Here is a 72,089-nt window from a genome sequence, read left to right as displayed (position 1 = left end):
AATATGTTTACCCTGTCTTGTTTTTCTGCACATTTTCTATATGTTCTTACTGGCACATAGCTCCCTGAGTATTGAACAATGTTTCCTTAAATGTATGCTCAATTAATACGGGAGCTTGGGAGCAGTTCAGGGAGACTTCCCTTAGCCTCCCTCTCACCTCTCTTGACTTGCGGAGTCCTGAGTAATCCTTTCTGCCATCTCGGCCTTGCTTGACAAAGCCAAAAGCCATACTCACAATTGGTGACCCTGATGTGACAGTGATAGCCTTGGGAGGAAGATTTTCAGGCAGCAGAATCAACATGTTCAGGAGAAGAAAGTGAAATGTTCAGGAGAAGAAAGCAAAATTGTCCTCACTTCAGACAGACCTCATCCCAGTAAGGGACAGCAGTACCCACTGGGGATAGCTGCCAACATGTCTAGTTTTCAGTGAGAGTATTTCTTTTCTCTTTCTCTACCATGGTCCAAAACATGATAAAGGAACTGCTATTATATTTTAAAACTTTACAGCAGCTTTTAAAGGTGGCTCTGTCTGTTAAAAAAGATCAATTAAGTAAATTGTTATGAACAATGTGAGATGCCTGCCCCTGGTTTCCTGACCACGGTACAGTTGATTTAAATCTATGGAAACAAGTGGAGAAAATTTTAACAAGAAAACATGAAAAGGGAGAGAAGGTTCCCACTTCATTTTAGTGACCTGGAGTTTACTCCATCTGGCATTATAACCATTAATGTATCTCCAGAGAAGGAACAAATTAAGAAAGAAAGCTTAACACCTGCCTCCCCCCACTTCCTCCTGTCCCTATTCCTCCTGATCACTTAAAGCCAATACCTATATTGGAGGGACATAAACCATTAGCCATGCAGCAACATTTACAAGAGGGATATGCTGCTGGGGTGTTTCATGCCTTCCCCATCATTACCACTGCTGGACATCAACATAGGCATGAGTTCCTCCCTTTTATTGTCTTTAAGGAATTGAAACAAAGGGTTGCTGAGAACAGTGTCCAAAGCTCCTTTATAAGTCTATAATTGAAGCAAAAGGAAATGGATATGAAATGACCCATTGCGATTGAAAGGCCTTAACAAAAACATGCTTTCCCCGCGGCTCAGCATGCTGTTTGGACTTTTGAAATCAAGAGGGATGTGCCACACAGACAATTCATATTCCGATAGGGGTAGAAATGCTACAGGGCTCCGAGTCTTTTTCATCAGGACTCTGAGCCGGTGCAAACTTGATGACAAATTTTTCTTTTCTTCTTTACTCTCATGTTAGGGGCTCTTCAAGGGGTAGGGTCTTATTGGAACACTTTCTTGTCAATTGCGCAGGCTGCAATCCTCTTGCCCTTGGCTACTCTACAGGGAGGAGGAAAGCCTGCCTTTTGGCTGGAAGTTAGTGCCCTGTTCGGAATGGTGATAAGACCCAGAAACTTGATACCCTCTCTTTATTCCTGTCCTTATACAAAGTTGTCTGCCTTGGGCACAGGACAGCCACCTAAGTCACCAGCACAGCTGTCAATCTTAAGACTCCCAAGTGAGGTTTCCTCGTCATGGGTCTAATGTGACCTCCTCCACATCTTTGGTCTAGCCACTTCTGGCCTCGAGACCTCCACTTGGAGCCAGCCAAAACCAGCATCCAATTAAATTAAAACCCAGTCAGGGACTTTTACCTAGGTAAAGACTAGATGTGTTGGAATGTCACTTAGAGCAACACAGATTTCTGTCTTTACTGTTTTCTCTTAATGCCCTCTACCAACTACCTAAATTACAAAATTGGGTAACTCCCCCTGTAAAACTTTTCCAGTGTTTACTATGGGTTAAAAATGGCAGTTTCTTCTTGGCCTTCTCAGTAAGCCCTCTCCCTAGGACAAGCATGGGAGCTTCTCTTCGGTGCCCAAGGACGGACTCTTGGGATGCCTTTTTTAACCCACTGGAAATAATTCAGGTTGCAAAATGTAGAAAAGGACTGATCTGTAATACTGCATGGCCTTGTGAACAAGGCAAATGGACAGAGGTACCTAGGTCCAGGCCTTCACTGCTATAAATCAGGATGAAGACATAAGGGTCCCTAGCAGAACGTGTTTGGTCAGTAACCAGGCCAGAAAGCAGTTCTCTGCTTGGCAACACATTCCCTATAATCTCTGAACCCAGGACATAACTGTTTGATTTCCCACAGACTTGCATTTAAATTCTATATAAGAAGGATCAAGAAGCCAAGGTGAGATTAAAGACAGAGAAAAGAGGTGGGAAGGTCAGAAATATACAAGTCATTAGAGGGCCAGAGAAAACATGATTGTGTCTAAGAGGAGGGACACTTTCTCACTGAGAAACAACACTAAATAATAACCATGCCTATGTTTAAAATAGAGAGTTAACTAAAGATAAATTATAATATGTGGTGTGATTATATTAGGAGCATGTTTGTCTTCTAAATACAAGTAAACTCTATAGTATAGCCTCACCAATTTAACATATTTGAAAACATACTAAAGAGAGCTCTACACTTGTAGAATTCTCTTCTGAAAGGTGGAAAAAACTAACCTAGAAGGATGTGTGAGGGACCCATTGCTTAATGGAGAAATAAAATGGAAATATGTGGTGTGAGTTCAGATGGCAGAAATTTTGTAGGATATAATGAAACTTGTCCACGTCACATTTTAAGACCAAATTCAAACCTCATTAATTTCTAGCAAGGGAGGCAAGCAAACCACCTGGAAATCAATGCTTATAAGCAATCCTGTTTCTTGATCCAAAGAAATTAGCACCAACTTCCATCTAGACCTGCATGATATACAGATTTTAAAACTTTTTTGGGGCCTTGTGTAGGAGAGCAGGGAGTGTGCTATTAGTACCATGCCTTTTTCCTATGCTTTGTTTGCTTATTTGCCTTTTAAATATTTAGTTATTGGCTTACAACACCCAGACATACTAGTCTTTCATCCCTCATAGAAGGCCCAGTATTGAGTACTCCATTAACATATGAAGGTAGGCTATGAAGAATTTGCATGGGGGTCCTTTCATTTGCATTGCTTAAAAATCCATCCTCCTGTAGGAAGAGTGGTGGCCCTGAAGGAAAAGCCATGTATTTTTACAGGATAAAGGTAGATGAGAAGAACGTGGTAGTTTCTAAGTCTTACATGTATATTTACAATAAAACAGGCTTATGATAGGACTAATAAAACATGTAGTTTTTATATGATGAACATCATTAATAATGGACATAACCCTACCAAACTAGATTTCACTGCAAATCAACAAATACTGTGGGAGTCTGAGGATACTCCAGTTGATAAGTTAAGAAACCCTTTTAAAGACATATATATCTAATTTAAACATATTTTAGAAATGCATAATGTACATTTTCGCCAAGATTTTTATAGGCAAATAATTCAATTAAATATGTTTTCATTATAATAGTTCTCGGGAAAAATTCTTGAAGAAGACATATCTAAACTTCATCTACTGATATTTTCATCTTTAAATTATTTCTTTACAAATGATCAAGAACTTAACAACAAACAAACAAATGAAAAAGAACCTAAAAACACTTGTGAAATGATGTGTGCATAGAATTCTTTTTTTTCTTTTTTCATTTTTTTCATTTTAGACAAAGAGAGAGAGGCAGGGGGTAGGGGCAGAAGGGGAGTGAGAGAGAATCCCTAGCAGGCTCCATGCCCAGCACAGAACCCAACATGGGACTCAATCCCATGACCCTAGGATCATTACCTGAGCTGAAATCAAGAGTCAGATACTCAACCGCCTAAGCCACCAAGGCACCCCTGTGCATAGAATTTTATAGTTTTAATTATTTTTTCCATTATATACTTGGCATATATAGCTAATTTGAAAGTCTTTACAAATTTTAAGAATATTTCAACAATGATTTTATAGAAAAACACTCTTTCTTTTTCAAATTATAATTTATATAATATTTAATAAGATGGTTTTAAAATATTTCATTAAATAACTACCACAAGTAAAACTAACAGATTTCAGAACACTCAGAAAATTCACACTTAAACTAATGGTTTTAGAAGAGACCATGAAGTAGCCCATCATATGTGAGTCTTTGAAGTTCATAAATACGACTCAGTATGTTTAAGCAAGGGACAAGAGTGCTTTATCCAGTAGTCAAAAAAGTGGATGTTTATTCTTTCACTCATTAATGAATGTATTCATTAAAAATAAATATCATCAACTGACGAATGTATAAAGAAGATGTGGTTTATATATACAATGGAATACTACTTGGTAATGAGAAAGAATGAAATCTGGCCATTTGTAGCAATGTGGATGGAACTGGAGGGTATTATGCTAAGTGAAATAAATCAGTCAGAGAAAGACAGATACCATATGTTTCCACTCACATTTGGATCTTGAGAGACTTAACGGAAGACCATGGGGTAGAGGAAGGGGAAAAAATGTTACAGAAAGGGAGGAAGATAAACCATAAGAGACTCTTAAATACTTAGAACAAACTGAGGGTTGATGGGGGATGGGAGAGGGTGGAAAGTGGGTCATGGGCACTAAGGAGTGCACTTTTTGGGATGAGCACTGGGTGTTGTATGGAAATCAATTTGACAATAAATTATATTTAAATAAATAAATAAATAAATAAATAAATAAATATACTTGGTTTTGTTTGCTTGGTGTTTAGGTGTTGAGTCTTATAAGTTATTTATATATTTTGGATATTGACCCCTTATTGGTTACATCTAATTAAAAAATGGGCAGAGAACCTGAATAGACATATCCCCAAAGAAGACATACAGATGGCCAAAGGACACATGAAAAGGTGCTCAACATTGCTAATCAGCAGGAAATGTAAATCAAATTTAAGAAACAAAACAAATGAGGAAAGGGAAATTTTTAAAAAAGAGAGAGACAAAGGGAGGCAAACCAAGAAAGACCTTTAACTATAGGGAACTAATGGATAGTTACCAAAAGAGAGGTAGGCTGGGGGAAGGGTAAAATAGGTAATGGGGATTAAGGAGTGCACTTGCTGTGATGAGTATCGGGTGATGTATGGAAGAGTTGAATCTAATATTACCTGAAACTAATGTTACACAGTATGTTAACTAACTTGAATTATAAAAAAAAAAAAACTTAAAAACCACAAAAATCCATAATGAAATGCCATCTTCCACTTGTCAGAATGGCTAACACCAAAAAGATAAGAAATGTCAGGTGTTGGCAAGGATGTGGAGAAAAAGGAATACTTGTATAACGTTGGTGGGAATGTAAATAGGTACAGACACTGTGGAAAAGAATATAGAGTTTCCTCAAAAAATTAAGATAGAAATATTAGATGAACTGAAAATTTCACTATTGGGTATTTACCAAGAGAAAACACATACAGTAATTTGATAAGATATAGGTACCCCTATGTTTGTCACAGCATTATTTATAATAGCTAAGATGCGGAAGCAACCTAAGTGCCCATTGATAAATGAATGGACGAAGATGGTACGGTAGGTATGTGTATGTATACACATGTACACACACAATGAACTATTATGTAGCCATAAAAATGGATGAGATTTTTCCATTTGCAACAACATGGATGGACCTAGAGGCATTATGCTAAGTGAAGTAAGTCAGAGTTACAAAGACAAATACGATTTCACTCATACATGGAATCTGAAAACAAAGAACAAGCACACAGAAAGTAGAACCAGAGTCGTAAACACGGAGATCAAACTGATGGTTGGTAGAGGAAAGAGGGCCAGGGGAAGGGCAAAATGGGTGAAAGGGAGTGGGCTTCTAATTAGGGATTAAAGAAGTCATAGAAATAAAAGGCACAGCATAGGGAATATAGCAAATAATAATATAATAACATTGTACGGAGACAGATGGTAGTTACACTTAGAGTGAGCATAGCGTATCATGTAGAGTTGAATCACTACACTGTACACCTGAACCAAATATAACTATGCCAATTACACTCACAAAATAATAATTCAAAAATAAATAGGGACATCTGAGTGGTGCAGACGGTTAAGCCTCAGACTCTTGATTTCTACTCAGGTCATGATCTCTCAGTTGGTGAAATTGAAACCCGTGTCCGGCTCCATGCTATCAACAGAGAATCCCAGACTCTTTGCGATTCTCTCTGCCACTGCCCAGTTCACACGCACTCTCTCTCTCTCTCTAAAAATAAACAAACAAACAAACAAGCAAATAAATAAATAGGAAGAAATTTAAATGTATTATAATATGATCCCAGTGAATAGATTGAGTTTTAAAAGTTTTATCGTATTAAACAAAACTAAATGATTTTTGACAGAATTGCTAAATATATATACTAACATATTTTAAAGTTATTAAAATGTTGAATATGATGTTAGATATAACATTATGCAAAATTTATTCACGTTGATTGGGACATGAACGCTGTCATGAAGACTGACTGGAAAATAGCATAATGTTTAACAATAAGTGGCAATGTGTCAAGTTTATGAGAAGACCTCCAGCTGAGTGCCACAGAATCTGTAACATTTCAGACATGCTAAAAACTGTCATGGGATCCAGAAGAGAAGTAATAAAATAACAATTACAAATGAATTCCAAACTTTCAACTTTGTGGGGTTTTTTTAGTATACCATGTTGTTAAAATAAAAATCCATAAAACATGTGGATATATTCCACTGTACATACTTTATGATGTATCTCTTTTATCTTCTTCTCAGAACTTTACAATATCAGAAAAATTCTCTGCGAACTTAAATTTTCATTAAAATTAACAAATAAAATATTACAATAAATGATCCTTACAACCCATATTATTACCTAAAAGAATTTCAATTTAAAATAATTATAACTTTTATCCTGTCATTATTTATTTTGTATTAGTGGTAAGAAGAAACATTACATAGAAAACATTTTAGTAAATGCCTATAGCTACATTTATAACAGTAACTATATTCAAATATAAATTACGTCTAACATCTATGACTATTTATAAATAAATATTCTATAAGAAAAACATGTCAAGTTTTCCATTATCAAAGGAGGAAATACTATTATCTATTAAGTAATAAAATCATGCCCTTTTTTCTTCCTAATATTATTTTCTTTTCACTTTTTCTTGAAAAATATTATTGGAGATTTACTGCATAGATTTTGTAAGGGTTTTTTGTTAACCTCTTACAATCTCTTCACTTGTGGTTTTCTATATTATGATTTCTTCTCCTGTTATTATTCCTCCTTTATAGTTACTTTGATTAATTTTTATAATGTTATTGAATTATTCAGTAGAACATGTTATTACTGAATATTTGTATTCTCACCAAAATTTATATGTTGAAACCCTGTTCTTCAATGTGATGGCATTTAGGAGACAGAGTTTTGGGAGTTAATTAGGATTAGATAAATTCATGAGGATGGAGCTCTTGTGAATGGAATTAGTGCCCTTCTAAGAGTCACAAGAAAGCTTGCTTCCACTCTCTGTTTTCTGTCATGTAAAGATATGAGAAACTGGTAGTAACCAAAAAGAATATTCTTTAGCCTTCTTTTAATTCTTATAACCAGAATTGAACCATGCTGAAGGGTACCTGGTGACTCAGTTGGTTAAACATCCAACTCTTGATTTCAGCTCAGGTCAAGATCTCACGGTCATGTGATCAAGCCCCAGGTAGGCTCCCTCTGGGTATGGAGCCTGCTTAATATTCTCTCTCTCTCTCTCTCTCTCTCTCTCTCTCTCTTTCTCTCTCTCTCTCTCTCCCTCTCCCTCCCTCTCTCTCCCTTAAGAATTCTTAAAAGTTCCCTTAAGAATCTCTCTTGCTCTCTCAAGATTCTGCCCCATCTCCCTCTCTCTATCCTTTCTCTCTCTCTCTCTCTCTCTCTCTCTCTCTCAAACAAACAAACAAACATATTTATCTATAGGTGTGTATATGTTCAACAACTTAGGAATTAATGGTCCTATAAAATATGCAACTAAAGCCCCTTTTAGCTCAGATAAATATTCCATTGCTCTCAGTTATTTTCCATCATTTTATTTTTTTTTATTTCTAGAATTCCTATTATTTGCCTCATAGATGTGATACATCTTCCAAGTCTCTTCTCTTTTCCCTCCTTGTTTTATAATTTCTCTCAAAGTTGCCTAATATTTCTTCCACTTTTATTTTAATTTGGTTCCCAGCAGTTATGTTACTCTATTTTAGTTCATTAACCAAATGTTTAATTAAATTTAAAAAATATCCTGATTGCTTATCTGGTGAGTTTCAGAAAGTATTTTTATTCTTTAGTCAGAATTTTCTGAGTTCATATTTTACTCCATTTTGCACCTTATAGTCCTTTCAACATATTTCAATAGCCATTAATTCCATAATAAATATTCAGCTTGACCCTTTTTCCATTAATTCTGCAACTCAGTATAAGTAAGCTTTTATTTTATGGCATCTTAATATCTACAAAAAGTCAAGCTATTATTTTTTAACCAGAGAAAACTTGTAAGTGCTAGAAAATGGAAACTCACAGTTGCTAATTATCTATGTTTATCAAAACATAAAATGTGTATTCTTTTTTTGAGAGATAAAGTTGCTCTCTGTGTAGATCCCCTGGAGTGTTAATTGCATTCTTTTCCTAAGCAACAAATTTAGAAGCTAATTCTTCTGACAAGGGAACTCTTATACAAGTAAGCTGGGGTCAAAATGATCTGGAAGACCTTTCCAGGCATACTGAATGTAAATTAAATATTTTCTTAGGCTTTGAAAGATTTCTGTGTGTCAGGCACTTTCATGGAAGCATAAAACCTAACCTAAAGGCTTAGAGGTAAGATTCCTCCCCATCTTTTTTTTTTTTCCTTTTTTGTGCTATAAGCTTCTAGTCCCTCATATGGCTTTAAGGAGAAGTATGTCTTATATGTCTTCCTCATCCATGAGAGTCTGCAAACCCAGGGGTGCCTGGGTGGTTTAGTGACTTAAGCGTCCACATCATGATTTTAGTTCAGGTCATGATCTCATGGTTCCTGAGTATAAACCCTACTTGGGTTCTCTCTCTCCCTTTCTCCCTTTCTCTCCCTCTCTCTCTCTCCACCCCTTCCCTGCTTGCAGGCACATGCGATCTCTCTCTCTCTCTCAAAATAAATAAATAAACTTAAAAAAAATGTGCAAACTCAAGGAGTAAAAGGCATGGGTTTTAAATTGAGAGACTGAAGACTTGGAGAGATTTGGTTTTGCCCTGTGTAGCTTCTGAGTATATCCCTTCATCTCCATTTTACACTCCCCACTTTCTAGGAAACAGCTGTAAAATCTGGCCAATCTCTTGTTAGAAAGATTGAAACAAGCTTCCTTCAACACAGAAGTTATCTCACTTCTAAATATTGAGAAATTATGAGAAATTTTTTTTCTTCTTTCTCTTATTGTGTCTTTAAAGTACATAGCAGGGGTGCCTGGTTAGCTCAGTCGGTTAAGGGTCCGACTTTGGCTCAGGTCATGACCTCACAGTTTGTGATTTTGAGCCCCATGTCAGGCTCTGTGCTGATAGCTTAGAGCCTGAGTCTGCTTCAGATTCTGTGTCTCCCTCTCTCTCTGGCCCTCTCCTGCTTGCACTCTGTCTCTCTTTCTCTCTCTCAAGAATGAATAAACGTTAAAAAAGTTTTTATAAGTATGTCCCAGAGCAACCCCCACCCCTGCCTGTAGTGCAGTTCCCAGAAATTAATAAATGTCCAGTAGGTAAATCTGACCAGGTGTTTGGACCTCTTCATATTCCTCTTGTGTCAAATTGAATAAGAAGTCTACTATTAATTTTTACCTTTGCTCCTTTGTATATAATGTTTTCTTTTGATATCTTGCTGATTTTAAGATTTTCTCCTTATTGCTGGTGTCTAAATAAATGGACTATGATATGTATTAGGAGTTGCACTGTGTCCCCTCCTCTCCAGACGTTTATATGTTAAAGTCCTAATGTTTAGCACTTCAGAATATGAGCTTATTTGGAGACAGGGTCTTTTAGGAGGTAATTAAATTAAATGAAGTCATTTGTGTAAGCCCTAAATAATATGACTGGTGTCCTTACTGAAAAAACAAAAGTTGGTACCAAACATGTACAGAGGGAATACAAGGTGAAAACACAAGGAGAAGATGGTCATCTTAAAACCTGAAGCAGATCCTTCCCTTAACGGCCTTCAGAGGAACCAACCCTACTAACACCTGATCTCAGATTTCTAGCCTCTACAACCGTGAGAAAATAGATATCTTTTGTTCATACCACTAAGTCTGTCTGTGGCACTTCGTTCCAGCAGTCCTTACAAACTAATACAATTTGCCTTGGGCCATTTTCTTCATGTGTCTTTTCCTTGAGGTTCAAGTTTCTTGGATCTGTGAGTTGATAGTTTTTATCAAGTTTGTAAACATTTGATCACTGCTTTAAAAACACTGGCTATGTTTTGAGACTTCCACTTTCCAGTCCAACATTAAAGGAGCTTGGAAGTTATAACTCCAGTCTTTGCACAACAACAAAAGCTAAGCAACGTGAAAACCAACAACTCTTCTTAGATCCATGAGCACTGATCTCACAGGACAAACTGTGGTGCTGAAAATAAGAGAGGCAGGCTGATAGAATCACAGCTTGCTGGAGTACAAGCTCAGGAACAGAAACCCTCTCTGCACTGAAACACTGTTCCACCCATTCAGTTATGTGTTATTAATGGCCGTTTTCACACCACACCACAGTTACAACAGGTCCTCCATGGCTCACAGAACTTAAACAACTGAGGAATTGCTGAGGGGTCAATGTAACCAAGTTTGAGAGTTAAAAATTCCAGTAGTTGTTAAAATTAGGAGAGGGGCACCCACACATTTGTGAATTTTACCTCCAGAAAACCTACCAGGTTTTCACAGTGAGGATCAGAAAGAAAGAAAAAAAATATGAATATAAAATATATATCTGAATATATATATGAAATATATATGAAATATATGTGTGTATATATGAAATATATATGAAATATATTTGTGTATATATATATGAAATACGTATATGAAATATATGTGTGTATATATGAAATATATATATGAAATGTATGTATGGAATATATATGTGTGTATTTATATGAAATATATGTATGAAATATATGTGTGTATATCTATGAAATATATGTGGAATATATGTATGAAATATATATGTGTGTATATCTATGAAATATATATATGTATATATATTTCTCCATGTGCTTCCAGTGGATGGAGGGAAAAAGTATGTTTAAATATGTCCAGAGCATTCTATACTATTTTTAAAGTATATTTATTTTGAGAGAGGGAGAAAGCATGAAGGAGAGAGAGAGGGACAGAGAGAGAATCCCAAGCAGACTCTGTGCTGTCAGCACAGAGCCCAGTGTGGGACTTGAACCCTCAAACTGTTAGATCATGATCTGAGCCAAAGCCAGATGCTTAATCAACTGAGCCACCCAGGTGCTCTCGGCATTCTATACTTCTTAACATGGCCCGGCCTCATGGGAAATCATTGTCCCAGTGTCTAACTGAATGGGGCTGTTTGAGTGTGACTGACTTTGGGAAAGGGAAACCCCAAACTCCAGCCCCTTCTGTCTCACCTAGCCAGGGTTGGGGGTGGGGGGTGGTTGGAGTACAAATCTGAGAAACACTTGTGAAGGTCACACCCCAGGAGTACAGAGGCACTAAAAAATTGAGGACTATTGCTAGAATAATCAGATCCTTCTCCTTCCCCCAAACCTTCACCTCTTATAACAGGGAGTACAACCTAAAGTACTGCACATGGCAGACCTCACTTAAAAAGAATTCTCTAGGGAGACCTCAAGACAGCACAGGAGACCAAGTAAGAACATCAGGGGACATTTTAGCCTCCGATAGTTGCAACTACAGGGAAAGGTAAGAAGAGCCTAACTCCTAGTCAGATGAACAAAAAACCTTACACTACAGGCCTATTTAACCTAATCACTTGTACTGAGTGCATCATGTCCAGCTTTGTCTGTCAGCTTGGGCTGTCATAACAAGATGGTACATTCTGGGAAACTTAAGCAACATAAATCTATTTTCTCATAATTCTGGAGTTCGGAAAGTTCAAGCTCAAGAATCTAGGTAATTTGATGTCTGGAGAGATTCCCCTTTCGGGTTTCCAGATTAAGATATTTGAACATTTCTCTACACTGCAGAGAAAGAGAATTCTGGTGTCTTTTCCTCTTTCTATACGGGTACAAGCTTAACCAACTGAGCCACCCAGGTGCCCTGGAATATTAGTAATTTAATTTTTAAATTTAATTAGTAATTTAACTAATTTTAATTTTAATTTAATTTTTTAGTTAGTAATTAGTAATTTAATCAGTAACTTTAAAGATTTAGGAATCCATAAAATGGGTTGCGGGAAGAGGGGAAGATGGCGGCGTAGGAGAACGCTGGGCTCACCGCAGGTCCTGCTGATCACTTAGATTCCACCTATACCTGCCTAAATAACCCAGAAAACCGCCAGAGGATTAGCAGAACGGAGTCTCCGGAGCCAAGGGCAGACGAGAGGCCCACGGAAGAGGGTAGGAAGGGCGGCGAGGCGGTGCGCGCTCCACGGACTGGCGGGAGGGAGCCGGGATGGAGGGGCGGCTCGCCGGCCAAGCAGAGTCCCCGAGTCTGGCTTGCAAAAGCGGAGGGGCCTGACGGACGGACTGTGTTGCGACAGCAAGCGCGACTTAGCCTCTGGGAGGTCATAAGTTAACAGCTCTGCTCAGAAAGAGGGAAGGCTGGAAGACAAAGGGAGGGAGAGCTGCTGAGCCCCCGGAAAACAGAGCTCAGTTTGGTGGGGAACAAAGGCGCTCGCCAGCGCCATCTCCCCCGCCCATCCCCCAGCCAAAATCCCAAAGGGAACCGGTTCCTGTCGGGGAAATTGCTTGCTCAACGCAATCACCCAACTCTGTGCTTCTGCGGAGCCAAACCTCCGGCAGCGGATCTGACTCCCTCCCACTGCCACAGGGCCCCTCCTGAAGTGGATCACCTAAGGAGAAGGGAGCTAAGCCCGCCCCTCCTGCCCTGGTGCACCTTGCCTACCCACCCCAGCTAATACGCCAGATCCCCAGCATCACAAGCCTGGCAGTGTGCAAGTAGCCCAGACGGGCCATGACACCCCACAGTGAATCACGCCCCTAGGAGAGGGGAAGAGAAGGCACACACCAGTCTGACTGTGGCCCCAGCGGTGGGCTGGGGGCAGACATCAGGTCTGACTGCGGCCCTGCCCACCAACTCCAGTTATACACCACAGCACAGGGGAAGTGCCCTGCAGGTCCTCACCACGCCAGGGACTATCCAAAATGACCAAGCGGAAGAATTCCCCTCAGAAGAATCTCCAGGAAATAACAACAGCTAATGAGCTGATCAAAAAGGACTTAAATAATATAACAGAAAGTGAATTTAGAATAATAGTCATAAAATTAATCGCTGGGCTTGAAAACAGTATAAAGGAAAGCAGAGAATCTCTTGCTACAGAGATCAAGGGACTAAGGAACAGTCACGAAGAGCTGAAAAACACTTTAAATGAAATGCAAAACAAAATGGAAACCACCACGGCTCGGATTGAAGAGGCAGAGGAGAGAATAGGTGAACTAAAAGATAAAGTTATGGAAAAAGAGGAAACTGAGAAAAAGAGAGATAAAAAAATCCAGGAGTATGAGGGGAAAATTAGAGAACTAAGTGATACATGAAAAAGAAATAATATACGCATAATTGGTATCCCAGAGGAGGAAGAGAGAGGGAAAGGTGCTGAAGGGGTACTTGAAGAAATAATAGCTGAGAACTTCCCTGAACTGGGGAAGGAAAAATTCATTGAAATCCAAGAGGCACAGAGAACTCCCTTCAGACATAACTTGAATCAATCTTCTGCACAACATATCATAGTGAAACTGGCAAAATACAAGGATAGAGAAAATTCTGAAAGCAGCAAGGGGTAAACGTGCCCTCACATATAAAGGGAGACCTATAAGACTCGTGACTGATCTCTCTTTTGAAACTTGGCAGGCCAGAAAGAATTGGCACGAGATTTTCAGTGTCCTAGACAGAAAAAATATGCAGCCGAGAATCCTTTATCCAGCAAGTCTGTCATTTAGAATAGAAGGAGAGATAAAGGTCTTCCCAAACAAACAAAAACTGAAGGAATTTGTCACCACTAAACCAGCCCTACAAGAGATCCTAAGGGGGACCCTGTGAGACAAAGTCCCAGAGACATCACTACAAGCATAAAACATACAGACATCACAATGACTCTAAACCCGTATCTTTCTATAATAACACTGAATGTAAATGGATTAAATGCGCCAACCAAAAGACATAGGGTATCAGAATGGATAAAAAAACAAGACCCATCTATTTGCTGTCTACAACAGACTCATTTTAGACCTGAGGACACCTTCAGATTGAGAGTGAGGGGATGGAGAACTATTTACCATGCGACTGGAAGCCAAAAGAAAGCTGGAGTAGCCATACTTATGTCAGACAAACTAGACTTTAAATTAAAGGCTGTAACAAGAGATGAAGAAGGACATTATATAATAGTTACAGGGTCTATCCATCAGGAAGAGCTAACAATTATAAATGTCTATGCGCCGAATACCGGAGCCCCCAAATATATAAAACAATTACTCATAAACATAAGCAATCTTATCGATAGGAATGTGGTAATTGCAGGGGACTTTAACACCCCACTTATAGAAATGGATAGATCAACTAGACACATGGTCAATAAAGAAACAAGGGCCCTGAATGAGACATTGGATCAGATGGACTTGACAGATATATTTAGAACTCTGCATCTCAAAGCAACAGAATATACTTTCTTCTCGAGTGCACATGGAACATTCTCCAAGATAGATCATATACTGGGTCACAAAACAGCCCTTCATAAGTTTACAAGAATTGAAATTATACCATGCATACTTTCAGACCACAATGCTATGAAGCTTGAAATCAACCACAGAAAAAAGCCTGGAAAACCTCCAAAAGCATGGAGGTTAAAGAACACCCTACTAACGAATGAGTGGGTCAGCCAGGCAATTAGAGAAGAAATTAAAAAATATATGGAAACAAACGAAAATGAAAATACAACAATCCAAACACTTTGGGACGCAGCAAAGGCAGTCCTGAGAGGAAAATACATTGCAATCCAGGCCTATCTCAAGAAACAAGAAAAATCCCAAATACAAAATCTAACAGCACACCTAAAGGAACTAGAAGCAGAACAGCAAAGGCAGCCTAAACCCAGCAGAAGAAGAGAAATAATAAAGATCAGAGCAGAAATAAACAATATAGAATCTAAAAAAACTGTAGAGCAGATCAACGAAACCAAGAGTTGGTTTTTTGAAAAAATAAACACAATTGACAAACCTCTAGCCAGGCTTCTCAAAAAGAAAAGGGAGATGACCCAAATAGATAAAATCATGAATGAAAATGGAATTATTACAACCAATCCCTCAGAGATACAAACAATTATCAGGGAATACTATGAAAACTTATATGCCAACAAATTGGACAACCTGGAAGAAATGGACAAATTCCTGAACACCCACACTCTTCCAAAACTCAATCAGGAGGAAATAGAAAGCTTGAACAGACCCATAACCAGTGAAGAAATTGAATCGGTTATCAAAAATCTCCCAACAAATAAGAGTCCAGGACCAGATGGCTTCCCAGGGGAGTTCTACCAGACGTTTAAAGCAGAGATAATACCTATCCTTCTCAAGCTATTCCAAGAAATAGAAAGGGAAGGAAAACTTCCAGACTCATTCTATGAAGCCAGTATTACTTTGATTCCTAAACCAGACAGAGACCCAGTAAAAAAAGAGAACTACAGGCCAATATCCCTGATGAATATGGATGCAAAAATTCTCAATAAGGTACTAGCAAATCGAATTCAACGGCATATAAAAAGAATTATTGACCATGATCAAGTGGATTCATTCCTGGGATGCAGGGCTGGTTCAACATTCGCAACTCAATCAACGTGATACATCACATTAACAAAAAAAAAGAGAAGAACCACATGATCCTGTCAATCGATGCAAAAAAGGCCTTTGACAAAATCCAGCACCCTTTCTTAATAAAAACCCTTGAGAAAGTCGGGATAGAAGGAACATACTTAAAGATCATAAAAGCCATTTATGAAAAGCCCACAGCTAACATCATCCTCAATGGGGAAAAACTGAGAGCTTTTTCCCTGAGATCAGGAACACGACAGGGATGCCCATTCTCACCGCTGTTGTTTAACATAGTGCTGGAAGTTCTAGCATCAGCAATCAGACAACAAAAGGAAATCAAAGGCATCAAAATTGGCAAAGATGAAGTCAAGCTTTCGCTTTTTGCAGATGACATGATATTATACATGGAAAATCCGATGGACTCCACCAAAAGTCTGCTAGAACTGATACAGGAATTCAGCAAAGTTGCAGGATACAAAATCAATGTACAGAAATCAGTTGCATTCTTATACACTAACAATGAAACAACAGAAAGACAAATAAACTGATCCCATTCACAATTGCACCAAGAAGCATAAAATACCTAGGAATAAATCTAACCAAAGATGTAAAGGATCTGTATGCTGAAAACTATAGAAAGCTTATGAAGGTAATTGAAGAAGATTTAAAGAAATGGAAAGACATTCCCTGCTCATGGATTGGAAACATAAATATTGTCAAAATGTCAATATTACCCAAAGCTATCTACACATTCAATGCAATCCCAATCAAAATTGCACCAGTATTCTTCTCGAAACTAGAACAAGCCATCCTAAAATTCATATGGAACCACAAACGGCCCCGTATAGCCAAAGTAATTTTGTTTTTTTTTGTTTTTTTTTAATGAAATTTATTGACAAATTGGTTTCCATACAACACCCAGTGCTCATCCCAAAAGGTGCCCTCCTCAATACCCATCACCCACCCTCTCCTCCCTCCCACCCCCCATCGACCCTCAGGTTCTTCTCAGTTTTTAACAGTCTCTTATGCTTTGGCTCTCTCCCATTCTAACCTTTTTTTTTTTTCCTTCCCCTCCCACATGGGTTCCTGTTAAGTTTCTCAGGATCCACATAAGAGTGAAACCATATGGTATCTGTCTTTCTCTGTATGGCTTATTTCACTTAGCATCACACTCTCCAGTTCCATCCACGTTGCTAGAAAAGGCCATAATTCATTTTTTCTCATTGCCACGTAATATTCCATTGTGTATATAAACCACAATTTCTTTATCCATTCATCAGTTGATGGACATTTAGGCTCTTTCCATAATTTGGCTATTGTTGAGAGTGCTGCTATGAACATTGGGGTACAAGTGGCCCTATGCATCAGTACTCCTGTATCCCTTGGATAAATTCCTAGCAGTGCTATTGCTGGGTCATAGGGTAGGTCTATTTTTAATTTTCTGAGGAACCTCCACACTGCTTTCCAGAGCGGCTGCACCAATTTGTATTCCCACCAACAGTGCAAGAGGGTTCCCGTTTCTCCACATCCTCTCCAGCATCTATAGTCTCCTGAGTTGTTCATTTTGGCCACTCTGACTGGCGTGAGGTGATACCTGAGTGTGGTTTTGATTTGTATTTCCCTGATAAGGAGCGACGCTGAACATCTTTTCATGTGCCTGTTGGCCATCTGGATGTCTTATTTAGAGAAGTGTCTATTCATGTTTTCTGCCCATTTCTTCACTGGGTTATTTGTTTTTCGGGTGTGGAGTTTGGTGAGCTCTTTATAGATTTTGGATACTAGCCCTTTGTCCGATATGTCATTTGCGAATATCTTTTCCCATTCCGTTGGTTGCCTTTTAGTTTTGTTGGTTGTTTCCTTTGCTGTGCAGAAGCTTTTTATCTTCATAAGGTCCCAGTAATTCACTTTTGCTTTTAATTCCCTTGCCTTTGGGGATGTGTCGAGGAAGAGATTGCTACGGCTGAGGTCAGAGAGGTCTTTTCCTGCTTTCTCCTCTAAGGTTTTGATGGTTTCCTGTCTCACATTTAGGTCCTTTATCCATTTTGAGTTTATTTTTGTGAATGGTGTGAGAAAGTGGTCTAGTTTCAACCTTCTGCATGTTGCTGTCCAGTTCTCCCAGCACCATTTGTTAAAGAGACTGTCTTTTTTCCATTGGATGTTCTTTCCTGCTTTGTCAAAGATGAGTTGGCCATATGTTTGTGGGTCTAGTTCTGGGGTTTCTATTCTATTCCATTGGTCTATGTGTCTGTTTTGGTGCCAATATCATGCTGTCTTGATGATGACAGCTTTGTAGTAGAGGCTAAAGTCTGGGATTGTGATGCCTCCTGCTTTGGTCTTCTTCTTCAAAATTCCTTTGGCTATTCGGGACCTTTTGTGGTTCCATATGAATTTTAGGATTGCTTGTTCTAGTTTCGAGAAGAATGCTGGTGCAATTTTGATTGGGATTGCATTGAATGTGTAGATAGCTTTGGGTAGTATTGACATTTTGACAATATTTATTTTTCCAATCCATGAGCAGGGAATGTCTTTCCATTTCTTTAAATCTTCTTCAATTTCCTTCATAAGCTTTCTATAGTTTTCAGCATACAGATCCTTTACATCTTTGGTTAGATTTATTCCTAGGTATTTTATGCTTCTTGGTGCAATTGTGAATGGGATCAGTTTCTTTATTTGTCTTTCTGTTGCTTCATTGTTAGTGTATAAGAATGCAACTGATTTCTGTACATTGATTTTGTATCCTGCAACTTTGCTGAATTCCTGTATCAGTTCTAGCAGACTTTTGGTGGAGTCTATCGGATTTTCCATGTATAATATCATGTCATCTGCAAAAAGCGAAAGCTTGACTTCATCTTTGCCAATTTTGATGCCTTTGATTTCCTTTTGTTGTCTAATTGCTGATGCTAGAACGTCCAGCACTATGTTAAACAGCAGCGGTGAGAGTGGGCATCCTTGTCGTGTTCCTGATCTCAGGGAAAAAGCTCTCAGTTTTTCCCCATTGAGGATGATGTTAGCTGTGGGCTTTTCATAAATGGCTTTTATGATCTTTAAGTATGTTCCTTCTATCCCGACTTTCTCAAGGGTTTTTATCAAGAAAGGGTGCTGGATTTTGTCGAAGGCCTTTTCTGCATCGATTGACAGGATCATATGGTTCTTCTTTTTTTTAAATTTTTTTTTTCAACGTTTATTTATTTTTTGGAACACAGAGAGAGACAGAACATGAACGGGGGAGGGGCAGAGAGAGAGGGAGACACAGAATCGGAAACAGGCTCCAGGCTCTGAGCCATCATCAGCCCAGAGCCCGACACGGGGCTCGAACTCCCGGACCGCGAGATCGTGACCTGGCTGAAGCGGACGCTTAACCGACTGCGCCACCCAGGCGCCCCATCTTTTTTTTTGTTAATGTGATGTATCACGTTGATTGAGTTGCAAATGTTGAACCAGCCCTGCATCCCAGGAATGAATCCCACTTGATCATGGTGAATAATTCTTTTTATATGCCGTTGAATTCGATTTGCTAGTATCTTATTGAGGATTTTTGCATCCATATTCATCAGGGATATTGGCCTGTAGTTCTCTTTTTTTACTGGGTCTCTGTCTGGTTTAGGAATCAAAGTAATACTGGCTTCATAGAATGAGTCTGGAAGTTTTCCTTCCCTTTCTATTTCTTGGAATAGCTTGAGAAGGATAGGTATTATCTCTGCTTTAAACGTCTGGTAGAACTCCCCTGGGAAGCCATCTGGTCCTGGACTCTTATTTGTTGGGAGATTTTTGATAACCGATTCAATTTCTTCACTGGTTATGGGTCTGTTCAAGCTTTCTATTTCCTCCTGATTGAGTTTTGGAAGAGTGTGGGTGTTCAGGAATTTGTCCATTTCTTCCAGGTTGTCCAATTTGTTGGCATATAAGTTTTCATAGTATTCCCTGATAATTGTTTGTATCTCTGAGGGATTGGTTGTAATAATTCCATTTTCATTCATGATTTTATCTATTTGGGTCATCTCCCTTTTCTTTTTGAGAAGCCTGGCTAGAGGTTTGTCAATTGTGTTTATTTTTTCAAAAAACCAACTCTTGGTTTCGTTGATCTGCTCTACAGTTTTTTTAGATTCTATATTGTTTATTTCTGCTCTGATCTTTATTATTTCTCTTCTTCTGCTGGGTTTAGGCTGCCTTTGCTGTTCTGCTTCTAGTTCCTTTAGGTGTGCTGTTAGATTTTGTATTTGGGATTTTTCTTGTTTCTTGAGATAGGCCTGGATTGCAATGTATTTTCCTCTCAGGACTGCCTTTGCTGCGTCCCAAAGTGTTTGGATTGTTGTATTTTCATTTTCGTTTGTTTCCATATATTTTTTAATTTCTTCTCTAATTGCCTGGCTGACCCACTCATTCGTTAGTAGGGTGTTCTTTAACCTCCATGCTTTTGGAGGTTTTCCAGGCTTTTTTCTGTGGTTGATTTCAAGCTTCATAGCATTGTGGTCTGAAAGTATGCATGGTATAATTTCAATTCTTGTAAACTTATGAAGGGCTGTTTTGTGACCCAGTATATGATCTATCTTGGAGAATGTTCCATGTGCACTCGAGAAGAAAGTATATTCTGTTGCTTTGAGATGCAGAGTTCTAAATATATCTGTCAAGTCCATCTGATCCAATGTCTCATTCAGGGCCCTTGTTTCTTTATTGACCATGTGTCTAGATGATCTATCCATTTCTGTAAGTGGGGTGTTAAAGTCCCCTGCAATTACCACATTCTTATCGATAAGGTTGCTTAAGTTTATGAGTAATTGTTTTATATATTTGGGGGCTCCGGTATTCGGCGCATAGACATTTATAATTGTTAGCTCTTCCTGATGGATAGACCCTGTAACTATTATATAATGTCCTTCTTCATCTCTTGTTACAGCCTTTAATTAATTAATTTATTTATTTATTTATTTTTAAATTTTTTTCAACGTTTATTTATTTTTGGGACAGAGAGAGACAGAGCATGAACGGGCGATGGGCAGAGAGAGAGGGAGACACAGAATCGGAAACAGGCTCCGGGCTCTGAGCCATCAGCCCAGAGCCCGACGCGGGGCTCGAACTCACGGACCGCGAGATCGTGACCTGGCTGAAGTCGGACGCTTAACCGACTGCGCCACCCAGGTGCCCCTACAGCCTTTAATTTAAACTCTAGTTTGTCTGATATAAGTATGGCTACTCCGGCTTTCTTTTGGCTTCCAGTCGCATGATAAATAGTTCTCCATCCCCTCACTCTCAATCTAAAGGTGTCCTCCGGTCTAAAATGAGTCTGTTGTAGACAGCAAATAGATGGGTCTTGTTTTTTTATCCATTCTGATACCCTATGTCTTTTGGTTGGCGCATTTAATCCATTTACATTCAGTGTTATTATAGAAAGATACGGGTTTAGAGTCATTGTGATGTCTGTATGTTTTATGCTTGTAGTGATGTCTCTGGGACTTTGTCTCACAGGGTCCCCCTTAGGATCTCTTGTAGGGCTGGTTTAGTGGTGACAAATTCCTTCAGTTTTTGTTTGTTTGGGAAGACCTTTATCTCTCCTTCTATTCTAAATGACAGACTTGCTGGATAAAGGATTCTCGGCTGCATATTTTTTCTGTCTAGGACACTGAAAATCTCGTGCCAATTCTTTCTGGCCTGCCAAGTTTCAAAAGAGAGATCAGTCACGAGTCTTATAGGTCTCCCTTTATATGTGAGGGCACGTTTACCCCTTGCTGCTTTCAGAATTTTCTCTATCCTTGTATTTTGCCAGTTTCACTATGATATGTTGTGCAGAAGATTGATTCAAGTTATGTCTGAAGGGAGTTCTCTGTGCCTCTTGGATTTCAATGAATTTTTCCTTCCCCAGTTCAGGGAAGTTCTCAGCTATTATTTCTTCAAGTACCCCTTCAGCACCTTTCCCTCTCTCTTCCTCCTCTGGGATACCAATTATGCGTATATTATTTCTTTTTCGTGTATCACTTAGTTCTCTAATTTTCCCCTCATACTCCTGGATTTTTTTATCTCTCTTTTTCTCAGCTTCCTCTTTTTCCATAACTTTATCTTTTAGTTCACCTATTCTCTCCTCTGCCTCTTCAATCCGAGCCGTGGTGGTTTCCATTTTGTTTTGCATTTCATTTAAAGCGTTTTTCAGCTCCTCGTGACTGTTCCTTAGTCCCTTGATCTCTGTAGCAAGAGATTCTCTGCTGTCATCTATACTGTTTTCAAGCCCAGCGATTAATTTTATGACTATTATTCTAAATTCACTTTCTGTTATATTATTTAAATCCTTTTTGATCAGCTCATTAGCTGTTGTTATTTCCTGGAGATTCTTCTGAGGGGAATTCTTCCGCTTGGTCATTTTGGATAGTCCCTGGCGTGGTGAGGACCTGCAGGGCACTTCCCCTGTGCTGTGGTGTATAACTGGAGTTGGTGGGCAGGGCCGCAGTCAGACCTGATGTCTGCCCCCAGCCCACCGCTGGGGCCACAGTCAGACTGGTGTGTGCCTTCTCTTCCCGTCTCCTAGGGGCGTGATTCACTGTGGGGTGTCATGGCCTGTCTGGGCTACTTGCACACTGCCAGGCTTGTGATGCTGTGGATCTGGCGTATTAGCTGGGGTGGGTAGGCAAGTTGCACGGGGGCAGGAAGGGCAGGCTTAGATCGCTTCTCCTTAGGTGATCCACTTCAGGAGGGGCCCTGTGGCAGTGGGAGGGAGTCAGATCCGCTGCCGGAGGTTTGGCTCCGCAGAAGCGCAGAGTTGGGTGTCTGCTCAGAGCGAGCAAGTTCCCTGACAGGAACTGGTTCTCTTTGGGATTTTGGCTGGGGGATGGGCGGGGGAGATGGCGCTGGCGAGCGCCTTTGTTCCCCACCAAACTGTGCTCTGTCGTCAGGGGGCTCAGCAGTTCGCCCTCCCTTTGTCCTCCAGCCTTCCCACTTTCCGAGCAGAGCTGTTAACTTATGACCTCCCAGACGCTAAGTCGCGCTTGCTGTCGGAACACAGTCTGTCAGGCCCCTCCGCTTTTGCAAGCCAGATTCAGGGGCTCTGCTTGGCCGGCGAGCCGCCCCTCCGCCCCAGCTCCCTCCCGCCAGTCCGTGGAGCGCGCACCGCCTCGCCGCCCTTCCTACCCTCTTCCGTGGGCCTCTCGTGTGCGTTTGGCTCCGGCAACTCCATTCTGCTAATCCTCTGGCAGTTTTCTGGGTTATTTAGGCAGGTGTAGATGGAATCTAAGTGATCAGCAGGACTTGCGGTGAGCCCTGCGTCCTCCTAAGCCGCCATCTTGCCCTGAGTCCCCGCCAAAGTAATTTTGAAGAAGAAGACCAAAGCAGGAGGCATCACAATCCCAGACTTTAGCCTCTACTACAAAGCTGTCATCATCAAGACAGCATGGTATTGGCACCAAAACAGACACATAGACCAATGGAATAGAATAGAAACCCCAGAACTAGACCCACAAACGTATGGCCAACTCATCTTTGACAAAGCAGGAAAGAACAGCCAATGGAAAAAAGACAGTCTCTTTAACAAATGGTGCTGGGAGAACTGGACAGCAACATGCAGAAGGTTGAAACTAGACCACTTTCTCACACCATTCACAAAAATAAACTCAAAATGGATAAAGGACCTAAATGTGAGACAGGAAACCATCAAAACCTTAGAGGAGAAAGCAGGAAAAGACCTCTCTGACCTCAGCCGTAGCAATCTCTTCCTCGACACATCCCCAAAGGCAAGGGAATTAAAAGCAAAAGTGAATTACTGGGACCTTATGAAGATAAAAAGCTTCTGCACAGCAAAGGAAACAACCAACAAAACTAAAAGGCAACCAACGGAATGGGAAAAGATATTTGCAAATGACATATCGGACAAAGGACTAGTATCTAAAATCTATAAAGAGCTCACCAAACTCCACACCCGAAAAACAAATAACCCAGTGAAGAAATGGGCAGAAAACATGAATAGACACTTCTCTAAAGAAGACATCCAGATGGCCAACAGGCACATGAAAAGATGTTCAGCGTCGCTCCTTATCAGGGAAATACAAATCAAAACCACACTCAGGTATCACCTCACGCCAGTCAGAGTGGCCAAAATGAACAACTCAGGAGACTATAGATGCTGGAGAGGATGTGGAGAAATGGGAACCCTCTTGCACTGTTGGTGGGAATACAAATTGGTGCAGCCGCTCTGGAAAGCAGTGTGGAGGTTCCTCAGAAAATTAAAAATAGACCTACCCTATGACCCAGCAATAGCACTGCTAGGAATTTATCCAAGGGATACAGGAGTACTGATGCATAGGGCCACTTGTACCCCAATGTTCATAGCAGCACTCTCAACAATAGCCAAATTATGGAAAGAGCCTAAATGTCCATCAACTGATGAATGGATAAAGAAATTGTGGTTTATATACACAATGGAATATTATGTGACAATGAGAAAAAACGAAATATGGCCTTTTGTAGCAACGTGGATGGAACTGGAGAGTGTGATGCTAAGTGAAATAAGCCATACAGAGAAAGACAGATACCATATGGTTTCACTCTTATGTGGATCCTGAGAAACTTAACAGGAACCCATGTGGGAGGGGAAGGAAAAAAAAAAAAAGAGGTTAGAGTGGGAGAGAGCCAAAGCATAAGAGATTGCTAAAACTGAGAAGAAACTGAGGGTCGATGGGGGGTGGGAGGGAGGAGAGGGTGGGTGATGGGTATTGAGGAGGGCACCTTTTGGGATGAGCACTGGGTGTTGTATGGAAACTAATTGGTCAATAAATTTCATATATATTAAAAAAAAATAAAATGCAACTATTTAAACAAAAAAAAAATAAAATGGGTTGCAATGCATTCTATGTATTTTATAACAAGAGATTATATACACACTTTTACTTTTAAATAGTTACTGAATTTAGAAATCTTATTATGAACATAAATCCAAATAAAAGTATAGCCAGTAATTCCAAAGATTATATATATTTGTTTAATTTCTAAAAAATAATTATTTTTGAGGGAAATTATATCATCAAATATCTAAATTTTACAACTGCTATTATAAAACCTTATTTTCCTTAATACAATTTAGAAGCTATATGATTAGTAAAAATATTGATGATTGACTGAATAAAATATTTTAATTTAGAATTTTAATCTAATTCTTATGGTTTCTAATGTTTACCTTTACTTAAATATTAAATTTTTATTATCTACAAAACCTTTATTATGTTGAAATAATATTTTAATAGTTTTACTTTTATTCTGCTAGTAGTTTTCTATTGAATTTGAACATGAAAAAGTAAGATAGTTTTTCAAAATAGTATTTGTTAATTTATTATCGTCATTTTTTTTTTTGCTTGGTTAAAATGTAAGTAGTTGAATTACCAAAGTGTGGCAAAATCATTTCAGTTAGCTTTGTTTATCATACAGTTAATTATCTAACAAGGAAATTTAAAGTTAGTTTTGCAATTGCAAAATTATCAAATAATTTCATACATATTTTTCTGCTTATCAATCTTTTTTTTGTAAAACTTGAAGATACCCTTCAAAAGACATAGTAGTGTATCAATTATCGCCTTACTTTAAATATATGTTTATAGAACTAACGTAATACTTGTTTGTTTTTAATGAAAAACAAAGTTATTTAATAACATCTCTTATTTTTCTCATTTAACAGAAATACTCATTAAACAACAGAGACATGAAGTAATTTAGAACAACCAATAGCCCATCACTTAGCAGTACACACTCTTCTCGTAATCAGATATGCCCTTCTAGAAAAAAAACAGCCTTTAAAATTTATTTAAAATATCTCCTAGAAAGCACCCTTACAATCCAAGTTTCATTATGAAAATAATTTTTATCACATAATTGTCATGGCTTAAAATATGGATTTTATAATGAAAGTGCTAACATAGTCTTAACTGCAGTGTTACAAATATGACACTATAAGAGGACAAACCTGGGTTGAATTACAGTTACTTGCAGTTATGTGTAGAAATCATTATGTATTTATAATGTCAAAAAATGAATATATATACTCAGCTATAAGACAGTACAGATTGACTTATTTATTACAGTTGTCTCTATCTCCAAAACACATTGATTTATTTGATAAACTGGAAGATTATCATTTATGTGGTGATAACAACTTGTTACTTCTGGTTTGCTGCTCATTATTTATTCTCACAATTAGCTACTTATAAATTAAGTAGGACATAATTATAGATCTTCTGATATCACATCGGAAAATCAAATGTTATATTATTATCACTTTACAATATATGATGTCAAATGCTTAACCTTCCCAAAAATTCTCAAATATATGTAAAGGTCTTCAAAATTAGTATCAGTTGGGAAATTGGTGCTTCCTACTTTTATATGGAGAATGGCATTATTTTACACCTCTCATTATCTTTGTAAAATAAATATATATTACAGCTCCTTGACATTGTATTTTATTTGAAAAACTGCTTAAAGCATCAGTTTTCTCACAAAAATACATACTCATATTATTTGTTATAGACACAAATTCATAAGGTGCATTTTTGTTAGAATTTTCCATACATATTTTATGATAAAAATATTGAATTTCTAATCATAAACACATGATGTGCTCACTTTCATTTTTGGTGGTTACATTTAAATGTCCAGTATCTTAAGGAGAAAATACATTAGTAATAAAAGAAAGAATATTAGGTAGATAAATTAGGTAATATTCAATGGAATTATGATGTATGTATGCTAAAGGCATTTATGGAATAACTTGTTGAGTTTTAATAAAATATATCCAATAAATATTTGGTTTATTAGTTTATGTTTTCCAAGACATACATTTGTCTCAAGAAGAGCATTTAAATACTAAAGAACTGTCTGTTAAGTATCTGGAAGGATACCAATAACATAATTAAAATGACTTAACTTGAGAAACAGTAATGAAGAAAATATTCCTAAAGGTATTAGCAGGATAAAAGAAATATATATGAGGGTTAAATATCAGTCACAAAAGCAACTATGAAAACTTATGTTCCCCCAAGGGTAGAGAGAGAATAAAGTTACAGCCTTGGAAAGCTGAAGCTGAATCAGGTATTGGATAAACTAGTGGATCTGAAGAGGATTTTATAAACCAAACAATACTACAAAGTGGGAACATATTTTAGGCCATATGGAGACATACAGAAGTTTAATGACTTGTTCAGGTCACCCAAATGAGAATTTGATAGAAGAAAAATTTGAACCCAGATTGTCTGACTTGTAGAAACTTTGCTTGGCTGTCTAATAAAACCTACCTAGTTATTTCCAACTCCTGGGAAGGGATAGAAGCCACAATATTTGTAATAAAGTTTGTTATTAAAAATGTAATTTGAAAATTGATTTTATTTTTGTTATTTTATCACATATGCCCTTAATTTTCTCTTTGTGTACTTTTAAATGATTGAATATTTCAAAACAGTATAGTATTTTTTAAATTTATAAATTTTATCCTCAATTCCATGAATGGAGGGTTTAGTTAAGTACTATGATATGTTAAATGGCAATTATTGACCAATTCTTCAATGGAAATTAATTTTCAAATGTTATAAAAAAAAGAGAGGGAGAAGACAATTGATTTTTTTCTGTCCTATATAGAACACATTATCAAATCCCTTTTGCTTGGTTATAGAACTGAGCACAGTTGTCAATAAACTCACTGTTGTTTAATTATAAACATTCCAATAAAAAATAGATATGACATTACATCAAGAGCTTCTCACTATAAAACACTCAGTAAAAAATGTTTTTTTTTCCATTCTCCTTAGAAGTTAAATATCTTCTAAATTCCTTTGTTGTTTATTGTAAATTTTTCTCCTGTCTCTTTTATCTTACTTTGTCAAACGATTTGGGGCAGTTTTACAAGAGTGACTTAGTGATTTGGTAAAGAGATTCAAAATAGGCTGTTATTAGGAAGCAGGGGTGAAATGATCTAGGCTGTGTTCCACTCCTTCAGATATTGCTAGGGCGTGTAAAGCATTATCAGACTTATTACTAGCCTTTAAACAACTGAGTATTTTGTATTTCTAAGTTATATAAACAATATATAATACATACATTTAAATATCACACTTAAGTGTACACATATACACATAAATACAACGTATATATATATATATATATATATATAGTTTATATATACTATTATAGATGATATATACATTACTTCAGATTAACACAATTCATTACTTATGTTTTAATAAATATTGACATTGTACATTGTAGTCTAAATTGAATTAATCTGGGGATCTCTCAGTTATGCAGTTGGCTTCCTGATACATAGTGACTCATCCATACATGTTTCTTTTGAGACTAAGTTCATAATGTTGGGAATTCCTGGAGCTAATTTTGTCTCAAATCTCTATGGGACTCCTCATTCCTGCCTTTAACCAGTAGATTCAAATTGGCAAAGATAACGATTATAAAAAAAACAAAAACAAAAAAAACACAAAAAAAACAAACCAAAAACCTAAACTAAACTAAACTAAAACAAACAAAAAAGGTGACTGCAATTCCATCACTTATAAGACTAATGGAGATTTCATCTGTTTCTAAAACGTAAAATAGTGAAAGACAGTATGAATCTTGGGACACTATTTTTTGATTGGTAAATTACAAATTTTAGTTCACACATGAAATATTTTACTGGAATTGAATAATGTCTTTGAAATTTATTTTCTTTTTATTGCTAATTGCTTGAAAACTAAAGAATGAGTCATGAAACTGTAGTTATTATTCCTGATAAGACTATTATTGAAAATAATTTTGCCCATAAATGGGGGGGAATGTTAAAAAACTATGCACTCTAGGTATCAAATGCCCTACACCTAATCCTGAATATATCCATTAAAAAATGTGTGTTTCAGCTCTATGATGTATGTGATTTTTTTTCCTCATACTGCACAAATTTTATGGATGATCTCCTTCCTAAATTCCTATATTATATAATTACTAAGCCAGCCAATTCAATCTCTTAAGTATCTGTCAAATCCAGCTACATCTCTAGAGTCTTGCTGCTACCTCCTTGGATGGCCACAGTATCTTTTCTAAATTATCAGACTTCCTTAAAACTTATTTTTCCTATTTTGTGTTTTATGTGGCTACTCTATATTTTTACCTGTTAAAATGATCATTCTAAAATTCAGACATTATTTGGCTTTCTGTTGCTGTCAAGATAAAATAAATAATTTTAATATGCTACCCAAGCTTCTAAATGAACAAAGCTCTCTCTTCAGCTCTTGACACTTCTACAGACTCAAGCCACATGGGACTATGCTCAGCCATTTGCACATTTAATTTTTTGAGGTTTATTTACTTCTGAGAGGGAGAGAGTGGGGTAGGGACAGATGGAGAGGGGAGAGAGAAAATCCCAAGCAGGCTCTTCACTGTCAGGATGGAGCCCAATGTGGGACTCAATCCATGAACCATAAGAACACGACCTGAGTTGAAATCCAGATTCGGATGCTTAACCTGAGCCACCCAGTTGTCCCTGAGCATTTAATATTTGTATTATATTCTCTGTGCATTAAACATTTTCTACCATCCTTCCTTCATCTGGGTAGTATCTATTTATCCGTCAGGTTTCACTTAACTTGTAAAAGACTTCTCCAGCTCCTAACATCAATTATCTTCTATTCCTGTATTTACCATTTTTAGTACCCTGCACTTCCTTCATTACATCTGGCACAGGCTTCCTGATAGAAGGATCCTCATTTTAACCTCTGTGCCCAAGTTACATAAGAAAGTGGCTTTCCATCTTCAAGAAAAAGTTATATAAGTGATGCTTGTAATATGTACTCAAAATGAATGGAAATGTGTTAAGAGAGTAAAAGTAAAAATGATAGGAGGTTTGGAAGTGGGAGTTAGGGGTAAAAGATGAAACTATTGGGGCACCTGGATGACTCAGTGGTTATGCATCCAACTCTTGATTTTGGCTCAGGTCATGATCTTGTGGTTGGTGAGATAGAGGCCCTTATCAGGCTCTGTGTTGACTGCACGGAGCCTACTTGGGATTCTCTCTCTTCTCCTCTTTCTGTCCCTCTACTATTTGTCCTCTCTCTTACAAAATAAATAAATAAACAGTAAAAAAAAAAAAAGAAACTATTATAGTTGTATCTGAAGCAAACTCTGATCTTAGGTCCTTTAGAGGAATTCTTGCCTATATGCATTGAGACCTTGCTCTTAAGAGAGAGAGAGAGAGAGAGAGAGAGAGAGAGAGAGAGAGACGTAAACAACCCAAATATCCCATCAGATTAAATGGATAAATTTTGATACTTTTACAATAAGACATCATATAGTACTGGGAAATGAGTAAAGTATAATGACTTGTATCATCAGGAATAATCTGGGGTAAATCATTATATCACTTGTGGAAACAATCAAGTATAATAAAGCCACTAATTTATGTACTAGGCTGACACATACTTATTTTAGAATAAATATGGCCTCTGTTAGGAAAAGGAAGACATTGGGATCAGGATTTCAATTCTGTATACAACATTTTATCAATTAAAAGTAATGATACAGTTTTTATATATTTATAGTCTATATAGATTTTATTAGACAGTTAAGAGATTGCTTAAAGAAAAAATAAAGAAAAATCAAATCCTATGCTGTATATATGTAAAATGCAATAAATACAATAAATATAATAAAATACAATGCTAGAATATACGATATAAAATATGCAACAAACTATTTACTGAAAAATGGTTTAATCTGTAGTGAATATTATTGAGATAGTAACTTCCATTAGTGGATTAAGACTAGAATGATGTTATAGCTACAGTTATATTATTTTTAAAAAATTAATGATAAAGGACATTTAAAAAATGGGGCTTTATTGAAATAGAGACCAAGATAAAAAAATAGCTATGTAGAGCAAAGTATTCCATATCATGTGGACAAATTGGCCACTTTGATGACATAAATCTTAGGCAAGTCTATTTTGTATACTGAGACCACCATTTTTTATTCTTGATGTTCCCTTACTATTTATTGCCAGTCTATACACATGTATCTCTCCAACATAAAATCATCTCTTGTCTGCATTATAAGTTCTTGCTCCCAAAGTAACCTTAAATTTAAGAAGTTGCTATGAAATTAAGTTCTCAGAAGCCAAAATAAAATGAATTATTTTACATTTCTCTTTTCTCTCAGATGGTTGGTAAACATAATCGGTGTAATATCATCTTTAATAAACTTTAGTCTCAGGTATACCTGATTGTTGATTATTACCTCAGCTCTGCCTCCTTCAACACCTGTGAGAAGAAGCCTGGGCAATCAATTTGTCAAAATTCCTCGAGAGTAGGTTTCTGGGTTAGATTCTATTTATGAATGTCGTTCATAGGTGATTTGGAAAATGAAAAAAAGAAAACTATTATTATATGGTAGAAGCTGCCAAAAAGCTTTAGATGGCAAATTCGTAGAAACTTCTGGACAAGCTCATGCTAATCAATAATTGGATACTACAAGCAAGTGACATCATTCATGGAGTCTTCAATGAGAATCCTATAATTGATTATTGAATGACATGTTTTTCAGGTAATCCATGCCTATGGAGACTCTAGCTTCCTGCATTAAATACCTTCTTGATTAAAATACTTAGAATGGCCTTTGTTTTCTTGACAAAATCTTGATTAATCAACTAGAGCTCACAATGGATTATATCTGAATATCTATTATTAATAAAGTATAATGTGTCCTTTAACACGATGTGTCTATCTCTCAAAACCAAGTGACCAGTCACTAAAAATGATGCACACTAAGTTTATCGCAGGTTATTAAAGTAATCAAAGTTATAAATAACTAGTTATCATACTGAAGTTCCACAATACCAACTAACAATGTTCTCATTTGAAGGAATGAGCATGAACTAAAGTACAAAGAGGAAAATTATGGCCCCATACATATTATTTACAATAAAAGAATATGATAAAAATTAACATAGCTCTACATTTTGTATATTTCTAAAAAATGTGTTTTTAGTTAAGTATACTAACAAAACAATTTGTATATAGGCACACACACACTTTTTAAATTAGTTGGATTCTATGCATATGCTGCAAACTGCATCATGAACATATGCAGCAGTATCAAATGCTCTAAATCAAAACATTTTTTAATTTTTTGTAATGTTTATTTATTTTTGAGAGAGAGAGAGAGAGAGAGAGGGAGGGAGAGAGATGGGGGAGGGGCAGAGAGAGAGAGAGAGAGAGAGAGACATAGAATCTGAAGCAGGATCCAGGCTCTGAGCTCTCAGCACAGAGCCTGATGTGGGCTCGCACCTACGAACTGTGAGATCATGATCTGAGTCGAAGTTTGGAGGCTTAACCAACTGAGCCACCCAGGCGCCCCTAAATAAAAACATTTTTAAATGTAATTTCCAACAAATGATGCACCACACTTTATTATATCAGCCATTCACTTTTTTTCCAAATATCAGATATAAGAAATATCAAAATAGACATTTTACATTTATTAAAAATAAAACCAAACAAAATATAAAAGAATAAGCAAAACTATGCTCAACACAAGTTTGGATATTTTTCTTGAGATAAATCCTAAACTGGACTTTCTGTGTCAATATATGAATAACTTACATGTGCTTTACAAAATTTCTCTTTAAAAATTTGCACTGAGTATTAATAACTATATAGTAAGAAATTGGACAACCTGGAAGAAATGCAAAAATTCTTAGTCACATACAACTTGCCAAAACAGAATCAAGAAGAAATAGAATATCTGAATAAACCGGTTATTAGTAATGGTGTGGAATCTTTAATAAAAATATAAAAAAATCTCACTACACAGAACACCCCAGGACACGATGGCTTCACTGGTGAAATTTACCTCTAATTTAAAGAAGAATTAACACCAGTCCTCACACTGTTCCAAAAATTTGAACAGGAGGAAACACTCCCAAACTCATTTTAGAAGGCCAGAATTATCTTGATATCAAAAGCAGAAAATAACACTATGAGAAAAGAAAACTATAGGCCAATATCCCTGATGAATATAGATACAAAACTGTCTATAAAATACTAGCAAATTGAATTCAGCAGCACACTGAAAGGACCATTCACCATGGTCAAGAGGGATTTATCCCCGGGATGCAAGAATGGTTTAATATATTCAAATCAATCAATGTGCTATTTCACATTATCAGAATGAAAGAAAAGAATCATAATAATCTCAATGGTGCAAAAAAGTATTTGACAAGATGTAACTTCCCTTCATAATAGAAACTCTTAGAAAATCACCCCTTTAGCCCTTCCCCCACCCACCTCTCCTCCAACAACCCACAGTTTGTTCTCTACAGTAGAGTCTGTTATTTGCCTCTTTTTCCCCCTATGTTCATCTGTTTCATTTCTTAAATTCCACATGAGTGAAATCATATGGTATTTGTCTTTCCCTTAATGACTTATTTCCCTTAGCATAATACTCTCTAGTTCCATCCACGTTGTTGAAAATGGCAAGATTTATTCTTTTTATAGCTGAATGATACAAATAATACTAATAATATCACAACTTCTTTATCCTTTCATCAGTCAATGGACATTTGGGTTGTCTCCATAGTGTGGCTATTGTTGATGATGCTGCTATAAACGTCAGGGTGCATGCATCCCTTCAAATCAGTATTTTTGTATACTTTGTGCAAATACCTAGTAGTTCGATTGCTGTATCATAGGATTGTATCTTTTACTAATTTTTTTTGAAACCCATTTTAATTAAAAGAAAATATTCTAACTTTAGAAAAAAGTAGGAATATACGGGGCATGTGGGTGGCTCAGTTGGTTGAGTATCTGACTCTTGATTTTGGCTCACGTCATGATCTCACAGTTTGTGGAATGAACCCTGTGTCAGGATCTGTACTGACAGTGTGGAGTCTTCTTGTAAACCTCAAAATAAATAAATAAACTTAAAAAAAAAGAAAAGAAAAAAGTGTAACTATAATAAATATCAAGTATACATCATGTACACTTTGTGTCTCTATTTTGCTAGCAATAAACACTCTCCTGAAGTTCGTATATTTCCTTCCCTTATTAGGTTTTGTAATTTTACCACATATATATGCTTTTATATAACAAGTTATGTTTTTGGATTGTTTTCCTATTTTATGTTTATGATGCCATTCTCTACACATAAAAACTATTTATTTTGTCCACTGTATAGTGTTCTATACTAAGTTTTAGGTCACCCTGTCACTAAGGAAACTTTTGATATAAGTTGATTATAATGTGTGATATTACAAAGAACACCATAATGAAAAATCCCTTCTATGAGAGTCATTGTTACTATGTGTCAAAGAGTGACTTAGAAGTGAGTTGCTACAACACAACGTGTTAAACTTTTTCAGTGTCCCTTCTGGTCCACCTGTTTTTACTTACCCTAGCTGTTTTGGCAAGCAGTCCCATTGCTCTCACGTTTTGCCCTGGGTCATCACCACGGCCTTCACTGGGATGACTATTGGAACCCACTCGGCAATTCTGACTCATGTGCAAATCTAGACATGTAAGGGAGTTAAAATGCAGTAAGATGAAACTCTGCTCGATACATATATACTCAGGCAGTCAATTCTCAGATGGATTCTATGTGGCTCCTTAAAGGTGTCAATGGGATCAAGCCCTTGTTAGCTCAATAACCCACAGTTGGATTAAGCTTTTCTCCCCAGTTTTACAGTCTCTCACTGCTGCTCCTTGGGGTCACCTCCCCAAAAAGACTGCCTACATGCAAACCCTTGACTCCAGCTCCTTTTCAGGGGGCAAACCCAGGCTACAACTCTTAGTTATAGTTGTGCTAAAAAGTATAATCTAGGATGGGATTCTGAACTTGGTAATTACTGATTGGTCGGATGGTAAGAAGAAACTTATTGCTTGTGGAAAGTTGGAAAGGTAAACAAAAACAAACAAAAAAACCAGTTCTTGTTTATAGCAGCACTTTACTGAGGTGTGTATACAGAAAGTAAATCAGTGACTTTAGGAGGTAGCAGTATTCTCACCAGGGACTCACTAACAAGCCACGATAATCCATTTTCCAGCTCTGATTACAGGTGCTGCTTGCCACCAGAAACTAAGGCCAGATGCCAGGAAGCCATAGCTCCAAACAAGCCCTCTATGACCCTGTTTTCAATCACTTTGATCCAGTTCAGATACCTTGCTAACCCACAGATCACCTTGGGATCATTACCATCTAATTGTAAAAACAAACAAACAAAACACACTTACCAGTGCAATGGCAGATCACACTGCACCTTAGAAGAAAAGAAGTGACCCTCAGATTCTGAGAAGCCACTTATCCCTTCCATGAAAAACTAGACATCAGCTGGTTTATCAGATCACCCTAACCCCCCAAAAAACCCTGACCATGAGACCTAATGGGGTAGGAGTTGCCTTTAGACCATGATCTCCCCTTCTCCATTCTAGGGCCATTGAATAAATCTGTAACATAAGAGGGTAACTAATTATAAGAGCTGTAGATTTAGAGGCTTTGGTTAAGGGCTTTAAAAAACTCACAAATTGTGTAAATTCAGGATGACCAAGTAACAACTCAAGGCACACAAGAAAGAGAGTCCTCAAGCTGTTATCAAAGATGTCTTTAACTCCTATAGCCTCTGGGCAAACTGTGATGGAACTCAGACCCAGGATTTAATTTTAAGTAGGAGATGCAGAAGATAAATACGGAGCCTCAACAAGTCTTCTAAACAGAAGTCAGGGTCCCCATAGAGAAATGATGAGATCTGAGTCCTAGGACAGAGTCATTAGTGTGGAACAGTCTGAGGATCTTCCAGCTCAGATTTCCCTGAAGCCTCCAAGTTGGTAGCAGCAGCCTCTTTCATTAGCTAGAAAGGAAAAGCCTTTGTCATGAAGACCCTAAAAAAGCCTAATCGGAGGCAGTTGCCTCACAAGATGATGTTTCTTCTGCATAATGTTTACCCCTACTTTATAAATACCATCTTCAAACTAACAACTAGGGTAGAATCACAGCCCAAGCCTCTGCCAAGGGTTTTGCACACACATATCAGCCACCTCACTGATATGTGTGGGGGAGATCTGGAGGGCCCTGGAATCTGGTGTGGGAGGTAAAACTTGAGGCTAGATAAGAGAAAATTTGTTGGCATAAAAGTACTCTCTTGTTTTTTGTGGTGTAATGTCCTATTCAGGACACTGGTTTGGGCATGATGATATCCTGCAGTAAATAAGGAGGTGATGTAGGAAGTGCCTTGACCGAGTTATAAAGAAAAAGAAACAGACACTGCAGTGAACCAAGAATATCTGGGTGGAATTATCTTGTGAGCCCAAAAACACTGCCTCTTAAGTATAATCCCTGAAGAAACAGAAAGCAGATTCTGCTATTCTTTTTTATTCCCCCTGCCAAGGTTATTTTTGAGAGAAAGAGAGTGTGTGCATGAGCAGGGGAGGGGCAGAGAGAGAGGTGGACAGAGGCTTTGTGCTGACAGCAGACAGCCTGATGTGGGGCTCTTGAACTCATGATCCATAAGATCACGACCTGATCCAAAGTCAGATGCTTAACCGCCTGAGCCACCCAGGCACCCCAGATTCTGCTATTTTTGACTTATATTATCCTTATTGATATCAAAGATCTTGGTTGCAAGACAACAGCTCTCATTGTGACAGTGGACTACAGCAGAGGGTCAACGCAGATCTTCTCAGAGACCCTATTTCTCCTCACTAGTGTAATCTCATTGTCATGGGGAAAGAAAGGCTCCCCAGGCAATAAAACCTGAGGAGAAATTAGAGCGAATTCATCTGTAGTCACTCAGAGCAGTGGCTAGTACATCAATGTATAGAAGTAAAATGATGGAAAATGAATGATGTGTTACTGGATTTTATGACCTAGAAGAAAAGGAAACGTCTGGAAAGCAGCAGGCTGCCATCAGCTGCCTCAAAGGTGAAGGTAAATGGTAATCTCTAACTCAGTTCCCAGACTAAACATCTTCCCATACCCTGAGGCTATTGATTGAAAGAGATTGTCAGGTTTTTTGCCTGTTTGTTTTGCTTTGAAGTTGGCTCTACAAGAATATAAAATATCTAATACCTAATTCTTCCCCAACTAAACCTGAGTCCATTTATGAGGATACATGTATACTTGGAAAAGGGTAAATCTCACACCTCCAAAAAGCTGTTTTATATAGTGAATTAGCTGACAGATTAGTAAACCCAAACATCGCCATGACACTCATTTAAGACTAGGAACTTATAGAGGTCAATTGACAAATTGGCTAATGGCTCACATCTGTGCCAAAGTGGGTCTGTGGACTCTTCTGTGGTCATTTTTCTAATACCTGAATACAAATAAGAATCTACATATTATTTCCTAACCAGTGAGTATAAACAACTACGGTGGGAATGGCAATGTTAAACTACTTAACATTGATTACCTCCCATCCCTTAGCAGAAATCCTACCATAATTTTTGAGGATTTGCAGATTAATGCCGAAGGATGCAGAGTTGTAGCTCACATCATATCCCATTTCCATTTACCTAACTGTTGCCTGTGAGATACAGAAAGATCATGTCAGCCTATCGTCACTTAACAAGATGGTAACAGTAATGGCAGCTGCTGTGCTATCTATGGTATTCTTACCAAAACAGCCCAATCTGCACATCCCTTGTGGGAATACAAATCTGACAACTATGCTTTTTCCCCCCACATCCTATCCGTAAAAATAGTTTGCTTGTATGTAGGAAGGATGCTGGAATCTACTCCCTATTTTGCCCAAGGGATATTTTAAATTCCCTGCTTTCTGTCACTAAATACTACTCAGGAATTTCTATCATTAGCTGAACGTCAGATTGGTCCAGTGTAGTGACAACATCATGTTGATTGGATCTGGTACACAGGAAAAATGAAAATGCTCTAAATTGCAAGAAACAGATCCCAAGGCATGGGAGAAGAACTTCACAAGACACTGCAGATGACATATATGTAAACTTTCACATGATATTCCCTGTAACGTAAAAGATAAGGTTTTGCATCTCATATACTATTAAAATTTTTTTTTTAACATTTATTCATTTTTGAGAGACAGAGACAGAGCATGAGTGGGGAGGGGCAGAGAGCGAGGGAGACACAGTATCAGAAGCAGGCTCCAAGCTCTGAGCTGTCAGCACAGAGCCCAATGCGGGGCTTGAACTCTCCAAACAAGAGATCATGACCTGAGCAGAAGTCGGACGCTCAACTGCCTGAGCCATCCAGGCACCCCTTGCATCTCAGATACTATTAAAAAAGAGCCACATTGCTTGGTGGGTGTACTTAGCAGTACTGATCAGTCTTGGGAATATTGCCAGTTCTAAGAGAGTCCCAGAGCTCTGCTGTGATCAAGTGGGTGGCAAGCTTATTAATTCCCAGACCTTATTACCCAGCAGATCCTGTGCCGTTTTCTGTAATGGATTAAAATGCTGGATGGTGTTCTTACCACCCTAATATGAGAATAGCAGTGTACATTTTTAGGGCTATGGAGCAAATATTCCATATACTGCAAAAATTACTCACTGCTTGTAAAGTAACATCTTTCATGATATTGATTGAAACTAATTATCAAACCATTGGATATCAAGTAACTCTGACCAGAGCTGCCCTACCTGAGCTGAAATTTATTTTATCCACTGAGTCATAATTTTGTGTGACTATGATAGCAATCCATTATATGACAGAAATAGCACATTTGGCATTCTATCTAGGAAGGTCCAGAGGGGACAGTTTGGTTATTTAAAAAAAACAAACAAAAACAAAGAAACAAACAAAAACCCTGCTCTGAGGACAGAGATAATTTAAAAAAAAAAAAAAACCTTAAAAAATGCCTTCAAAATTTTTAAAAGTTAATGTATGCATACAGCAAAAAACAGAATGGATAAAAGAGAACTCAGAGCAGAAGAAAAGCATTTTTAACAGAAAAGAAAACTGGGTAATACATGTCTTCTCCTTTCTATAGTCTTCCTTCAGAAAAAATACCAAAACAGATTCATTTAAAATGTTTTTAATGTTTAGTTATTTTGAGAGAGAGAGAGAGAGAGAGAGAGAGAGAAGGGGAGGGAAGGGAAGGGAGAGAGAGGGAGAGAGAGAGATTCCCAAGCAAGCTCTGTACTGTCAGTGCATAGCCAGACACTGGGCTCAAACTCAGGAACTACAGGATCGTGACCTGAGCTGAAATCGACAGTTGGACGCTTAACGAATTGAGCCACCCAGGCTCCCAGATTTAGTTTATAACAGAAAACAATTTAAGCAACAAAATCTTTGTAGCAAAAAAGCAATCATATGCCACAAAGAGTTTGTTGCTTAAATTGCTTATCATTTCATTTTATGGTGAATATTAATTATGCATTTTTTTCTAATCTAAGCATGGTGGCTTTTTATATTCAAAATAAGCTTATAGTTGAAGAGAAGGCACTTTTTATTATAAAATAAGATGTGCATTTTTGTCACCTTGATATTAAAAAGACAGTGATGAGAAGGAAAAATTATCCTGCATAATAGAGATTCAAGGATACCTACAAAATACAGATTTGAGAAATAGCGAATTTGAAGGAGTAAAATTTCTGAAAATATTTCTCTCTCAAAATAACCAATTAAAGAAACACTAATTGTATATCTGAAAGTCTCAGTCACATAAGGAGGAGAATATGGGGAGACGATGGTTCACACAGTGAGCTAAATTTTTTCCTCTTTCATTGTCTGGAGTCAATCTAAAAGTATTAAGTCAATCTAAAAGTAATAAAGTATCTCAAGTATCTAAAAGTAATAAAAATAGAGCTATAAAAAAGTATTAACAATTATGAATGTGGTGACATGAGTCAACAGGCTTTCTTTTCAGTTTCATTCTATTCTCAAATACATGTATCAGTTTTATAATAATTATAAAGATAAAACAGAAAGCCTTAATATTAAGACACTTGTGTTCTTTATTGGTCATGCTGTTAAAGATTAAAACTGTAATAACATACTTTTTGTTGATTTGGTAAAGAAACAATGCAAATTGGATACAGCTCTAAATAGGTCCTGAGAAAAGGAAATTTTAATTTTGCTAATTCAGCTGTTCCTAGTATTTAAAAATGAATAGTATTAATAAGACATAAATAGTAATACCCTATGTTAATACAATGGCTAATTGAAACCTTAGTTTAGTCAAATTTGGTACGTACTTGCATGCTTGGCATTTCTAATATTAATGTGACAAAGGAGGCAAGAATACACAATGAGAAAAGACAGTCTCTTCAACAAATGGTGTTGGAAAAACTTGACAGCTGCCTGCAGAATAATGAAACTGAACCACTTTCCTACACCATGCACAAAAATAAACTTAAAGTGGATTAAAGACCTAAATGTGAGACCTGAAACCATAAAAAATCCTAGAAGAGAGCACAGATAGTAATTTCTCTGACATCAGCCATAGCAACCTTTTTCTAGATACGTCTCCTGAGGCAAAGGAAACAAAAGTAAAATTAAATGATTGGGGCTACATCAAAATAAACTATTGGGGCTACATCTGCACAGTGAAGGAAACAACCAACAAAATGAAAAGAATGGGAGAATATATTTACAAATTATATATCCAGTAAGGAGTTAATATTCAAAATATATAAAAAGCTTGTACAATTCAACACCAAAAAGTCACAAATAATCCAATTAAAAATGGCCAGAGTACCTGAATAGGCATTTTTCAAAAGATGACATACAGGGGCGCCTGGGTGGCACAGTCGGTTAAGCGTCCGACTTCAGCCAGGTCACGATCTCGCGGTCCGTGAGTTCGAGCCCCGCGTCGGGCTCTGGGCTGATGGCTCAGAGCCTGGAGCCTGTTTCCGATTCTGTGTCTCCCTCTCTCTCTGCTCCTCCCCCGTTCATGCTCTGTCTCTCTCTGTCCCAAAAATAAATAAACGTTGAAAAAAAAAATTTAAAAAAAAAAAAAAAAGATGACATACAGATGGCCAGAGATACATGAAAAGATGGTCAACATCATTAAACATCAGAGAAATGTAAATTAAAACCACAATGAGGTATCACTTCATACCTGTCAGAAGCAATCCAAATGTTCATCCATAGGTAAATGGATAAAGTGGGTGTGAGACATAGACAGAGATAGATAGATATCTCTATCTCTATACCTCTCTTTCTAATCTTATCTGTCTGTCTGTCTGTCTATCCATCTATCTGCAATGGAATATTACCCAGCCATAAAAAGGAATGAAAACCTGCCATTTGCAATAACATGGATGGACTTGTGAAAATATGTTAAGTTAAATAAGTCAGACACAGAAAGACAAATACCATATGATTTCACGCATATGTGTAATTTAAGAAACAAAACAAATGAACAAAGAAAAAAGAGACAAAAGAATGAACAAAAAACTAGACTATTAAATACAGTAAACATACTGGTGGATGCCAGAGGGGAGGTGCACTTGCAAATGTATAGAACTGCTGAATCATTATATTGTATACCTAAAACTAATATAACACCGAGTGTTAATTGTACTTGAATAAAATAAGAAATGACATAAAAAACACTTTATCTGTTATAATTGCTTGCAACTTAATTTTTTTTCTAAACTATTGCTATGCACTGAATACTTATGTCTCCTGAAAATTTATGTTGTGCCCTCATCTCCAAAGTGATGGTATTTGGAGGTGAGGCCTTTTGGAGGTAATTGGGTTTAGATTAGGTTATGAGGATGGCACCCCCATGATGGGATTTAGTATCCTTTTTAAAGGAAGAGACCAGGGCCTTTTTCTCCCCTATTCAAATCAGGAAGAGGTCTCTCACAGAACCAAACCTTGAGGACACTCTGATCTCGGACTTCCCACACTCCTGACTCTGAGATATAACTTCGTGTTATTTAAGCCACCAGTCTATGTATTTTGTTAAAGCACCCTGAACTAAATAAACCATATATAAGTCAAATAAAAATAATAAAGGGGTTATGTGAGCCAAAAGCCCATGTTCTAAATTTTCAAATTTTGCTTTCTGAACTTTCACCCCAAAGCATTGTTATTTTTCCTGCTGGACAACACAGTTAAGTTTATTTGCATCAGCTAGCTGAGAACAGTAAAGCATCTATGTTCTGAAGCAGAAACTTTTAAAAATTGTTTCATCCTGGGGCGCCTGGGTGGCTTAGTCGGTTCAGCAGCCGACTTTGGCTGAAGTCATGATCTCACAGTTCGTGGGTTCGAGCCCCACGTAGGGCTCTGTGCTGACAGCTCAGAGCCTGGAGCCTGCTTCAGATTCTGTCTCCCTCTCTCTCTCTGCCCCTCCCCCACTCATGCTCTCTCTCTCTCTCTCTCTCTCTCTCTCTCAAAAATAAACATTTAAAAATTCTATTAAAAATTGTCTCATCTATCAAAAACAATATTTTTTAAGCTTCTATTTTTATTTCATCAAGACTGCCTACTTTTGTTTTCTAAACTCCTTTTACTCATTATATCAATTCCAAGTTGTTTTTATGAAAATTACAAGCATTCCTCAATGCTTTGTAGCATGAAAAGAAATGTTTTTTTATTTGTTGATGGAAATTTTAATATCCTTAAAAATATTTATTCATTTAAAAATTTTTTTTAGTGTTTGTTTATTTTTGAGAGACAGAGAGGCCATCTGCAAGTGGGGGAGGGACAGAGAGAGAGGGAGACACAATGGGAAACAGGCTCTAGGCTCAGAGAGCTGTCAGCACAGAGCCCATTGCAAGGCTGCCACCCGCAAACTGTGAGGTCCTGACCTGAGCTGAAGTCGGAAGCTTAATCAACTGAGTCACCCAGGCGCCCCCTTAAAAAATACTTTAGTTAAAAAAAAAGTTCACCCATTTCCTTCACACTCCACCCCATGCCTCTGGCAACCACCAATCTGTTCTCTGTATCTGTAAATTTCTGTGTGTGTGTGCCTAAATATATGAATATATTTTATTCACTTATTCATTTAATCTAACTTTCTTGTATTTCAATTATATGTTCCCTAAAACTGATATGCATTTTCTCAGTTACATTCCACATTCAAAAACAAAAAACAAAAGACTTGAAATTACTAACCAAGAAGCAATTAACCGAAAAAGAATAATAAAATACACCTGTCTCTATTACTCAATGTGAGTGTGGAGGATAGGGAAGAACTGATGAAAATATATGTAGCATTCTGTATTTTCATCTCTGTGTTCCTCCATGCCTCATGTGCCGAGATGTAGCTACGATTTTATCATCAGAAGTAGATGACAGCATTAGATTTTTTCCTAATCTGATAAACTCTGTTAGCTGGTGATTATAACACTTTCGTATTTGTTGTAGTTTTTAAATATTTGACTTTGTTTCTATCATGTTCATTTTCCATTTCTAATCATCCTTAAATTTTACAATGCTTCTTTGGCTCCTTTGTGGCTTTTGCATCTGACTTTGTGAAGACACCGCTTGTGTTTTAACTTCTTGTAATTGTTGCTGTTGTTTGCTTGCTTCTCTGTTGATTATTCCACACAGTTTTTCTCCTGGTACAAAAATTTAACACTTTGATTCTATTCTTTCAGCAATTAACCTTAACATCCTATAATATCTCAACAGTAAAATGTGGTTTTCTTAAAATTTTTTAATGTTTATTTGGAGGTGCGGGGGGGAGAGAGTGTGTGTGCACATGCACCCAAGTGGGAGAGGGGCAGAGAGGGAGAGAGAGTATCCCAAGCAGTCTCCATCACTACTGTCAGCACAAAGCCCAATTCAAGGCGGGAACTCACTGAGATCATGACCATGATCAGAGTTGGATGCTCAACCGACTGAGCCACCCAGGCACCCCATAAAATGTGTTTTTGTGACAAATATGATTTCCAAAATCAAAGTTCCACTTGATCTTTTTTCATTCACCTAGACCATGATAATCTTTTCAGTTTATAATAAAGTCTTTTAAAAAAAATTATCTTAATGATAACACTTTATTTGAAATTATATTTATACTGTGGTTCTTAATTTTTCCTCTATGAATCTTTTTTTGGGGGTGGGAGGGGGCTATATTTAAGTTTAATGCTTTTTATTGTATATTCATATTACCCTCAAATATTTGGTGATTATTAGATGACTGTTCAATTTGAAGACACATAATTATATTTATGTGTAATTTAATATGGGTCTCAAATTATGCTGGCTTGCTTTATTGATATTTTGGTAAGACAAAATGAGACCTGCTTCCTGTAACAAATGAAGGTAGCCCACTTATCTCTCTAATCTTTAAATGGTCATAATGCATTAAGACATTGACTTGCTCCTCCAAGCCTGACACCCATGGTGAAAGTCACCAGTTTCTGCATTCTCATTTCGGACAATTCTAGGAGTAACATAGGTATATGTAAGAGATAACTATTCCCATCCTCCTCCTCGTTTTTGTTTTTTTGTTTTTTTTTTTGTTTTTTCTGTTTTTTTTTTTGTTTTTTTTTTCTTTTTACTTTTAATGAAGGCATTTTCATTTTCTTTGCATTTACTGACTCTGTGCTTAAAGTTTATTACAACTGTGGCCCTTTGTTTTGACCATGTGTTCCTTTTTCCATTATTTGGATTCATTATTTTTCCATCTTCCAAGAATTCTTCAAGACATTTGGTAAACTGGTGGAAATTTTTCTTTTTTATCAGTACTTTTGAGGAGGGATTGCCTAATTTTGTGGCATTTCAAGATATTTTAGTTGTTTAGTTTTCCATTTTCATTCAAACTTAAGCCTTTTTATTTCAAATATTGTATGATTTTATGGCACTAGTACTGTTGAATACACTTTTGTAATTAGATTTTGAAATTTATATGTCTAATTTATTATGCTTATAAAATAGCTCATAGCTAACCCACTTTTCCAGAAAACATATAAAAAAGTTGTTGAACAGTAAGAAATTATTTAATTTCTCTAGGTATTAACATTTTGTACTCTAACTTCAAGAAACTTGTTCACTTAATAAAATGTGATCGAGTTAAATTACTACTTTCTCTTTCAACTCCATGATTTCATATAATTTTAATGTGATGGTATAACGTATTTCTATCAGCAGTTTTCTGTGGACATGTTGCAACTTCTCAAATAATACTACTGCCAATTTCACTGAGTGTTAGTAGTTGAATGCTATTTTTTTATCAACACAATCATATTAATTTAATTTGACAAATATTCACACATACCTATAAGATGCCAATTTCAAATGAATTTCATTTTTTTACCATATCCATTGTGGTCTACTCTATAAAGAACTGTAGCACAGCTTAGGTGCTATGTGAACAGTTCTTTATAATGGAGTTAACAACAATATTGTTATGAAAGCTCTATGAAAATACAGCCTTAGCTTCTTGATGAATGTTTTAAATATTAAATGACTTGGATTTTGATTAATTCAAAAGTATTAAGATAAATCTAAACTCCTTATTAAATCCAATCAAGATGGAATTGGAGAGATTGAGACAGTAAACATAATTAAAATCAGGGTTCCACCTAGAATATCAATTCCAAAAGGTCTGGTACCGTTAAGTTGTATTTAATATAATTAATCAACTCCTCTATTTTTTTTTATTATGCAATTGAAAAACATAGCTGTGATGGTCTTTTTTAAGTTTATTTTTTAATCTAAAGGAATTATACACACTCTAATTTTAAAGTCACCTTCTGACCTCTTGGTTCATAGAAAGAACCTTAAAAATAACAGATTAAACTCATAAAACATTTCCAGTATAGTTATAAAACAGTAGATTAAAAAAATAAAATTTTGATAAAACTTACAAAAATAACACATTTTATTTAAACTTCATTCTCTTTTTCTTTTAATCATGAAGTTTACCTAAAACTTTATTCTTATCCTAAAGTTCATTAGAGCATTCTATATTATTTAATTTAAAAATAATACTGTCACAAGATGGGAGTAATACACTGTAGGCCTGACGATAATCTGAATATATATCTGGTTCCATGGCTATTCCACATCTTCTAATATATAACTGGAATCTAAAGTAAGTTTGAGATTTTGACAGAGGAAGATGTGTGTGATCAAAGTTGACCTAAAGCAACAGATAAAAACCTACTTCAAACCTAAAGACAGAGGAACATTTCAAGGAATGAATTTATAAGTCCCAGATAGGTTGTAGTATTTAATTCCATTTTTAAACATTTTCTATTTAGAAAAATAAATCCTATTATTACAAATATTCCTAAATATTACATAGACATGGAGAATTAAGTTTATATACCAGAATTTTAACTTTTAATCATAATGTAGGTCCTCATTGTTCTGGAGAGAGGTAATGCCATTTACAGCGGAGGATTCTACATTATTTATAAATTAGCTCCTGTCATGATAATAGATACTTACTTGACGAACTTGGTAGTGTCACAGCAACCAAGTTGTTAGATTAAACATGTCCATTATCAATCCATCACGGCATGGAGTGATGTATTTGATACTGAACATGAGCAGGGTCATGGGGCAGAAGATTAATACTGTTAAGATTGAAATAATCCCCAAATTACCTATAGATAGAGACTATGTACAGAATAGGAACTATTCTGCACAACATCCACAGGAGGGGTGGTGAGCCTAGATGCAAAAAGCACAAAATCAAAAATAGTTTCAGGGGCACCTTGGTGGTTCAGTTGGTTAAGTGTGGGACTCCTGGTTTTGGCTCACATCATGATCTCAAGTTGGTGGGTTCGAGCCCTGCTTGGAGCTTCACAATGGCAATGTGGAGCCTGCTTTGGATTCTCTCTCTCCTTCTCTCTCTCCCCCTCCCCTGCTTTCTCTCTCTCTCTCTCTCTCTCTCTCTCTCTCTCTCTCAAAAATAAATAAATAAACTTAAAATGAGTAGTTTCAATATTCAGCCTTTGGACTAAGACAAGGTGTCTAGCCTTGTTCCAAACTGATTAGGAGCCAAGAAACAACTGAATCATGGCGCATTGTAATATTGTCTATTAATAAAAATTAGTATATGGGAAAGGGTTAATTATCTTAAGTACACATAACAAATACCCTCTGTAATCCTTCCTGATTTCTTCTGTGATGAAATGGAATTGTGCCATGATCTAATTGTGATATGATGTAACACTGGCATTGTTGTAAAATCTATAAATAAGTCCCATGATACATAATACTGATACCAACAAAGCATTGGGAGATTAAATTAAAAGCTTTTTAAGATGTAATTGTGATGGAAAATTACTGGCCTGAGGAAGAACTCATTTTAGCTAAACATTGGCTTATTTCTATGCTAAATATTCCCACATAAGTATATCGGAAGGTATAAAGATCAAGGGAGAAGTGAGTAATTAAATGGCACAAAGATAGGAAAATATATGTAATAGCTGTATAGAATTGCTTCTTTAACTCTATCTCTACACTACCTTGGCTCCTCCAAATGATAGGAACATTAAGTCTACGGCCATGCCACCCTGAACGCGCCCGATCTTGTCAAATGATAGGAACATTCGTGCCGTTACTTAATGTTGTATCTATTATATCAATGCTATACTAAATGTAGAAACCCAAGAAAATATAATAATTTTTGCTACAATAGAATTTAGTCAAAGGCCAGAGGTTGACTCTGCAGGAAAGAATGAACTCCTCACGGTTTGTTCAAACACTCCCATTCCCAAAACAAACTTGTCTTAGGATGGGCCCTTTCCTGGTTCCTGAGATAAGAGCTGTAAGCCCATTCAGTATTATACTTGGTAAGAGTGCTTTTGTGTGCCTAAGGCTTAGTAGCAGCACTACTGTTTGTTCAAATCGTTTATGCTAACAATATGATTTAGGGTGAATTCTGTTTTTATATGCCTGAAGCATTCTGCCCTGTGGTATCAGCTTGATCAGATAGTTAATACTAACAATTTAATTTATGGTGAATATTTTTGTTCTGAGGGGCTGGAGTCTGAGTAGCTGAGGTCAGTCATTAAAGTGCTACATGCTTACATATATGAACCCTAATAAAACTGCGGATTCCAAGACTTGAGAGAGCTCCCTTGGTTGGCAACAATTTGCATATACTGTCCCACACAGTTGCCGGAAGGAATAAGTGTGTTCGTGCACTACCACTGGGACAGTTGGAGCTTGTCCCTGGTTTCTCCTGTTGCTCAACACGCTTTCTCCCTTTGCTGATTTAAATCTGTATCCCTTCACTGTAATAAACTGTAACTGCGTATAACTGCTTTTCTGAGTCCTTTGAGTCCTCATAGATTCTAAGGTTAGTCTTGTGGGCCCGCAGCCTACAGCTCCTCTCTGATAGCTTCTGATTAATGGCAAAACAATGTTACAGTTCTCATATTTACAATTCAGTTTAGACGAAAAATAGGTCATTGTTCTTTGGACTTTTTACAATGTAGTATCTAAACTAGAATTATCATTAATCTTTGCGGCCAAACAATGCAGGTTCTAAAAACAAAGTCGCTGTTCTCTAGAATTTAAAACGTACCAAAGAACTAAGTATGTGGATAGCAAGGATTGATACAAACCCTCAGGATATGCCAATATGCAGTCAGCATATTTTAAAATAAAATTTAGCTCCAGATTATTTTTATATAAATCCAATTTAAGCAAACATATTTTCAGACTCTCAAGGAACTCAGGAATATTTTGGGGAGGAATTTCTTATTGCTAAAACATACTTTTTTTTTATTATTGGAAAAACTGTTGATCCTCACAGTAAAAATAATTAATTATCAAGTTGAATTCATACTATATGTCAGGTCCTGGGCTAAAGTCTTCACACCTCTTTTAATCATTTGCTCTGGAAAAGACCACGTATTTGGGGGGAGAAAGAAAGAAACATACAAACAAAAATTTCAAAAGTTCTTCAAGAGCCACATCACTAGTAAATTGTAAAGCTGAGTCTATAGTCTGTGTTTATTACACATGCACGCTTGCGTTCAATAAACACCATATCCTGTGTGAGTATGTGGTGATGATGTAAAGTGCACACTTAGGCATATCTTAGACAATTAATCAGAATATTTCAAATTCCTTTGTAAATAAAGAAATGCAGTATTATAAATCATTTCCCCTGTAAAATTTGGCACTGATTCTTTGACTTATTACAGAAGAGGAAGGATACCAAATTAAAAGTTTACTTGAAGAGGAAAGGCAATTAATTCGTGTTCTTAGTTCTTGACTACTAGTCAGTTCGGTACTAATGTTATGTCTTTCTTTTTATGTAAATGAGAATACACTTTTATCCACATGGAATAAATAAGTAAAAGGTTAGTCTTTAATTAAAGGCACAGCCACTCTATATCTACATATTTGTTGAAATAACATTTATTTGGTAACTACTGTTTTATGGATACTCTTGTGGCAAATGGTAATGCGATAGTGAAATAAAAATGGTAAATGGTATCAGACTTTTTGAAAAATAGTTTTGTGGAGTAGGTAAATAGAATTTATATACAGGATATATCAGTCAAGAGGGAACCTCAAATGTTTAAATAATTGAAAAAAAGTAAGCGAAAGGGCAGTCAACCTGAAATGCAGAAGGCATACGAAGGATTTTAGTATTTAATGAGAAATTAGGCATCTTACTTTATGTCATGCCATATATGTTGGCTTTCATAGCCTATTTACCATTATGCTAAAAGCCAAAGGATTCATATAAAGTGTTTCAAACAGTGTCATAATTAACTTGCATTCACTCACTCAAATAGATATTATCTACCACATTCCAGAATATATGTTAGCTTTAGTAGTAAATTTAAAAATATACAAGCCTGGTGTTTTTCTCTCTAAATTGGTAATTAACTTTTTGCAGAGAAAAATCATTAAGAGATTAAACCTGGAGATTATCATTCAGACCAACCCCAAGGTCAAGTTGCCAATATAAATGTTGACTAGAATTTCTTTCTTTATTTTATTTTTATCTCTTTAAACTTTTTTTTTTTAATTTTTTTTTCAACATTTATTTATTTTTGGGACAGAGAGAGACAGAGCATGAACGGGGGAGGGGCAGAGAGAGAGGGAGACACAGAATCGGAAACAGGCTCCAGGCTCTGAGCCATCAGCCCAGAGCCTGACGCGGGGCTCGAACTCACGGGCCGCGAGATCGTGACCTGGCTGAAGCCGGACGCTTAACCGACTGCGCCACCCAGGCGCCCCTAAACTTTTTTAACGTTTATTTTTGAGAGAGAGAGAGATAGAGATAGAGACAGAGAGAAGGAGGGGGGCATAGAAAGAGGGAGACACAGAATCTGAAGCAGGATCCAGGCTCTGAGCTGTCAGCACAGAGCCCCACATGGGGCTCAAACTCAGGAACTGTGGGATCATGACCTGAGCTGAGGTTGGAGGCTTAACCAATCGAGTTACCCAGGTGCCCCTTGACTAGAGTTTCTTTAAACGTGCTCTTTTCCAAGTCCAGGTTGGCTAGTTTGGAATGCCCCAAGTAATGTTTTCTATAAATTGAATATTAAGCAGTTATAAATGTGTTCCTATACCTTCCTTACTCAGTGTTTTGCACCCACAGCCCTTGCTTTTCTTAAAGTGATCATAAGGTTTTTGAAAAATTGACAGTATCTTTTCTTCAAGAAAACATAGGTAATGACTCTATCCAATTTTTTTTTTTGATAACCGATATTAATTCCTTAAGAAGACAACCCAAGGGGCTGTGGTGGTTTCTGGTTTCCACCACCCCCCTCCCCCCAGAAAGTAGCAGCCAAAATTCATTTTCAGGCAATTGATAAGATGTTTACTGCCACACCTCATCAATGGAAGAAAATTGAAGACTACCATAAAGGAAGAGCAAGGGGTAGGGAGTATTGTCAAATTCAGCTTTGAGGCCAGAATTCTAGCTCTAAACATCAAGTTAGCTTACAATTTTATAGTGTCTAGTTATATAATTACAAGAGAACAGTCTCAACTTACAAAATCCAGACAGAATGAGATCTCCTTTTGCTAGGCTAATTATAACTGCTATTTAAGGATTTTTCAAATATACATATCTCTAGATAATTACTTGAAGACACTTCCAGATTCAGAACATAAATGAAATTTGTTTTTTTTAAATGGTGTAAAGGCAGTTTTATGGTTTGCTTCTTATTTTTATATTCACAAGACGAAATCAAGCTCCTTAAAATTATGTACTTCATAGAAATAATGGTTTTCTGACTAAGAGTCTTCTATGAATAAAGTATGTTTTTTCTGCTCTCACTTAACAATACTCATCCTGAAGAATTATGTGACACAATTTAACCAGGCACACTGTAGAATGCGACAAAAATATTCTTGCATTTTAACCAATCTGTCTGTGTAATTCTTTGAATCCTTTTCATTTTTCCATTATTAGAGATAAGTGCCTTTGTAACTGTGTTCTCAGAAAAGGTAATGAACACCTGTGCCTGATCTGAATTATGAAAAGTCTGTTATTTTTCTCATGAAAAATATGAAAAGCACGGTGGAATTCTGTTACAATAATCAACCCGGGCAGTTTAGATGAAGCATTGCTCTTTAGTGATCACTATATGCCAGTAGCCCCTCACATTCTAATTTTTAATAATTCAGGCACTTCTAAAAGAGAAAATTGCAAGCAGAATATCTTTTTTTTTAATTTTTTTTTTCAACGTTTATTTATTTTTGGGACAGAGAGAGACAGAGCATGAACGGGGGAGGGTCAGAGAGAGAGGGAGACACAGAATCGGAAACAGGTTCCAGGCTCTGAGCCATCAGCCCAGAGCCTGACGCGGGGCTCGAACTCCCGGACCGTGAGATCGTGACCTGGCTGAAGTCGGATGCTTAACCGACTGCGCCACCCAGGCGCCCCGCAAGCAGAATATCTTATATAGAATAGGAACTTACTAGACAAATCATTATGAATTCTAAATTAAAGTCTCAACACCTGTAAAGACCATATAGCTCTCAAAAGTTTTAATATTATCACAGAAATAGTCAAGAATTATCCATATTTTTTTAAATCTTAACTAGCTAGGGAGTTGGCACTCAAGTGTCTAAGGCAACATTTGGGAAGAAAGAGGCCAACACTAGAAAGCAAGTAATCACCAGAAAAATACCTGACTTGAACTTTTTGTTATTCTTGGCAAGGATATTATCTACTTCAGCATGTAGAATAATGTGCAATTTGTTTTTAAGGAATTAATTTTAACAAATTCCTTTCAAGGCATTGTTTTAGAATAATAAATGTTAAGTTTCCTCAGTTGAATTAGCTATCTCGTTAGGAAGGAGAACTAAGGGGAAAGAAGAGAGAAACAGAGTATCCTTCCACAGAAATTGCCCTTCAAGGGAGGAGAGTGGATGTTCTTTATGACTCAGCTAGGAATCAAGGAGGAAGGACAATGAGTGTTGTCCATATATTGACATCAGATGATACATGATTGAAATGATACAATAAGTAAGTAGAAGAGCTAGAAATCAATTTATCCAATGATCAAATGAAAATCTTACTGCACTATCATAATGAAAAAATCAGTATCTTATTGATGACAAAAAATGAGACAGACTACTAAAGGACTTTGGATATAGTTAAAATAACATATACTGACATGGAGGCACGATGACGATCAAGGCTACTTACATATTTCGGGTAGAGATTTCAGTATTCAGCGTATTCAATTAGGGCCTGAAATATTAAGGATACAATAACTATAGGTTGAATCTAGTGAGATTGATGTCAGTTGGGCCAACAATTTAAAGGAGAAAACAATGATGCAAACTGATAAAGTAATTGGTTTGCTGTGGAAACATTGAGATACTTGATTTTGCTGCATAAATGAAAATGGGATGCTGCAAATGGTTCAAGAGTTAATACACAAGATGGCAGCTTCATAAGAATATATAGTTGAGCATTTTTATCATTCTAAATACCTCACAAAAGTGGAAGGAAACTTGGTTTCTTCTTTCTCCCATTAAGGAACATTGCATAATGCCCAGATTTAAGCTATTCATTTGTGTAAAAGTGTTTGTATGGACATAGGTTTTCATGTCTTTATGGAAAAAAATTAGAAGTGGAATGCCTGGGTTGTGTGGTAGGCAAACTTTTAATATAGGCCACTGTTTGTATTAAAAATATAAGAGAATTTTGTGTATTAACAATGTATCCTGCAACAATTAAGTTCTTCCTTCCTCTAGTAAGTTTCTTTTATAGATACTTTGAATGTCTCTACATAGATAATCATGCCTATCTCTCATCCTCCTCTTGACCCAGCAGGTTTGTCTGTGAACATCCTTCTCATGGCAATGACAGAAGGGCAAGAGAGCAAACAGCCACATACCAGGCAGAGCCAATGGCCAGGCATGTGGATGACCCCATCTTGGTTTCTCAAGTTTCAGTTCATGTGCCAGAAGAATGGCTCAGCTTAGTCAAGCACCCATTCCAACCCCCCAAAATCTTAACACATAATAATAATCATTCTTCTAAACTGGAAAGTGTTTGGGTATTTTATGCAACAACTGGTAAATAAGCCAAAGACCACTTCAGAGTATAAGTTATTCAGATAGCTAATTTTTTTAAGTGGGGCTCGAACTCACAAACTGTGAGATCGTGACCTGAGCTGAAATCAGACACGTCACCGACTGAGCCACCCAGGCACCCCAAATTATAGATACTTTAGAAACCATGTAAAAGAAAGTGCCATAATTACTAAATATCTCAATGGATCTTTCTATTTAATAAATTCTATCCTATTGACTTTACTGTCAGTAAATAGGAAAAATGTTTTATTCTTTCTATTTAGATAGCCACAAGTGAGATATAAAAATAAACTATTTCTTCAGGGTTCCTAGGTGGCTTTGTAAGTTAAGCCTCCAGCTCTTGATTTTGCCTCAGGTCATGATCTCAATTCCTGGGATCAAGCCCCACTTCTGGCTCTGTGCTGACAGCCGGAGCCTGCTTGGGATTCTTTGTCTCCCTCTCTCTGCCCCTTCCTGTTCTCTCTCTCTCTCAAAATAAATAAACATTAAAAAAAAATCCCATTTTCTCTTACCCCATAACTATTTGGCTTTGCCTCACAGCAATGATTAACCCTTTTCTCATTTATTTTTTTACTACCCATTTAACTTAGCAGTGTCACACAAGTACACTGTAAGTAATCTATGAATTTATTTATTTTTTTATTTTTTTTAATTTTTTTTTCAACGTTTATTTATTTTTGGGACAGAGAGAGACAGAGCATGAACGGGGGAGGGTCAGAGAGAGAGGGAGACACAGAATCGGAAACAGGCTCCAGGCTCTGAGCCATCAGCCCAGAGCCCGACGCGGGGCTCGAACTCACGGACCTCGAGATCGTGACCTGGCTGAAGTCGGACGCTTAACGACTGCGCCACCCAGGCGCCCCAGTAATCTATGAATTTAAATGTTTACTTTCCTGGTAGAATTTCCAGTCATTGATGTCATAAGGAGTAAAATCTGGCCCCCTCAAAACCTTATAGCTATCAACAGGCATAAAAACAAAGCACTAGGCTCAGTGCACAGGTAACTGTACTAGATGCTTTTTATTGCAGAGATCAGAGAAAACTCAGCCAAAGCAGTAAAGATGGAAAATCATGATTGTTTGAAGGCTGGTTTGCAATGGCTCAATCAAGTTGTCACTTTGTGTCTAGTGTGTCCTTTGAACCACTTCCACCTTTGGAACAGACAGGCAGGCTTTTAGTGGTCTCAATTTTGATGTCAAAGGTTAAATTGATTTGGAATTATCTGGTGCCCTGGAAAGCAGAGTTGTAAAGCCACCATTGTGAAAGTGAGGAAGATAATGCAACATGGAGAACGGCACGTATAATACCTGATATTTAGGAAAAACTGTTTCTGAAAATATTTGGCCTTTTAAATGTAAGCATCGTGCCTCACTACTTTAATCATATTATAAATATATACACAGTATATATCATCTCAACATGAACAAGAACTAAATGCATATTAAAGAATTAAAAAAAATTTAAGCTTTTAGTTCTTTGCAAAGCTGAAACAGAAATTATGTTTCTAGTTGGGGCAGGTGTAACATTAGTTCACACCCAAATACAGGAGTAGATCATGCAGAGCCAGGATCACAAGACTCAAAGATTCACAAAGCTGAAAACTGGACAAGTTTCATTTTCACAATGGATGCCCATCACCTATCACTGTACATGATAAATAGCAATTATGAATAAAACTTATTGCTAATTAATGACTTCACTGAGAAGCAAGGTTTTATTCATTTTTTTAAAAATAAATCTGATAAATACCGGTAGGGAAATTTGGCTTTCCTCCTCTTTTTAATCAATAGAGGAGAAGTTTTAAAGTTCAAGACATTTATTATTATTTTAATTCTAATTTTAAAAACAAGTGTTACTCTTAACTTTTAAAAATATAATAGTTCTCATAGATACAATGGAAGTATAGACCTACATGTAAATCAAGTTGAAATAAGCGAAGATATATTTGTTTTGTAGTTTCATCAAAATTCAGTTGTAAGAAATGATGTAGGATTCAGAGCAATAGCCTAGATCAATGATGAGTATGTATATACCTTGCTATCCATATCTGTATCTCTATCTTTATCTGTATTGTATCATACTTACCTACCTAGCTAAACATGTGTGTGTGTATATATATATATATATATATATAGGATATATATATTTAGAATATATATTAATATTTAAAGCAATATAAATTATCAGTAAGTGACAATAAAGTAACTTATGTTTTAATGTTTTTTTTCATTTTCCTAAAGGCATCTCTAATGATATTATTTCAATAGACTTAGGAACATCATCGTGGTCTTTAAAAGGATAATTCCATTCTTTAGTCTCTGACATAGTATTTCTATAAATAATTGAAAAATAATATAAAACATTTTAAGTTGTAAAAAACTATTAATGTAAAAAATAACTAAATTAGCATATTCAATTAGTAAAGTTAATTAAAACAGGAATTTATAACAAAGTGTCACAAGCAATGACGGAAGGACTTATGTCAAACGACTATTCCAAATATTTGGTAGGCTATGCCCCTTTACCTAATAAATTTAAGGGATAAGGACACCTGGGTGGCTCAGTCAGTTGAGTGTTAGACTTCAGCTCTGGTCATGATCTTAAGGTTGGTGAGTTTGAGCCCCACATCGGGCTCTGTACTGACAGCTTGGAACCTGGAGCCTGCTTGGAATTCTGTGTCTCCCTCTCTCTGCCTCTCCCCTGCTCATGCTCTGTTTCTCTCTGGGCTCTGTCTCTTTCTGTGTCTCTCTCTCAAAAAAAAAAAATAATAATAAAATAAAATAAATAAATAAATAAATAAATAAACGTTAAAAGAAAAATTAAAAAAAAATTTAAAGGATGAAATATTTTCCATTTGGTAGAGCCTGGGTGGCTCAGTAAGTTGAGTGACCTGACTTCTGATTTTGGCTCAGGTCATGATCTGAAGGTATGCAGGATCAATCCCCAAATCAGGCTCTGCACTGATAGATTACAGCCTGCTTGGGATTGTCTCCCCCTCTCTCTCTGCCCCCTTGTGCATGTGTGCTCTCTCTCTCTCAAAATAAATAAGTAAACATTTAAAATTTTAAAAAACCTCCAGTGGTTTTCCCAAGCACCAAAATTATTAACTAAATATGTCACTCAAAAGTATCAAAATATTTTATTCTTTCCATTTAGAGAGCTACATGTGTGCAATATTAAAACTCACTATTTTCGGGGGTACCTGGGTGGCTCAGTCAGCTGAGCATCTGGCTTTGGCTCAGGTAATGATATCACGGTCCGTGAGTTCGAGCTCTGCGTCAGGCTCTGTGCTGACAGTTCAGAGCCTGGAGCCTGCTTCAGATTCTGTGTCTCCCTCTCTATGACCCTCCCCCATTCAAGCTCTGTCTCTCTCTGTCTCAAAAATAAATAAAAATTAAAAAAAATCTTAAAACTCACTATTTTCTGTTATCCTATAGGTGACTTTGCCTCACAGAAATTATTAACCCTTTTTTTCATTTGTCAATTTCATCTATCTTCTCTCAATATATTTTCAGAAAACAAAAAACTTAAATCAAGCAATCATTTTGAGTGTAGAAAATGTATAAATCTTTAGATGGCAATATAATTGGTAGATTATTCCTGCAAAAATTTCAAGGCCTATCAACATTTTGCTCTTTTAACACAAAGCAATATTTATTCTTTTTATTCTTGTTTGATGCCAGAGAAAAAGAACCATGGTGAGAGCATTAATAACAAACTTCCAATTTGATTATCCATTGTGTTAAGAGTATTCTCTCCACAATCTCTGGAAACATTTTATATGAGGAGTGACAATTGTAATTGTAGTGCTTGACCTGATGTCACTTACATTGTCAGAGGTGATATCCTCTAAAACAGACATTTGTAATAGAAGCACTAACAAGAACTACGGTCGTTGCAAAGCAGAGATTTTACCTGAAGTGATCTTGCTGAGCTTTTGATAAATCAATTTCAAGATTAGAAATGGAAAATTTTCCATTTTCAAAGCATAAAACCATATACTTTTAGCTTTATGCCCATGTATCCACTGAACAATGAGTAGCCGTGAAAATTATTTCGAAGACCCACAAATAAGGTATCATTTTGTGCTATTATTTTATATCTATCTATATACATAAGCAAAAAGGGAAGTTATTTTCAGAAACTGTAAAACAGGAGCCAAAATACATTTCTAAACATCAAGATTAAAGAAGGTTTAGCTATAAAGAGCACATTACTTTTATGTTATTAAAAATAGACCTACTGTGCTCAATAGAAAATCCCAACATAAACATAGGTACTTCTTTAAACAACAACCAAGACGGACAGTATTGAAAAATCTACCGGGTCATGATCTCACAGTCCGTGGGTTCGAGCCCCACATCAGGCTCTGGGCTGACAGCTCAGAGCCTGGAGCCTGCTTCCTACTCTGTGAATCCCTCTCTCTCTGCCCCTCTCCCACTCGTGTTCTGTCTCTCTCTGTCTCAAAAATAAATAAAAACATTAAAAAAAAATCTACCTGTGTTTTTCACTTGTGCAATTAACTCAACATAACCAATACTTTGCAACTATAGTTTTTAAGATTCTTTCAGGTGATGATCCAAGTCCAGTATTTGCATACCTATCTCCCTTGGCAAAAAAAGGAGACAGGAATAACTGACCAAAATAACCAATCTCCTCCTAAGCCTCTCTGTCAAGAATGCACAGGATCATATATCAGTTCCTACTCCTCAATGTCTTCAATCTCTTCTTAATGTTATAAATAGCAAACACAACCACAGGACACTTCCATGAAAGTATCTTGTATTACTTTTTAGTCAAACAACATGAAAACTTCACACAGTTTATCTCTGAAGATATCGATGATTTCATATATACTATGAACATCTTTTGGTATTGACATTAAACTGATATCTTACAAGAAAATGTTATATTTTGTTGTATTGTGTAAATGAAAATATCATATGGCATTTATATACCCTAGAGTTATATTTTAAATGAAATTTAAATATTTATTAGTATTGCTCAAATAGGAAAAAAAAAGTTGATATTATTATACTCTAAAACTACCATATTTTACTGACAACAAATGAATGACTGTTGTGCCTTAAACAAATATTTGAAAGGCAATTGTAGAAGCCCCTAATAAATTATTTGGCACAGAGCATAAACCAGTCTTTTGAATACTGAGAAGTAGCCTCGTTTAATTAAAACTTTAAAAATCGTTGGTCCATAAAACTCTAGACTCAGGAATCAATACTCATATGTATGATTTATTTTTAAAGCCACACAGAAAAATTGTTTCCCAAAATGTTATGTGAATTTAAAATGCCTGTATAGGGAAACATATTGTGGCTAATTAAAGGAAATTTCCAAAAAAGTAAATAAAAACTCTTTCTTAACCTTAAAAAATATATAAAAAGACTTGGCAAGGTGTTAACCCTCTCATTGCCCTATTCCATGAATTGATGTAAATAATACCCTCCCCATAAAAGTAGAGAGAACTTATAACAGCACCAGATTTTTAACAAAAAAATAATATGTATTTTCCACAAATTCAAGAAATGTATCTTAAGCATGACAGTAATGGACTACACTGAAGCTAGTTACCCAGGCCAAGAATAAAGTCTTGTTAGGAAATGTTTCATTTTAAAAGAGGTAAGTAAAAGACTGTATTGATGTGATCTCAACAAAACTCTTTAAGCAAAAACAGACCAAGAAAAACATGGGCATCTATTCATAAGAGATTTTGTTTTAAATTGTAGATCAAGAGCACTTGTAAATTTCTAGAAGGTTTTGGCTGGAGGCATAATGAGCCACTCTGTAACACTTTCTCAAGGGCATCTCTTGTCCATCTTGTCAGAGAGGTTTGCAGCATGGTGTCCCCCACTCTCCTGCCCACACTTGCTAAAACAAACAAGGTATACTTTAAAGTGAAACTTTTAATATATCCATATTAATAGCGGTAAGTAATTTTAAACTTTATTTATTTTTGAGAGAGAGAGAATGAGCAGGAGAGAGACAGAGGAGAGGGAGAGAGAATCGCAAGCAGGCTCTGCACTGTCAGAACAGAGCCCCACCCAGGCTCCTTTTAAGATCATGATATCACAATCTTAGCCAAAATCAAGGGTGAGATGCTTAACCGACTGAGCCACCCAGGCGCCCTTCAGTTAAAAATTTTAGATTAAAACATTTTTACAGATAAAAAAGTTTACTATAAAATGATAAATACATTTTAAATATGCTGTACTCAAAACATAGCCTGGGGGCGCCTGGGTGGCGCAGTCGGTTAAGCGTCCGACTTCAGCCAGGTCACGATCTCGCGGTCCGTGAGTTCGAGCCCCGCGTCGCGCTCTGGGCTGATGGCTCAGAGCCTGGAGCCTGTTTCCGATTCTGTGTCTCCTTCTCTCTCTGCCCCTCCCCCGTTCATGCTCTGTCTCTCTCTGTCCCAAAAATAAATAAACGTTAAAAAAAAAAATTAAAAAAAAAAAAACATAGCCTGAATATGTAAAAAGTAAACATAAGTAGAAGTACACAGATAATTGGGATAAATACTTCCTTGCAGTGGGAGATTTAAATATACTTTCCATAAATTGACAGATGAAGCAAAATTAGCAAAACAGTATCGAACAACATAATTAAACAAGTTTGATATTGCCAACGTGTAGAATTCTGCTTTCAGCAATTATACACGCTCCTTATTTGCAAGCACATATAGAACACATACATGCATATGTTTTAATGCAAGTCTCAGCAAATTTCAGACAACTTTTTATATATACTCTATTCTCTAACTACAAGTCAATTTTTTTAAATTTTTTTTTAACGTTTTATTTATTTTTGAGACAGAGAGAGACAGAGCATGAACGGGGGAGGGGAAGAGATAGAGGGAGACACAGAATCGGAAGCAGGCTCCAGGCTCTGAGCCATCAGCCTAGAGCCCCACGGGTGGCTCGAACTCAGGGACCGCGAGATCGTGACCTGAGCTGAAGTCGGATGCTTAACCCACTGAGCCACCCAGGCGTCCCACTACAAGGCAATTTAATTGGAAATTTATTTCAAAATGATACATCTGATCCTCAAAATGTTTGTAAACAAAAATACTTTATGGAATCTCATAATGAGCCATTAAATAAATCCTATATTAAATATGAATTATAATCTGCATTTTAAAATATTTAAAGTCAAATATATCTAAAATACTATTTGACAAAATTATCCTCTATTATGGAGGTGAGGTTTCACAGGACATTCACAGCAACAAATGCTATTTAGAAGGAGGAAAATATAAATATTCTTGATCTGTCAGGCAGAGTTTTTAATGCGAAAAAAAAAGTGATGTAAGTAACTGAAGATTAAACCAGAAGTAGGTTGAAGGAAGCCTTTCGTAAGTATAAAGCAGGAATAAATGAAAAATAAAACAAACAAGAAACAAGAAAACCAATGAAGCTAAAAGTTTGTTCTTTGAAATGTATCAAAAATAGTTTTATCGGGGCTCCTGGGTGGCGCAGTCGGTTAAGCGTCCGACTTCAGCCAGGTCACGATCTGGCGGTCCGTGGGTTCGAGCCCCGTGTCGGGCTCTGGGCTGATGGCTCAGAGCCTGGAGCCTGTTTCCGATTCTGTGTCTCCCTCTCTCTCTGCCCCTCCCCCGTTCATGCTCTGTCTCTCTCTGTCCCAAAAATAAATAAAAAAAGTTGAAAAAAAATCCTTTAAAAAAAATAGTTTTATCTATGATTTAAAAAAATTCACACAATGATTACAAATTAAAAAAAACATATGTTTGGTCAATTAGGAATAAAGGGAACTCTTAGAAACTATGCCTTTAATCTCGTTAATTTAGGAGACTTTGAAAGCATTCCATTTACAGTAAGGAAGATAATAAGATGATATTTATCACTAAATTTATTTAGCATTGTACTGAAGGTCCTAGCCTATATAACAGGAAAAAAAATTAAAAGTATAAAGGTCATAAAGATGGAAATGAAAGTGTTATTATTTTGCAAATCATATGACTACCTAGGAAGCATATCCAAAAATATTTATAGTTAAAATAATATTAATCACTGAACTTAACAAATATCTCAGTTTATGGAGTCAGTTATATTTCTACATAATGAAATTGTTAGCCAACAAAAAATTAGACTATATAATTTTAAAAGTCACACTTTACTATGCCAAAAAATCTGCATAATATATAGAATTATGGGGTACCTAGGTGGGTGTACTCGTTAAGCATCCAACTCTTGTTTTCAGCTCAGATCATGATCTCACAGTTTGTAAGTTTGAGCCCCAAACTGGGCTCTGAGCGGGCAGCTCAGAGCCTGCTTGGTATTCTGTCTCTGTATCTGCCCCTTCCCTGCTTGCTCTATCTCAAAATAAATAAAAATAAACTATAAAAAATATATAGAATTATTTAAAAGAATTAAAAAACTCAATATAAAATTATACAATTTTACTGAAAGGTATTAAAAAGTTTTACACAAATGGAGGGGCGCCTGGGTGGCTCAGTTGGATGAGCATCCAACTTCAGCTCAGGTCATGATCTCGAAGTTCATGAGTTCAAGCCCCACATTGGGCTATGTGCTGACAGTTCAGAGCATGGAGCCTGCTTCGGATTGTGTTCCCCCCCTCTCTCCGCCTCACCCCTGCTTGTGCTCTGTCCCTCTCTGTCTTTCAAAAATGAATAAACATTAAAAAAAAACTTTTTAAAAAGTTTTACACAAATGGAGATATCCTGTGTTAATTAAGAATATAAAATCTAAAAATCTTGGGGTGCCTAGGTGGCTCAGTCAGTTAAATGTGCAACTTCAGCTCAGGTCATGATCTCATGGTTCGTGGGTTCGAGCCCTGCATCAGGCTCTGTGCTGACAGCTTGGAGCCTGGAGCCTGCTTCGGATTCTGTGTCTCCCTCTCTCTCTCTGCTCCTCCCCAACTCGCACTCTGTCTCTCTCTTTCAAAAGTAAATAAAGATTAAAAAATAATAAAATAAAATAATATCTAAAAATCTTAATGTATTTAAACTGTTATACATTTTAAAAATTTGACTTAAATCCCATCTGTATTTTTGTACAATTTAACATGTTAATTCTAAAGTATGTATTACAGAGTAAAGGGTTATGAATAACTAGTATGCCATATTCATGGTAATAAAGTAATTGTGAGGAAAAGTATATATTGTACCAGATACAAAGATATAATAATACAAATAATTTATTATTCCTACAGTGGTAAACAATTTGAAATGGAATAAAGGCCTCAAAACCAGATCTACTGTTATATCAAATCTTGATATGAGTCTGAGGTAGAGAGGCAGATTGGAAAGGAAAGGAGAAACACTTTAGTAAACTCAGCTAGTTAAATTACTCAGTCTTATTACAAAAACAAAAGAGATTTCAACATATGCTAAAATCAATTCTAAATACATGAAGAGTTGGGGCGCCTGGATGGCTCAGTTGGTTAAGCATCCAGCTTCAGCTCAGGTCATGATCTTACTATTTGTGAGTTCCAGTTCCACGTCGGCCTCTGTGCTGACAGCTCAGAGCCTGGAGCCTGCTTCAGATTCTTTGTCTCTCCCTCTCTCTGCCCCTCCCATGCTCATGCTCTGTCTCTCTCTCTGCCTCTCAATAATAAATAAGCATTATTTTTTTTTAAATAAATACATTAAGAGTTTACATAAAAGCTCTTACAACATCAGAATGTTTGACTTTTTAAAGAAAATATATGGAGTGCGGCAACTGTCTGGGTCAGTTGGTTGAGCGTCTGACTTCAGTTCATGTCATGATCTTGCGGTTTGTGGCTTAGAGCCTCACATTGGGCTCTGTGCTGATGGCTCAGAGCCTTGGAGCCTGCTTCAGATTCTGAGTCTCCCTCTCTCTCTGCCCCTCCCCTGCTTGTGCATGTCTTTCTTTCTCTCAAAAATAAACATTAAAAAAATTTTAATGAAAGTATAATGAGATTTTTTTTCTGATTTTATAATAAGTAAGGGTTTGTTAAACAGTATGCATAAAACATTGAAGTATCAACAGCATTAAGTTTAAGAACAAAATTTAATCAAAAGACATTAAAGAAAGTACAATGACCTACAAAAAGATAGAAGACATTTATTTTTCAAGTTTTTTTATTTACTTTGAAAGAGAGAGAGAGAGAGTATAAGCTGGGGAAGGGCAGAGAGAGAAGAAGAGAGAGAGAATCTCAAGCAGGCTCCACACTGTCAGCACAGAGCCAGATGCAGGACTGGAGCCCAAGAACTGTGAGACCATGACCTGCGGCAAAATCAAGAGTCAGATGCTTAACCAACTGAGCCACCCAGTGCCCAGGATAGAAGGTATTTAAAACAAATGTAAGACCACCCTATAGCAATAATTTCATACAACATGAAGAATTTTTTAAATCAACAACTGAAAGTGTAAGGGCAAATACAAATTAAGAAGTTAGATCTTGAAAGTTCTCATTAAAAGAAAACATTTTAACTATGTGTTAATGGATGTTAACTGAACTTGATGCACAATTATTTCACAATATATACATATATCAATTAATTATGTTGTACACCTAAAACTAATACAATGTTGTATGTCAATTATGTCTCAGTTTTTTACAATAAATAAAAATAAGATTAATTCCCCCTATTTAAAACAAGGGGAGAGACATCCAGTTCCTAAAAGTGTTTAAAAAAAATAAGTATAATTCTAATTTCTCTTTCTGTTTGACATGTATGTAAATCTTAAGGATCCGTAAACCATTTCGTTGAAATCTAATCATCAAAGAAGATAAAACCATCACCTCCCTGCTTCTGCGGGAGGTAGGAGTCTAACTTCTGTGGGCATTTAGCTCCCAGGGGCAAAACCACCTCCTGTCATAAGGATATGAGAGGTTTATTTCTTATGACATAAAGCCAAATGGCTAATACCAATAGCCACCCAACTACTAAGTAAATTTAGGACGAACTATGATGAATGATATGTCAAGTCCTCTTACCTGAGGACTAGTTATTGTTTATCTTGAGAACATGGGATCGTATTTGCTTGGTTTCATAAAAAGGTGAGGTTTCTTTCTGTCTTTGCAATTTCTTTGGTAGATTGTCTGTCGTGCCCTTCACATTCTGGCTTAGCACTTATTCATTAATAAAATTGTTTTCTTTCTCTTCTACCTTGGTGGTGTGTTTTTGGAGTTGAAAGGAGACTATTTAGAATTATATTTTCCCAACAACTTTGGTGATGAAGACTGAATCTGGCAGTTCCTGAATTAAGTAAGGACAGATGAAAGTCTGTGGCCATACCACAGTCAGATAAGAGACCCTGAATTATAACAAGTCTCCCTTCCAGCTCTCCACTGTTTTGCAATACTAGCTGGAGAAACCACTCTTTCCAAATGTGAGATTTTACTGTTGAATAAGCATGAGTCACAAAGGATGTAAAATCCCACCAGGATCACCTTACAATTGGAAAATAGAAGCCAGGAACATCGTCTGCAGGCTTCTCTCTTAAAAAGCTATTGTCTGTCATATTTGAAATGAGTATATGAAAATTCAGTCTTGCAGAGGCCAAAGGCCTTTTTTGGCTTTTATTGTTTGAATGAATTTTTTTTTTCGCTGGGATTCTTTTACTACAGACCTCTTCCAAACAAATAAATTACTGGTATTTGTGTAATGAGTATCATTCTTGAGAGAAGGTGTCTTGGCTTAGTCAGAAAAAAAGATGAAGAAAATAGAAGAGAAAATGCAAGAATGAAAGATGGTGTCCCTTTCTCAGAACCTACCTTTTCCTTTCTCTGCTGTCCCTGCTCCCCCTGTTTCTCCTGCATTTCCTTATCTCTCTGGCTTCAGTCTGACTGGAGGGAAAGAGGAGATGATGATCTTCCAGGTAGTGATACCCTTCATTAGCACATTTCCCTGTGAAAAAGGGGTAAGGGCACAACTTCTTTACCTGGTAGTGAATTAATTGCTCTGTTTGAAAACACAGGTTCACGTGCCTGGTGACTTAGCCCTGAATCCACTATATCATGTCTTAGCCCAGATTCCACCTCCATGGGTCCCTTCACACCATGTAGCTAGAAAAGCAGATATGATAAAGACACCTGATCAGGGACTAATGGAGAGCTTAGATAAAAGTGCCTCCATAAAGGCCACAGGAGGAAAAGGTGTTTTACTAGTTACTTGGAAAAAGGCAAATGAACAAGTCATTAATCTGATGAATGTAAACAAGGAAGGAGAGAACTGAGTACCATTTGATTTACATTGTTTTCATTTCAGTGTAAAGAAAACCAGTCCCATTTAGATCACCAGCAAAACTGATGCCATTGAGAAGCTACCCAAGACTCAAGGTCCCTCTCCTTATTATCTATGTGAATTTAAAATAATTGAGCCTAATATGAAATATTGGAATAATAATACCTGCTTCAGCATTGTTGAGAGTTAATGAGATAACATATGTAAATCTCCTGATATAATTTCGGCACACACAGGCATTTATTTAATGATAGATCTTATTAAGGTTGTAATTATTATAATCGTAATTCACCAAATGAATCACATGTAATAAAAGCATCAGACTCAACATTTAACATTTAATTATGTTATAATCTTTCAACAAACATATACATCACTGTCAAAAACAATTAAGCTATCTTTTATTGTGGAAATAAAATACTAACAAATCAAGTCTAAGATACAGCTAAAATTTAAATATACCCCTTTGGGATCTTTTTAAAGATCCAAGTGGGGCAGGATAATTTATTGAGATATTAGCTTCTGTTTTATTATCCCAACACTCCTCTTTCCCCTTTCAGACAGGTAGTGAGAATGTGGGTTTCCTTGCCCTAGGAGAGATTTGTGTTGCTAGGCCATCTAAGAATAGCATGAATACAACTGTGTTCCTGTATGCATGTATGTACATATGTATGTATTTTTATTTCCAGGTGCCTGATGTTCCTGAGGGTACCTTGTTAATAGAAGAGAAAGAGGTGGGGGCTTTTAAATTGGGGAGGAAGGGAAAGGAGATTCCCCCACAACTCTAGATAGATGCCAATGTGGAAATTACACTATGGCTGGCTCCCTTTAGACACACTAGGATGAAAATGTCTGAGCTTGGACAGAAGAACCACAGAAATTCAGAGATTGGACTCTATGGCTCTCACTATTTGCAAAGATTTCTAGGCCCATGTCTGACTCATAAGCAAAAGAACCAAAAAATTCAAGAGTCCTCATAATCTGGAAGATTAGAATGCAGACAACCATGATGACCTAAGAATAAAGACACCCTCTTAAGTTTCTAGGCATTACTTAAGACTCCCTGATTCTTGTGCAAAGAACCTCACTAATGACTGACAGTGATTGTCCTAACAGGCTGTCAACACATACGTTGTGAGCCATATTCAATTTGATGAACAACAATAACAAAACAACACCACAGATTTTCTCTGATCTATTATGTCCAGCAGGATAAGTTTTGGTAGTAAAGCTCACATACACATGAGTTAAATATTTTCATATAACAATCTATCACCTAAAGATATCAAAGTATAACAATCTTAAATGTTGCACACAGCCAACAAATTTGCCATTATTTAACACTTCTTGCTACTCATGATATTCCACTCATTTTGATTGGAAAAATCATTGCACTTCATCTTGATTCTCTTGTTTTAACTGGACAGTAAAGATAAGAAGCCCCGTACTTCAGCCAGCTTCCACAAACATCCCTCAATATACATGAGCAATATGTCCTACCACACTGCAGTAAAGGCCACCTGGGCCTGTGATGTTGATTTGTCCTGGGCCCAAGATGGGAGATAATATGGACTTTGTTCTTTGATGCTACCCCCTTCTTTTTCAAAACATCTATCAAAAGCCTATATTTAAAGTGTTTGGTTTAAAACTTGATTCAATTGAATTAAACATCAAGGTTGGAAAATAAGAAAAAAATAAGTTATGTATAAAATCCTCCAACTAACTTGAAATATATCCCACAACATAGATGTCATGCTGAAGGGCTGGTTGATTAGCTCAGACATTTTGGGATCAGTGATCCAGCGGCCCCGAGGAGCTGAGAGACAGAGCTGCCAGTGTAGAAATGCACTTTCCTCTCTGGCTTACTGAGTAGTTTAAGTGCTACACTGCCAGGGCTCTAGTTTCACCATTTTTGATCACCCTTCCTCTAAAATGCTGGTAAGGTGTGGCTTTTCAGGTCTTCCCAGCTCTGTTTGGTACCTTAGGAGGGAGGAACCACAGAAGGACCAGCTTTCTACTTGGTTTAGAAATTGAAAATTGCCCTAGGCTTCCAGCACAGCTGCTGCTCAGAGCTGTGGATTTGCAGACTAAAAGCTGATCCAAGTGGTTTATCTCCATCTGTGCCGTGACTTACTCCTGTTCCTCCAATTAGGTGGCGTAAGTTCCCGCTTGTGTCTCCTCTTGCTGTTTGCTCAGGAAACAGAATTGTATGTTGGATATATTGTGTCTCTAGCCCTTCTGCATTTGACTATGAAAAACACCATCACCATCAACAACAAGAACATAAATTTGTCACCTGTACAATGTACTGATTCTCTTATTTTTTTTTGCACATATGTAGGGTATTTATAATTACTTATCAGTAATTTCAGTGTACAGGTGGTTGGAGCAAGAAATGGGCAAATGACAGATCCCTACACAAAAGTACGTATTATGTTTATTTTTATCAACATACCAAATTGTTTAAAGCAGTATTTTAGACAGGTGATCCCTGACCACTTAAAACAATCAACTTTAATCAACTTTAATCAAGAGTATATCATTCTTTAGATAAACATCAGCTCTTGAATAAGCTGGCTACCACATCAAGGGAATCAATATTGCTGAGGCACATCATTCTGAGAAACTGTGTGAATAGAAATTATAAGACTTATTTCTACCTGTATTTTTTTAGCTTACATTCATATTATCGACATTTAATGAATGTTAAATTATTGAATGAATTGATGAGTAAATCAATTAACTTACAAAGTATAGAAGGGTAGGAAAATGGTAATAGGATGAAAAAGTCTTGTGGAAAGGAAATCATTGAATTTGATTCCACTGGACAGGTCACTGAAATAATGAAGGAAATAAAACCACAGGGACAGGTAACAAAGATATTTTTATGTACCCTTGTGGCATAAGCTAATTTTTTTCCATGTAAATTAATTTAACATTTTAAATGATCATGCTTTATATATCATCGATCTTAATTTTTTAATGATTATTTTTGACAGAGAGACAGAGAGAGAAAGAACAAGTGAGCGCATGAGCGGGGGAGGGGCAGAGAGAGAGGGAGACACAGAATCCGGCTCCAAGCTCTGAGCCATCAGGACAAAGCCCAGTGTGGGGCTTGAACCCATGAACCACAATATTGTGACCTGAGTTGGAGTCACATGCTTAATCAATTAAGCCACCCAGGCCCCCCTGTATCATTAATTTTATATTAAATAAAAGCTTTTATGATATGAGAGGAAAAAATTCCTGGACAATATTCATAATTAACTGTTTGCAACTCTTATTCCTGAATGTTCATGTTGGAAAGGATTAATTCTGGTTTCTATATATAACTGCATTTCAAGAAACAGTGGCTATTGTACTGCAGGTATAAACCTGAATCAGCATCTTCCAGTTCTGACTGGTAATTTTTTTATCCTGTCTATGTTTATCTTTTCCCCTTGGAGCAGCCAAGGGATACATACACTTTCTATTAGGTAGAAAAGGAGTAATGCTTTCTTACTATCTGAGCTCTGCAGCAAAGAATTCTGCAATTACAGCAGGAAGAAAAAGAAGAAGAAGAAGAAGAAGAAGAAGAAGAAGAAGAAGAAGAAGAAAAGAAAAAAAAAGCTTGCCCCAGTTTCATTTAGAAGCACACGACTTGCGTTCAGTTTTTCCTGAAGAGATACAGGTGAAGTGCATCCTCTATATGCAGTCTTTTGAGAGAGAATGATAAATCTGACAGATAAGACAGACTAGTAGGAAAATCAGAGTTAGAGACTAGAAATTATGGAAATTGAGATGAAGACTCAATTGTTGACGTTAGATCAAGTTTTAATTTCAAAGAGCCTCTTTAAAAAAAAGGGAAGGTATCACAGAAAAATAGATCATCCACCTTAATTTTTATTCTTATTTATGACTTTTTTTTGGTTCTACAAAACATTTGAGTTAGTGATACACAAAACACATAAAAGATATAAATGCTGAGGGGTGCCTGGGTGGCTCAGTCGTTAAGCATCCAACTTCAGCTCAGGTCATGATCTCACATTTCATGGGTTCAAGCCCCATCTCAGGCTCTCTACTGTCAGCACAGAGCCTGCTTCCAATCCTCTGTCCTCTTCTCTCTCTGCCCCTCCCTGCTAGTGCTAGCTCAGTCTCTTTCTCTCTCAAAAATAAATAGATATTTTCAAAAAAGATATAAACATGAATATATATTTTTTTCTGCTATTTAAAATGCTTAACTTCCAAAATAATGTGGCATGGCTATTCCCAATAGACTGGATTTTAACATAACTTTATAAGTTTTATGTATAGTAAGCAGAGATAGCTTTGAATCACTATCTAATATTTTACTTAAACTTAGGTGTATAAGATGTACAAAGCTCTAATTTATTAGATGATTATTCGCAAGTAATATTCATAACAAAATTTGGGCGAGAGGTTCATCCACATGGTTTCTCAGATAGTGGTGTCCCCGGACAATCCTGACTTCCCTGGTGTGGTAGTTAGCCTCCAAGATGGCCCCTGGTAATTTCTGCCTCTTGGTATTCACACCCTTTTACAGTCCCTGCAACCTTGGTAGGGCTAGATTCTGTGAACAGTAGAATATGTCAGAAATGATGATATGCCACTTTGAAGATTAGGTTATAAAAGACAGTGTGACTTCTGTTTTGACTGCTTTCTCATATACTTTTTCTTTGAGATCATTTATTTTGGGGAAAACTATCTTGAGCAGAAGCCCATGTGGAGAGGAACAAAGCCTCTAGACAACAGCTGGTGAAGAGTTTGGGTGAGAATGGACCCTCCAGCTTCCTTCAAAGCTTCAGAAACTATAGCTCCTACCTATAGCTTGTAGAATCTCATGACATGCTGAATTCAGAGCCACACTGTAGCATTATGACTTTCCTGGGCCCTAGGCACTTTTAACTTATTTTTAAGTTTGCCTTTGTTGGCTCCTTTCTCCATCAAAATACATCTTTATCTAAATATAAATCTATCCCTGTATCTCTGTCTCATATAGTATTATGGTACCTGTATCTCTACATCATGTATATCTGTATCATCAATCTTTATCTCTATATCTCTATTCCTATACCTATATTTATACCTCACATCTGCATGGGACAGAAGAGAGAAGAATAAGAGATCCTTGCACAAAAGCATGTATTACATTTGTCTTAGCCACATACATAATTGTGCAAAACTATGTTTTAGCTATATATAGTGACTACATTGTTATAAAATATATATATATGTTAAAATTTCTCTCTGGCCTAAAGTTTTGTTTTCTTCTGATTTAAAATAAATTAAAATATTTCATGTGCCTTAAAAGTAAAAATATTATGACCCTAGGACAACTGTATGTTAATGAAGTTAATGTTTTAGAGGAGCCAAGCTACTCCTGAATCCCATATTCTCAGAAACTGAATGAGAAAATAAAAGACTGTGGTTTCATTCAAGTATTTTGTTATACAGATACTAGTACACTTGGGTAATTTTTTTCCATTCTATATTCAAGAATAAATGAATCAGTTTTCTGATTCAGTTATAAAATAAGAAGAAACAGACTGAAAAATAACAACCAGGATTTATTATAACTTTGTCATTTCCTATGTATTTTAGGACTGTTTTCTTCTTCTATAGAAACATTGCTGAAAACGTTACTTTGTAAACTCCATAAACCTTAGCTGGGGACTTTGTTTTCTTTCTTTCTTTCTTTCTTTCTTTCTTTCTTTCTTTTTTTTTTTTTTTTTGAGTTTATTTATTTTGAGAGAGGAGAGAGCACCAGCGGGGGAGGGGCAGAGAGAGAGGGAGAAAGAATCCATGAAATCACAACCTGAGCCGAAACCAATAGCCGGTCGCTTAACCGACTGAGCCACGTACATGCCCCAAGTGGGGATTTTTCAAGGCATGTTATTCATTATCATTTTACTTCTGCACCTCTTCCCAAGTTTCTGGGATATTTACAAAAACAAGCTTGTCAGTCTAATTTTGTTAATTGTCAAGGAATTGCTGTCTGAGGAGAGGTCGCAGCTAGAGCCTACAGTGCAAATCCAGTTTGCTGCCTCTTTTCGTAAATAAAGTTTCATTAGAAAACAACTATCTACATTCATTCAGTTACATTTATGGCTGCTTTTACTGTAAAACAAAGGCAATAAGTAATTGAGAACCCATGACCTTATTTGGCCTTTTCAGAAACACAGTTTATAGATTCTAGGTCTAAGCCAAGTCAAATAAATGTGTAGTGACTTTAATTTGTCCATGTTGAAATTATATGAAAATAATGTAGAACACATTCTATGGAAACCCATTTCAATAAAATTAACATTTGTGGTATGTTCTTTCATTCCTCCCATCTAAAGCTAATTACTAATACTTTAATAGAGTAATAAAAATTATCTGTAACTCTAAGGATTTCAAACTACTAGTTTTTTTTTTTTAGGTTTATATATTTATTTTGAGAGAGACAGAGACAGTGCAAGTGGCGGAGGGACATAGAGAGAGGGAGAGAGAGAATCCCAAGCAGAGTCCACACTGCAAGCGCAGAGCCTGATACGGGGCTCAAACCCACGAAACTGTGAG

This window comes from Prionailurus viverrinus, chromosome B3 (genome assembly GCF_022837055.1).
Source record: "Prionailurus viverrinus isolate Anna chromosome B3, UM_Priviv_1.0, whole genome shotgun sequence".
Classification (NCBI taxonomy): domain Eukaryota; kingdom Metazoa; phylum Chordata; class Mammalia; order Carnivora; family Felidae; genus Prionailurus; species Prionailurus viverrinus.
The sequence above is the reverse complement of the archived record's forward strand: the minus strand, read 5'-3'. Positions refer to the sequence as shown.